We start from the raw sequence: 72,089 nt of genomic DNA on the forward strand, positions 1-72,089 counted from the left end.
GAAACCCCATCTATACTAAAGATACAAAAATTAGCTGCGTGTGTTGATGCATGCCTGTAATCGCAGCTACTTGGGAAGCTGAGGCAGGAGAATTGCTTGAACCTGGGAGGCAGAGGTTTCAGTGAGCCAAGATGGTGCACTACACTCCAGCCTGGGCAACAGAGAAGACTCTGTCTCAAAATAATAATAATAATAAATAGGTAAAAATAAAAATCTCATTGTGTTTCAAACAAAATTTCTTTTGAATATCAACTGTATCAACTTGCATATTACCTATAATCATTTTGTTTACTTTATATCCAATCTTGAGAAATCTTTGAGGACTAATTTCACTCTTCTCTGCCATTTTGGTAAACATACCAAATTCCATCAAACAAAATGCACAGAATTCCTGAGAAATACATTTTCTCCTTGAGGAGTAGACTTGTTGTGTTAGAGGAGCTCATGGTTACCAAGCTTCTAGTTTAATAAACATGACTAGAATACTCTATCTTAATATGAGTAGCTACGTACTCACAAGGCATCTAGAAGATTAATACTCATGGTCTGAAAATAGCCACATTTTTTAGCTGGCCACAAATTACAATTGCAGAATATTTGTGGTCATACAAGGCATCTTCCACTAAGCCTGAAAAATGTATAAATGTCCTAGGAGTGCAGCATTTTTTCTGTAAGGATAATATTAATGAGCTAGCTTAGGTCAACAGGTTAATGATCATTGTTAAAACCAATAGCCCCAACTTTAGTGAGTACATCTGCACCTTCCAAGTTTAATTATAACTCTTTCTCTTTATGGTTACTTATAAGTAGAGACACTAACAAAAGACAATGCATTCCTGCTCTTGTTTTCCGAGGATGTCCAACTCTAATGGAGTCATTTCTGGTAAACTTGCTTCTTTCACTGTGCTCTTTGACTCACCTGAAATTTTTTCCTGCACAAGGTCTAAGAATCCTACTTTGTGGTCTGTATCAGGACCCTCTTTTCCAGCAACATCTTTCAGCAACACCATGAAGGGACACCAAGACAAGACCCCCACTCCAAGGAAAACAATCCACACGGAATCAATCAGCTAACACCTGGCAAGTGGGCCATCTTTTAGAGTTGTGAAGCCATTCTGGTGGGCAAGAATGATTATCGACTACTACTTAAGTGAGAGGCCCTAGGGCATAATGTTAGGGTGAGAGACTCAGCCCAAAGTTAGAGGCCCGGGGGAGTCATACTCAGATTAGAGGTCAAGCCCACAGGGTTAGAGGCCCTTGGGAATATTGAGAAGAATGGATTTGGCTAAAAAAGATGTTTACCACTTTCTCTTTTTGGACTGTGCACCTTGTGCTCTCTGTCCCTCACCTGAGTGCTCTGCATCTTGTCACCGTTCTGCTCACCTCCTGTTTTGTAGTAGCCTGGAGGCTGCCCCAGGAAAGAGGCCCCAAACAGTTTAGCTTTTCCTTTCCTCAGTGATCGTCTGACTTCTAGCTGATTGCTTACTTAATTTGTCACTGGTCCAAGTGACACTGAAAAAAAGAGATATCTTGGAACCTAGTATTTTTGTACCTTAATTATCAGAAAAAATCAGCAATAACCTCTCCATCATTATGACTAGAAATTGAAATGTGGTATTTAACAGCCCTACATGATAGAATCAGATATGCCTGTTTAGTGACAGCCTCTTTTATGACAACTCTCTGCAAACAATTAGCCTCAAGATGGAGAACGTGAGACTTTTTCTTAACAGTTTTCTCTCATTTCTTAACCATAAGGTCATCTTTGATGAGCTGGTATAGGGCAGCAGGACCCTACTTTCTAAACCCAGCATGCAACTTTTTTCCTGAAAGAGTTTTGTCAGTTTTGTCATAGCAGTGTGAAAATGGACTAATACATTACAATATACAAGTTACAGCCTTCCCATTTCCCCTGTTCAGTCTAACTCCTTTTTTTGCAGCTTAATTTGTTTTATAGAAGAGAAACTAAGTGGGAGGGAATACTTTACATGTAGCTTTCTCTGATGCTTGGTCAGGATAAAAATTAAAATGGGCTTCTATATGTTTGATGGAGGAAAAGACAAAATAGGGATGGCACATAATTGATTACCCTTTTAATGCAAGTGCCTCTTAATATTAGGCTTTCCTTAGCTGGGGCTGAACTCCTCCTGCTAGTCCGACAATCCCATAAGAACACAGTCAGACTCCTTCCAGTTCTGGTGAGGTATGCAACATGTTATTAATTTCTTCTAGTTTTCCAGGGTTATCTAGTGTCCAGTTATCATCTTCTCCCTGCCCTTCGGGTCCTGTCTTACATACATACCCCACTATTTGAACACCCGAGCTTCACCAGAACAACATGCAGTGGGGCCTCTTATCAGCTGGCAAAGTTGAATGTTTGCCCTCTCTGGGAAATGATAAATGATAATAGGAACATTATATTGATATACATACCCTTTTCTATGTCTGAATTAGCCATATGCAAGGAAAAACTAAAACAGTTTTCAGAGGTGCCTGGAAAATACATACACAAATTTAAGAGGCTAATCTTGATGTGTGATCTGACCAGACAAGATTTACATATATTTATGTTTACCTGCTGCATGGTAGAAAAGCAGTGTGTTATTCTCTTTGAAGCAATTGTGAATGGGAGTTCACTCATGATTTGGTTCTCTGTCTGTTATTGGTGTATAAGAATGCTTGTGGCTGCATAGTATTCCATGGTGTATATATGCCACATTTTCTTAATCCAGTCTGTCATTGTTGGACATTTGGGTTGGTTCCAAGTCTTTGCTATTGTGAATAATGCCGCAATAAACATACGTGTGCATGTGTCTTTATAGCAGCATGATTTATAGTCCTTTGGGTATATACCCAGTAATGGGATGGTCCTTTGTAGGGACATGGATGAAATTGGAAATCATCATTCTCAGTAAACTATCGCAAGAACAAAAAACCAAACACCGCATATTCTCACTCATAGGTGGGAATTGAACAATGAGAACACATGGACACAGGAAGGGGATCATCACACTTCGGGGACTGTTGTGGGGTGGAGGAAGGGGGGAGGGATAGCATTGGGAGATATACCTAATGCTAGATGACGAGTTAGTGGGTGCAGTGCACCAGCATGGCACATGTATACATATGTAACTTACCTGCACATTGCGCACATGTACCATAAAACCTAAAGTATAATAATAATAATAATAATAATAATAAAGAATACTTGTGATATTTGCACATTGATTTTGTATCCTGAGACTTTGCTTAAGTTGCTTATCAGCTTAAGGAGATTTTGGGCTGAGAAGATGGGGTTTTCTAGATACACAATCATGTCATCTGCAAACAGGGACAATTTGACTTCCCCTTTCCCTAATTGAATACCGTTTATTTCCTTCTCCTGCATGATTGCCCTGGTCAGAACTTCCAACACTATGTTGAATAGGAGTGGTGAGAGAAGGCATCCCTGTCTTGTGCCAGTTTTCAAAGGGAATGCTTCCAGTTTTTGCCCATTCAGTGTGATATTGGCTGTGGGTTTGTCATAGACAGCTCTTATTATTTTGAGATATGTCAATACCTAATTTATTGAGAGTTTTTAGCATTAACCATTGTTGAATTTTGTCAAAGGCCTTTTCTGCATCTATTGAGATAATCATGTGGTTTTTGTCTTTGGTTCCGTTTATATGCTGGATTACATTTATTGATTTGCATATGTTGAGGCAGCCTTGCCTCCCAGGGATGAAGCCCACTAGATCATGGTGGATAAGATTTCTGATGTGCTGCTGGATTCAGTTTGCCAGTATTTTATTGAGGATTTTTGCATCGATGTTCATCAGGGATATTGGTCTAAAATTCTCATTTTTTGTTGTGTCTCTGCCAGGCTTTGGTATCAGGATGATGCTGGCCTCATAAAATGAGTTAGGGAGGATTCCCTCTTTTTCTATTGATTGGAATAGTTTCAGAAGGAATGGTACCAGCTCCTCCTTGTACCTCTGGTAGAATTAGGCTGTGAATCCATCTGGTCATGGACTTTTTTTGGTTGATAAAATACCTAGGAATCCAACTTACAAAGGATGTGAAGAATCTCTTCAAAGAGAACTACAAACAACTGCTCAATGAAATAAAAGAGGATACAAACAAATGGAAGAACATTCCATGCTCATGGGTAGGAAGAATCAATATTGTGAAAATGGCCATTCTGCCCAAGGTAATTTATAGATTCAATGCCATCTCCATCCAGCTACTGATGACTTTCTTCACAGAATTGGAAAAAACTACTTTAAAGTTCATATGGAAACAAAAAAGAGCCCACATTGCCAAGTCAATCCTAAGCCAAAAGAACAAAGCTGGAGGCATCACGCTACCTGACTTCAAACTGACAAGGCTACAGTAACCAAAACAGCATGGTACTGATACCAAAACAGAGGTATAGACCAGTGGAACAGAACAGAGCCCTCAGAAATAATGCCACATATCTACAACTATCTGATCTTTGACAAACCTGACAAAAAACAAGAAATGGGGAAAAGATTCCCTATTTAATAAATGGTGCTAGGAAAACTGGCCAGACATATGTAGAAAGCTGAAACTGGATCCCTTCCTTACACCTTATACAAAAATTAATTCAAGATGGATTAAAGACTTAAATGTTAGACCTAAAACCATAAAAACCATAGAAGAAAACCTAGGCAATACCATTCAGGACATAGGCATGGGCAAGGACTTCATGTCTAAAACACCAAAAGCAATGGCAACAAAAGCCAAAATCGACAAATGGGATCTAATTAAACTAAAGAGCTTCTGCACAGCAAAAGAAACTACCATCAGAGTGAACAGGCAACCTACAGAATGGGAGAAAATTTTTGCAATCTACTCATCTGACAAAGGGCTAATATCCAGAATCTACAATGAACTGAAACGAATTTGCCAGAAAAAAACAAACGAACCCATCAAAAAGTGGGTGAAGGATATGAACAGACACTTCTCAAAAGAAGACATTTATGCAGCCAACAGGCACATGAAAAAATGCGCATCATCACTGGCCATCAGAGAAATGCAAATCAAAACCACAGTGAGATACCATCTCACACCAGTTAGAATAGTGATCATTAAAAAGTCAGGAAACAACAAGTGCTGGAGAGGATGTGGAGAAATAGGAACACTTTTACACTGTTGGCGGGACTGTAAACTAGTTCAACCATTGTGGAAGTCAGTGTGGTGATTCTTCAGGGATCTACATCTAGAAATACCATTTGACCCAGCCATCCCATTACTGGGTATATACCCAAAGGATTATAAATCACGCTGCTATAAAGACACATCCACACGTATGTTTATTGCGGCACTATTCACAATAGCAAAGACTTCAAACCAACCCACGTGCCTATCAATGATAGACTGGATTAAGAAAATACGGCACATATACACCATGGAATACTATGCAGCCATAAAAAATGATGAGTTCATGTCATTTGTAGGGACATGGATGAAGCTGGAAAGCATCATTCTCAGCAAACTACCACAAGGACAAAAAACCAAACACAGCATGTTCTCACTCACAGGTGAGAATTGAACAATGAGAACACATGGACACAGGAAGGCGAACATCATGCACCGGGGCCTGTTGTGGAGTGGGGGGAGGGGGAAGGGATAGCATTAGGAGATATACCTAATGCTAAATGACGAGTTAATGGGTGTAGCACACCAACATGTCACATGTATACATATGTAACAAACCTGCACGTGGTGCACATATACCCTAAAACTTAAAGTATAATAAAAAAAAAAAAAGAAAAAAGAAAAGCAGTGTGTGATGGGAGTGGTAGAGCACATGCTAATAGGGTGGCAGCCTGCAACCAGGGACATGACACCTATCAAGTAGGAGGCACAGCAGTGCCTGACTAGGACCCAAAAGAGAACTAGAATCTAGAAAAGACAAATGAATTAGGAAGAAAGTGGGATATAGAGAGAAAAAATTATGATCATTTGACTCCTTGAAGGAATAAAAAAAAAGTGTGATAAAGCTTTTTAATTTTTATAAAGTCTGGAAAATTACTCGGAAAAGATGAAAACCTAGCCTTATTACAAGGGTGGATAATTTAGACCTTGAGAAAATACACTAACGCTGACCCTTACTCCAAGAAGGGACAGGCTTTGCTAGGAGTTTACTTTATAGACCAGCCTGCTTCTGATATCTGCAGGAAGCTGCCAAAAGCAGCCTTTGGCTTCCAGACTCCCATGGATCAGATTTTAGATTTGGATTTTGTAGTTTTCCATCACAGGAATGGGGCAGAGAAAACATAAAATAAACCAAATCTGCCAAGAGGCCCAGCTTCTAGCTGCAGCCTTGTGCTCTCCACCACTTCAGAGGCAGCCCCTTAACCCTGGCCCTCACAGAGGAAGTGAGAAGGTGAAAGTCCTAGTCTGTGCCTCTGGGCCACTGTGCCATGGATATAAATCAACGTGCCTTCTGTAAGAAGGTCGGCCACTGCCGAAGGAAACGCACCGTGCTTCCAAGGGAGCCATCCTCAGAGCCCAGCAGACTCGCAAGTGGGAGGGCCTGATACTTCCTGCCACTCCTATTGGACTATTAGCTATCGAGAGATGGAGGAGCCTCAGGTGACTCTTGAAGTGGCAGGTAGGAGTATTAACTTCTTATTAGGTATGGGAGCAGATGACTCTGTCCTAATTCAGTACAATGGGCTCCTGTCTTCTCATGATGGACAAGCCCAAAATAACTGCTTTTGGTATCTTCTAAGTTGTCCTCCAGGGCCTCTGGGCTTCTCACCTACCTTTTTTAGTACTGTCTGAATGCCTGACCTCTTACTAGGGAGAGGTTTATTGACTCAGGAGACCAAGTCATGGTCACCTTCACAGATCATAAAGCATAGCAAGGGTTACTTTTGTTCCTGACCCCTCGGGGAAAAAAAAGAAGCTAAGAATGAGCTGTCACATTTACCACCTGAGATAATGTCTCAAGTAAATCTTGAGGTTTGGGCCACACAGGCTCTGGGAAATGCACTAAACACCTCCCCCATTCAAATCCAACTTCAGCCTAGTTCTCCTGCCCTCAGAAGTGACAATACATTTTAAGGCAAGAAGCATGAGGGGAAATTCAACCCCTTATTGCCAAATTCTTGCCATATGAGTTATGAAGGCCATGAGAGTCTCCTTACAATACTCGCATATTACCAGATAAAAAGCCTAATGGCAAGTACAGATTTGTTAGAACCCTTAGAGCATTAAGAAATGCAGTTGTCTCCATACACCTCATTGTCCCCAAAACTTACCAAGTCACAGTGGATGCAAGCTGGTTTACATTCTTAAATCTGAAAGATGCATTTTTCTGCATCTCAATGCATCCAGATTCATAATATGTTTGCCTTTGAATAGACTGATCCAGATATGGATTCAGCCTCAAAACTAATCTGGACAGTCATCCCTGAAGGGTTCTGGGATAGCCCCCACTTATTTGAAAATGCTCTAGCTAAGGACTTAAGAAATCTACAATTGGAAAGGGACACAATTATTCAGTATGTAGGTGACTTGCTCATTGCTAGCCCAACTAAAGAAGACTCAAATAATAATACTGTTAAGTTGGTAAATTTCCTGGGAACTTGCAGATATATGGTATCACCATACAGGGCTCAGATTTTGACTCAAAGACTTAAATATTTGGAATCTATCTTAACCTCTGGAACTGATCAACATCCCTAGAAGATAAAAAAGTTATTTTATTCATCTAAGGGTCCTAGTCCGACGAATGACTGTGGGCTTTTTTAGGAGATGGCTGGGTACTGCTGCTTATGGGTGCCCAGATTTGGATATGCAGCCAAGCTGTTATATGATACACTGAAGGGAAAGATTTAGGGCTCCTAGAATGTAAGTAGAACTGCAAGCAAACCTTCAATACTCTCAAGGAGAAATTGGGCTCTGCTGCAGCCGTGGGAGTCCCCAGGTTGGATGAACCATTTTTTCTTTATCTGACCAAAAAGCAAGTCATAGGCCTTGGGTAATCTTGTCCCAACACTGGGGGACATTCCAAGGCCAGTAGCCTAATTTTCTAAGCAGATAGTCCAGGTGGCCTCAGGATGGCCTTGATGTCTTAGAGCTATTGCTGCTACCTCTTTTCTAGTAGGCAAAGCTAATAAACTAACATTAGAACAGCACCTACAGGTTTTTGACCCCACACCAAGGGAAGAAGGTCTTAGAAACTAAAGGGCACAAGTGGTTAATAGGAGAACATTTATGAAAGTGTCAGGCCTTATTGCTAGACACTCCAGACATAACCCTTAAAGCCTGCCAAACCACAAACCCAGCTACTTATCTGCCAGAGTCCGAAGGTGCTCCTAGCCTTTCTGGCATACAGATTGTATTAGTCTGTTCTCATGCTGCTAATAAAGACATATCTGAGGCTGGGTAACTTATAAAGAAAAGAGGTTTAATTGACTCACAGTTCTACATGGTCGGGGAGGCCTCACACTCTTGGCAGAAGGCAAGTGAGGAACAAAGTCACATCTCTTACATGGCAGCAGTCAAAAGAGCTTGTGTAGGGAAACTCCCCTTTATAAAACCATCAGCTGTAATCCCAGCACTTTGGGAGACCAAGGCAGTGGATGACCTGAGGTGAGGAGATGGAGGCCAGCCTGGCCAACATGGCGAAACCCCGTCTATACTAAAAGTACAAAAATTAAACAGGCATGGTAGTGGGCACCGGTAATCCCAGCTACTCAGGAAGCTGAGAAAGGAGAATCACTTGAACCCAGGAGTCAGAGGTTGCAGTGAGCCAAGATCATGACAATGGACTCCAACCTGAGCAACAGAGCAAGACTATCTCAAAAATAAATAAATAAATAAACCATCAGATCTCATGAGGCTTATTCTCTGTCACGAGAACAGCATGGGAAAGACCCATCCCCTGATTCGATTACCTCCCACTGGGTCCCTCCCATGATATATGGGAATTATGGGAGCTACAATTCAAGATAAGACTTGACTGGGGACACAGCCAAAGCATGTCACAGGTTATGAAACAAATGTATTCTAGCAGGCCAGACTTGACCATCCTAAGGAAGAGTGGTTAACAGATGCAAGTTGTTTTATGCATCAGGAAAACAGGAGGGCTAGATACGCTACTATTAGTCAGCACAAGAGAATCAAGGCACAAGCCTTGCTGGCCTCGACCTCAGCTCAAAAAGCTGAGTTAATTGAACTTACTAGGCCCCTGCAGTTGGAAAGGATTTAAAAATTAACATTTACACTGATTCCAAGTACGATTTTTTTTTTTGCTTCATGCTTATGCTGCAATTTGGAATGGGTAGGGACTCCTGACCCCCAAGGGCTTTCCCATACAACATCATTCAGATTTTGAGTTTGTTAGAATGCTGCTTTGCTGCCAGAAAGTGACTATAATTAATTGCAGTGGACTTCAAAAGAGAGACTGACCACGTAAAAGGAAATGCCCTTGTAGATGCTGCAGCCAAGGCCCCTGCACTGAAAGGGCCAGTGAAGCTTATGGGCGTGCTGGTCAGCATACATAGAACTGGGCCGGAATACCCTGAAGAAGAAGAAAAATGGGCCAGGGATTGCATTTCATTCCAGGGCCCCTCTGGCTGACTGAATGATGGTAATAAATTATTAATGTCAAGTACCAATCACAGGAACATAACTCAGCACTTTCATGATTCTTTTCACCCTAGAAGGGATTGTTTCTGTTAATGTCTCATTTGTTTATAGGGGTAAATCTTTTCAAGACACTAAAACAGGTGACTCAGCACTGTGAGCTCTTTGCCTGACATGACCCAAACGGCCAGCAATTTTCTCCTTCTCCAGTTAAACATGTCCAAAGTTGAGGAACCTATCCAGGTGAGAACTGGCAACTCTAATGTGCCCCAATGCCTTTCTGCAGGAGATTCAAATATTTGCTAATGCTTACTGATACCTTCACAGGTTAGATCGAGGCATTCCCCACCCCATCTGAAAAATGTTTACCGGAAGAAATAACTCCTCAGTTTGGGTAATCTAAAAGCCTGCAAAGTGACAATGGCCCATCTTTCACACCAGGCGTATCCCAACACCTATCCTCAGCTTTAAGAATCCAATATTACCTTCACTCTGCTGGAGACTGCAGTCCTCTGGAAAGGTGAAAGGGCTAATCCTACTCTAAAGAAGACTCTAGCTAAATCAGAGGCCTGACTATCTCTAACACCCATAGCTTACTGCGGGTTTGAACTGCTCCAAAGTAAAACGTATAATTAAGTCTGTTGAGTTAACATACGGAAGGCCTTTCCTAACCACAGATCTCCTAATAGATGAAAGGACGCATCCATTACAAAAATATGTCATCAATCTAGGACACTTGCAAAGTCACTCTGTGAATATGGAAACAAGAGTCTTCCCCTCCCACATGGGAGGAAAATTCAGTTTCAGCTCAGCTAGGGATTTAGTCTTACTAAAGAAGCGTGAGGAAGTTCTCCAGCTGAGCAGCTTTCCCCAACGTGGAAAGGACCACGCAAGGACACCTGAGCTTTCCAACAGACGTTCAACGCCAAGGGATTCACAGGTGGGCGCACCTGTGTGGAAGCAAAGCTGTTGCTTATTCTGGGAGCCCAATCCGAGGCTGGGGGAGGTGAGCGCAGGGCTATTTAAGCTTTGGCGGAGGGCAGGCTGGGTCGCTACGCGTCTGCTCCTCCTTCTCGCCTTTCTCCTACAGCCCTGATCCCGCCTTGGCCATGAGGGAAATCGTGCTCACGCAGACCGGGCAGTGCGGGAACCAGCTCGGCGCCAAGGTTGGCAGCGGGGGCTCTGAGGGCCCAGCCCGGGCCTGCCGGGGGAGCCAGGGAAGATGTTGGCAGTGGCGGGGGCGGAGTCCCTGCATTGCGGCCCTTGGGATCCCTGCCGGGGACACGGTGGAACTAGGCGCTGGCGAGATGGCCGGGGTGGACCCCAGGGACATGGCGGCCTAGGGATGGGGGTGCGGGTGGGAGAGGGGCTGGGGCGCCCTCATGACTCTGCCCTGGTCTGTCTGGCCCCTCCCGTCTCTGGCAGTTCTGGAAGGTGATCTCTGATGAACACGCCATGGACTTCGCTGGCACCTACCACGGGGACAGCCACCTGCAGCTAGAGAACATCAACGTGTACTACAACGAGGCCAGCGGTGAGATGCCCTCCTGGGAACGCGGCCCTCCCCTCCTGATGCGCTCCCGCCCCACGCAGGTGGCAGGTACGTGCCCCGCGCTGTGCTCGTGGATATGGAGCCCCGCACCATGGACTCTCTGCACTCAGGGCCCTTCGGTCAGGTCTTCAGGCCAGACAACTTCATCTTCGATGAGCTGCGGGAGAGGGCTGGGGCCAGGGCAGCTCAAAATCTAGGAGTGGCCCAAGGTCATCCTGTGGGAACTGTGGAGCCAGGGCCCCTGAACATCCTCCTGTCCTCCCAGTCGAGTCGCTCAGTCCATCTCTCCTAAACGGGCTTTGGGAGTAAGGCCCGGGTGTCTCCTCAAGGTGAGGAGCTACTGATGTAAACTCCCTGCAGGGAGCTGAGTTGGGGCCGTGGCTGCTGCCTTCCCTGAAAATGGGCAGGAGCTACCTGCAGCAAGGTCTGTTAGCCCCTCTCAGGTTTGACTCCTGACTTAATTCCTAAAGGGGAAGCTGCTGTCCTGTAACTCCGAGGGAGGGGGTTTCATTTGCTCTACCTGCAGTGAGGTCTGTTAGCACATCTCAGGTTTGACTCCTGACTTAATTCCTAACAGGGGAAGCTGCTGTCCTGTAACTCCGGGGGAAGGGGTTTCTTTTGCTCCACCTGCAGGGTGAATGGTGCTTTCACCTCACACGTGACACTTGGCCCTTTTTGCATTATGGTGGTGACCACTGATGACCGTAAACCTGGCCATCGAGTGACTGGCTGTACTGTCTTACAGGTCAGAGCGGGGCTGGATACAATTGGGCCAAGGGACACTACACAGAAGGCGCGGAGCTGATGGAGTCAGTGATGGACATCGTCAGAAAGGAGGCTGAGAGCTGTGACTGCCTGCAGGGTTTCCAGCTGACCCACTCCCTGGGTGGGGGGACTGGGTCTGGGATGGGTACCCTTCTGCTCAGTAAGATCCGGGAGGAGTACCCAGACAGGATCATAAACACATTCAGCATCCTGCCCTCGCCCAAGGTGTCAGACACCGTGGTGGAGCCCTACAACGCCACCCTCTCAGTCCACCAGCTCATAGAGAACGCGGATGAGACCTTCTGCATAGATAACGAAGCGCTGTATGTCATATGTTCCAGGACCCTAAAGCTGCCCACATGCACCTATGGTGACCTGAACCACCTGGTGTCTGCGCCCATGAGTGGGGTCACCACGTGCCTGCGCTTCCCAGGACAGCTGAATGCCGACCTGCGGAAGCTGGCCGTGAACATGGTCCCGTTTCCCCGGCTGCATTTCTTCATGCCCGGCTTCGCCCCACTGACCAGCCGGGGCAGCCAGCAGTACCGGGCCTTGACCGTGGCTGAGCTCACCCTGCAGATGTTTGATGCTAAGAACATGATGGCGGCCTGCGACCTCCGTCACGGCCGCTACCTGACGGCGGCCCCATTTTCAGGGGTCGCATGCCCATGAGGGAGGTGGATGAACAAATGTTCAACATTCAAGATAAGAACAGCAGCTACTTTGCTGACTGGCTCTCTCACAACGTAAAAACAGCCATCTGGGACATGCCACCCGGGGGGCTGAAAATGTCAGCCACCTTCATTGGGAACAACGCGGCCACCCAGGAACTCTTCAAGCGTGTCTCAGAGCAGTTTACAGCAATGCTCAGGTGCAAAGCCTTCCTCCACTGGTACACGGGCGAGGGCATGGATGAGATGGAATTCACCGAGGCCGAGAGCAACATGAATGACCTGGTGTCTGAATATCAGCAATATCAGGATGCCACTGCCGAGGAGGAGGTGGCCTAGAACTCTCCTTTTCTAGGTAAAGGGGGGAAGCAGTGTGGATTCTTTACTGTGTTCTGACAGCCATGTGTCACTACGCACTTGTTCGTTTGTGTCTTCACCTCTCCTGCTGCTGCATTTTAAAGCACTTTCGTAGTATGCAGTTTTGCCTAATGTATTTTCACAGCATCTGGCTTCACCGCCAAATTTCCATGGGCCCTCTGGCTACTGCTGCCAGATGCGCATAGTTGTCCTGCAAGGCTGAAGCTGTCTGGGCTTATCACGTGCCCAGGAACAAGCATTCCAGTGGTTCCAGGAGGGGTCGGCATGGGCTGTGGACATGGCAGCAGGCTTCACACGGACTTGGGGATGCCCTGGGCCTTGGGCAGCGATGTGGTGGAAAACCTGTTCCTGAAGGCAAACCTTGGCTTATCCCATGTGCCAAACTTCTAGGGGACCAGCGGGCCCTCTGTTTCTGGAACTTTAAAAGGGGTCAGCGACCCTTATGGACAATGTCTCCAAAGTCCCATCTCGGGATAGGAATGTGGTCACAGCTGGCTCTGAACCAGCAATGAAAGCTGGGCAAGTGGGAGCCCAGCCACTCCATCACCATGACGGCCTGGGTGTGTTTGTGTGGCCTCATGCTCTTAACGAGGTGGGCATGGGGTATCTGGCAGGGATACACTGGGCAGGAATCGAGCCCAGTGTAGACTCACATGTACTGAACCCTATGTAGAAGGGGATTAGGTCCCGGGGGCCGTAAATGTGGTTGCTGGGCCTGTGACATGCACTGAACCCCATGTAGAAGGGGATTAGGTCCCGGGGGGCGTAGACGGTGGTTGCTGGGCCTGTGTGCTCAGGGCAGTCTCTCCAAAGGTTCAGATGGGGTTTCTGAGCAGGACCTGGGGAGACAGGCAGGTAGGTACTCACAAGTGCTGCTTCCCCCAGCTGGCAACCAGTGAGAAAAACGCCCGAGTGGAGGTCTGACCTGCCCCAGTCTGGAGGGCTGATGGTCTCCGGAAAGGTGGGTGATGCGTACTGTCTGCTGTCTCCTTGTCCCCACTCCAAAACTTCAGGCAAAGATAACCCAAGATTGTCAGGATGAGCCTGGTGAGGGTGGCACCTTTGGGGACAGGCCCATCAGCCTGGCAGAGTCTCCTCCCCAGGCTTCTCAGGGAGCCTGGACTGCAAAGCCTGCTTTGGGGAAGCTGCCAAATAAGAGGTGTGTGTGTGAGCTGGGTGCTGGGCAGCCTGCGCGGACAGGGCTCTTCTCCCTGGCTCTTGTAGAACTTGTCCATTGTCTGTGATGACCCCTTGGTAACCCCCACCCCCACCCCCACCCCCACCCCCACCCCCACCTCCATCACACAGATAAGATGAAGCCAGCATAGCCTGCGGGTGAGCAGATGTACAGGTTCCACCCCAGGTCCCCTGGGCATACCCACCTGCCTTTGACGTGTCCGGGAAAACAGGTGAGGCCCCTTTTTCTCTGAATGTTGGCAATAGTCTATTGCAGCCAAATGGGGAACAGGCAGGCAGGAAGGTGCCTCATCTTGAAAGAAGTGGCTCCTGGAAGCAGCTGGGAGGTGGGAGAGGTCCCCCATGCTCCCCCAACCTGTTCTTGGAGCAGGAAAAGGGGCCTCTGTGACACTCCCCTCAGCGGCTCTCACACTCTGAGGGAGGTCCTTGCCCAACCCAGGTGCTCACCCATCTTAGATGGTCTTGCATGGACCTGGTTGGGTAGGCTCAGCTGCAGCAACCATTGGAACCTGCCCACACCTAGTGTCTCCACTCACGTGTGGGGCTAGACGTTCCTCCCTCCCATAGTGGTACAGCCAGTGGCAGAAGGGGCAAGTCACTGCTGCAGTTCCCACCTGGGTCTGAGTGGGGGGTCAGGCTTGGTGCCCATGTATTTCCCAATTACCTGGTTCCATGTGGGGGCTTCATGGACAGGAGTGGTGCTTTTCCAGGCCTCTTTTCCACATGCCAGCTACAGGCCCAGGTTTCCCAAGTTTCTGGAGTCCCTCTTCCAGCCAGGCAAGCATGGCGTGTTGTGGGGGAAGGACATCAGGCCTACAGGCAGCAGAACCTGTCTGGGTATGTTCTCTACCCCTGGAGGCCCCTGGTTGTTTACTTATTTGGGTGAGAGTCGGCTTAGAATCTCAACATTCTTGTAGGACTCCAGAACTGTACAGACAGGGGCCCAGGAGGGAGCAGGGGCTGGGACTGGCAGCTAACCAGTGGAGTGGGGGTTGTAGGGCTCAGTTTGGTCTTGCAGGGAATTCAGAGAGGCTTGGATTTGCTGAAGCTCTAGATGAGCTTGGACTGGGATATGGAAACAGCATGGAGCCGGGGCCCTTCTGCACACTGGAGTGTGAGTAGTTGCACCCTGGTGCATCCATAGGTGTTCCCCACCTGGAGCACAGCTGTGGATAGAAGCCGGGAGAGCTGTGGAGAGAAGAGGAGGAGGAGGGAGTCTCGGGGCAGTCCCATCAGCCAGGCAGGGCCTCTGCAAGTGAGATGCAGATCCAGCCTGTTGGCCACTTAGCAGCTGCTTGGCTGGCTGCAGATCTTCTGACCTCTGCTCACCAGTAAATGGGGGTTGCAGTAGCACTTACCTTCTGAGATTTCTGCAGCTTGAAGGGGCAGCAAACACCATGTGCTGAGAAAGCGCCAAACTCAAGCAAGCTTTTCCAAGAGCACCTTATCAGATTAACATCCAGCCTGTACAGGATACCATCAAATCTCCCCACCCCTCATTCCAACGGAAGAAAAGGGAGTCTCTGTCCTTGGGGAGCAAGCACAGGCCTATCTATGCAGTGGGCACATGGCCCAGGTGGGGGAAAGGCCCTTGGATACGTGCTGGTTTCACCAACCATCTGTGGGTTGGGTTTGGCCTGGACCCCTGTACCCCAGGAGGCCAGCAGTCCCCTGCATGGGAGAGGACTTGGGAAGGTGGGTGGGACGGCTGAGCTTTGAGGGAAGCCATTATTTGGCCTCATGGGAAATGGTGCAGGTGGTTGTTGGTGGCTCAGTTTTGCAGGACCTGGGTGATGACCCAAGGAGTGAAAATTGTCTTTTTATGAGAAATTGCCAAAATTGATGCAAGCTCACAGTTGAAAAGGTGCGTAATGCTGATAGTTGGCTTCATCTGCCCCTTCCCCACAAGTAACTGGTGTTCAGAGGTGGATTTGGTTCTTTCCCAGCCTTTCCCCTTTGCATGTAGCTGTGCATGTACTTTTGCATGTACACACACATGTTCTCTGGAGGGGTTTTATTTTTTTATTTGGGGGGGGTAACTAGTGAGGCAGATCTTGTCTTTTAAGTGTGGAGTCCTCTATGGAGTGGGCATCAGGTACTTCCTAGCTAGACCCTGCCAGCTGTTTGGCTGCCCCAGTTTCTGCCCTTCACAGACATGCTGGCCACCTGGTGTGACATTCAGTGACCTTGTTTGCAGCTAGTATGATACAAGTGGATCAGGTACATTATAAACTGAAAAAGTACACAACATGCAGAGGGAAAGGATAAATGACCATGTGTGTCCTGCTCTGCTGAAGTCCACATCACATGACTGAGATGACATTTTTTCATCTAACATTTGGATCCTGAGAAACGGCATCTGTTTTACTTTTTATTTATAACAGAGTTAGAAGAAATACTACCAGGCTTTCTTTTCCATTATCCCCAATTCCCGCTTTGCCCCCTCAGGTTTACCTACCTCAGAGAGAAAGAGGAGCTCACCTGGTTAATGACAGCCTGAAATTATTTGAGCCAGGTCACTGTGTAAAGGTCAGACTGCTTCTGTCTCCTTGTGCATCACTTGTGCAGATCAGATATTTCATAGCTCCCTGTATACAGGTAGATGTGTTGCCCTCCTAGCTGCTTTCTTGGTTTGATACATGCCTGAGAGCATGTGGGAGCGCTTAAGGTCTAGGCTCATGGGAGGACTGTTCTGCCGACCCCAGCTCATCTCTCCAGCTCAGCCTGCATGCATGCCTTCCTTCATCTGATTCCAGAGTAGGGATGGGAGGTCTCACATTGACCTCAAGTTTATGTGACTTTTTCCACCTCAGCTTTCCCAGACAGCCCCTGCTGTGGGACTTGTAAGGAGATTTGTGAAGTCAGTATCTACTTTTCTTGTGTGGGTGTTTATAAATTATTCCCCTGGCGGGGAATAAATGTTAGAGTTACTCCAAACCCCTAACATACAAACATGTAAGCCTGGCCCTTTTTTGGTGGTAAAATATATATAACATAAAACTTACCATTTTAACCATGTTTAAATGTACAGTTCTGTGACATCCAGTATATTCAGTGTTATCCAACCATCTAATTAATCAAATTTATCCATATCTACAACTTTATCATCCTAAAATGAAACACCATACCCATGAAGAAGTCACTGACTAGAAGACTGATGTATTTGACTCCATAAAAACTGAAACTCTGTATGAGAGAAAAATGCCTCCAAGTCAAAAGTTAACAGACTGGGGAGATCTGCAACGTACATGACAGATAAAAAGCTAATTTGGGATATATACATACATATGGATATATGTAAATATCCATTTTAAACACCATTTTAAAAATACCATCCTTTCCCCATTGAATAGTGTTGACTCCCTTGTTAAAAATCATGACCATATTTTTTGGTTCTTTATTTCTATTGCATTGGTCTTTATGTCTGCCTCTATGCTGGTACAGCATTGTTCTGGGTACTGAAGCAGTGAATAAGTTTGAAACCAGGAGGTGTTAGTCCTCTAACTTTCTTAGTTTTTAACATTGATTTGGCTACTTGGGATTTTTTGAGATTTCATTTGAATTTTAGAATAGGTTTTTCTATTTTTGCAAATATTGGAATTTTTATAGTGATTTTATTGAATCTGTAGGTGACTATAGATAACAATGGCATCTTGACAAGGTTTTGTCTTCCAGTCCATAAACACATGATGTCTTTTCATTTATTTGTGTCATCTTTAATACTTTTCTGCCATGTTTATAGTATTTGCTGTACAGGTTTTTCATTTCCTTGGTTAAGTGGGTTTCTAAGTATTTTATTCTTTTGATACTATCATACATGATACTGTTGTTTTGATTTCTTCAGATAGTTTATTGTTATCGTAGAAATACAACTGATTTTTGTGTATTGATTCTGTATCCTGCAGCTTTGCTGAATTTTATTTATTGCGTCTGACAGTTTATTTCACAGAAACTAAAAGATTTTTAATATATAAGGTTATGTCATCTGCAAACAGATAATTTTACTTTTTAAAAAACTGGAATATCTTTTATTCTTTTACTCATGTTTTAACTAACTAGAACCCTCAGTACTATATTAAATAGAAGTAGTAAAAGCAGGCATCCTTGTTTTTGCTCTTACGGTAAAAGTTTTCAGTCTTTCACCATGTTAGCTGTGTTTTGTTTTTGTTTTTGTTTTTTTTATATGACATTATGTTAAGATGTTTTCTTTTTATAGTTTATTAAGTACATCTTATCATGAATGTGGGTTAAATTTTGACAAATGCTTTTTCTTTGATTAAAATGTGATCACATGAGGGTTTTTTCCTTTATGTTAATGTGATATTGTGCGGATTTTCATGTGTTGGAACATAATTTTATTTCAGGAGTCAATAATACTCATTCATAGTGTATAATCCTTTTAGTGTACTGCTAAGTTTGAGTCGCTGGTATTTTAGGATTTTTGCATCAGCATTTGTAAGGGATGTTTGTTTGTAGTTTTCTTATGGTGCCTTTGTCTGGCTTGGTGTCGGGGTAATACTGTCCTCGTAGAATAAGTTAGAAAACATTACATCCTCTTCAACGTTTTGAAAAAGTTTGAGAAAAACTGGTGTTAATTCTGCTTTAAACGTTGGGTAGAATTCAACAGTGAAGCCATCTGGTCCAGGCTTTTCTTTGTTGCTGGGTTTCTGATTACTGATGCAATCTTCCTGCTGAATCTCCTTGTTGAATAGGTTTATTCAACTTTTCTGATTCAGTCTTAGGTTTTTTATTTCTAGGAATTTGTTCATTTTATTTAGGTTATTCAAGTTTTTAGTGTATAATTCCTTATGGTACTCTCCTACATCCCCTTTTTACTCCAAAAATTTGTTAGTAATGTACCCATTTTATGTTTGAGTTTAGTAATTTGAGTATTCCCTTTTTTTAAGTCAATCTAGTTAAAATTTTGTCAGTTTTGATCTTTTTCAGAGAACAAACTTGGTTTTGTTGATTTTTGATATTTTTCTGTTCTCTATTTCACTTATTTCCACTGCTATCTTTATCATTTTTTAAATTTTGCTAGCTTTTAGTTGTCCCTCTTTTAGTAGTCCCTCTTTTTCCCTCTGTTTTTAGTTCCTTAGGAGTAAAGTTGTTTCAGTATCTTATGTTTTATAATTTATAGCTATAAATTTTCCCCTTATGGTACTGTTTTTGATGTATCTCTTAACTTCTGGTATTTCATCCAGTTTTCTCTCCATCCTTTATTTGATACATGAACAAATTACACGAGTGAAGAATACCACTGTGTTTTCTTAAATACTTTTCAACTTCAGTAACTCATGCAAGGATCAAATGTGAGAGAAATAGAGAACCTCAGGATCAACTCAAGTATTTGGAAAAAGGTACTGAAAAATGAGGTGGGGTAGTTTCCAAACTGACCTGCTCAGCATCGAAAGGATTCTTGTTGCTTAAGGAAGCCATGGAGTTTTATCAGCTTAAAAGTGAGTGGTTGCTAAAATGAATTTCTTTTTCTTTTAAACTTATTTTTGAAACTTCTATTCTTGTTTGTGGATTGTGGTTTGTTAGAATAGTGATTATTTTGTTTTTGAGATGTTTCTTGTATTTTTGTTTTTATTTTTTTAAGGCAGAGTCTTGCTCTGCACCCAGGCTGGAGTACAGTTGCTCAATCTCAGTTCACTGCAACCTCCACCTCCCAGGTTCACGTGATTCTCCTGCCTCAGCCTCCCGAGTAGATGGGATCACAGGCGCCCGCCACCACACCCAGCTAATTTTTGTATTTTTAGTAGAGATGAGGTTTCACCATGTTGGCCAGGCTTGTCTCGAACTCCTGACCTCAAGTGATCCACCCACCTCAGCCTCCCAAAGTTCTGGGATTACAGGTGTGAGCCACTGTGTCCAGCCTGTTTCTTGTATTTGATGATGAAAATCTGTTATTGACAGGCACCCAGCCTGTTTCTTGTATTTGATGATGAAAATCTGTTATTGACAGTAAGAGGATGGGGGCTTAGGTTAGCAACAGGGTGTTAGAAAAGCAGCAGTAAAATTTTGGTTCTCAAAACAGTTGATGTCTTATTCCTTTTTTTGAACATGGGTTTTACTTAAAAAGGCCAGCCATTTTGAAACTTGATTTTATTGTCATGTTCTCATTTTAAAATTCATCTTGGGGTTTGTATGAATTGGCAGCCCTATGTGGGAAATTTCAGTTTTGCATATTTTCAGATTATTTTCATTTTTACATCAGAGATTTTGAACAGATGATATACAAAAATATTCATGTATTTATTCAACAAAATTTAGTGCTGGTCATGTTGCAAGCACTTAGTGAACTTCATGCTGTACGTGCCTCAGATACTTTTGTGAATGTAATGGCAACATCAAAAACTGCCCTTATACACCTTATAAACCTTTAATTTCAAGGCATGTTGATGAGCGGGCATCTGCTATAACGTGCTTTCACGGTCATTTAATTCACCATTATTTGGGTATACCTTATATTAAAGCTGATTACTATAAATTGGAAACTATTTAAACATATCTTTGTCTTGCCTTTTTCCTTAACATATGTAGATCAATGGAGTAACTGAGAATCAATTTTAGGGATAGTTATAAAAATCTTAACTTTGCAACTATTACTTTGTCCTCAATGTAATAACTGCAAAAAATAATTTACGTTTCAAAGGCTTTAATCTTTGTATTTTTTTTTTGAAAAGGAGCCTTCACCGAGATTCCTTAAAAATTCTTGCTCTTACAGTAGAGGCTTATAGGCTCACGGATATGGTCCTCTAATGGATCTGTACCACTCAGTTCTTTAATTGTCGCCCTCCTGTTGTGAAAATTAAAGCTTATTTTCATTTCATGTCTAGGATGTAGTATGTTCTTGTTGGGAAAAGATGATGTTGCTGAGAAATAAGTGCCTTCAGTATCACTGTGTGTCACTTAATAAATATGACTAATATGTACTTTTACCAATTGCTACAATTTGATGCTTAAACAGCTATCTTTAAATTATACTTTTTCTTTGGTCAAAGTAATTATAATACGCATTAATTATTTTTACCTAATTTTCTTATGTAGACTGCCATTCTTAGAACTAAAACTTTCAGATGTTTATATTACAAGTACAATTATTATTTATTTTTATTATTAATGTCATCTTTTTTTCTGTAGCCAAATGTAATCAACTCCCTTCCTTTTACTTCCTTTTTTGAATCAGAATATTAAACTTATACAAGCAAGAGCAACAGCTCTATATCCAGATCACTGCAGTGCTTAGAAGATACAACAGAAGATACAACTGCAGTGCTTAGAAGATACAACAAATTAGGAAATCCAAATTTCCAGGAAGTCTCTGCACACACCTCTAGTACAAAAGATGCTTCAGAGACTAGAGGGTCAGAGGGCAAAGAGAGGAAATATTCAACTCCCAGCTCAGGTCAAAAGGGAAGAAAGCCTGGTGTTGAAAGAAATCCAAGAATGACTGTGTCTGCAACTCACCCCTTTCTGTAAAGTATTCATGGTGTTTTAGTTAAAATGTTTGTTCTTATGATGGTCAATAATATTAATAGTTATGCTTTGTAATATAATTTATTCTTATAATTAATGGATCATTCTAAATTATTATATATTTAGTTGCTCTAGTAAGATGACATCAAAGATTTGCTGCCTGTTAAATGTTTCTTGGATCTTTGCTTTATTTTTATATTATGATCTGTGCTTCCAAAGTTGAGGGGTAATTTTATTGTTTATACAAATGTAGAATAAAGCTTAAGTTTGGGGAGAAAAATAAAAGCTAGAGTTTTCCTTTCAGCTTTATAGAACAGTCATTTCTATAAATGTTTTTTATGTAGCTTTCCTAGTTCCACATTTAAAAAGATAAATATGGGGATCTACACAGGTCTCAGTAAATAATAGTTGTTGATTAATAATGCATTTATTATAAAGCTTGAAGCAGAATTTTGCTCAGCCTACATATCTTTTATGGTCAGGCTACTATAATTATGTAATACCCAGTTAAATTTCAATTTCAGATAAACAAGGAATAATGTTTTAGTATAAGTATATCCCAAATATTGCATGGGATATATTTACACTGAAAAAAGTATTTGTTTATCTGAAATTCAAAATTAACTGGGCACGCTATATTTTCTGTGGCAACCCTGTTTTATGGAGAACAGAGTAAGTCAGCTAAATTTTAGAATACTTAACCTGGTGTTCTAGGTCTTTCCTTTTTGTAATTATTATTATTTGGAGTCAGGGTTGTGTTCCATCACCCAGGCTGGAGTGCAGTGGCACAATCAGTGCCCTGCAGCCTTGAGCTTCTGGGCTCAAGTGATTCTGGCACCTCTGCCTTTGCCTCCCAAGTAGCTAGTACCACAGGTATATGGGCCTGGCTAATGTTTTTTTTTTTTTTTTTTTTTTTTCCTCCTCAAAGAGACAGGGTCTCAGGGTGGTCTGGAACTCCTGGGCTCAAGCAATCCTCCCACCTCTGCCTTCGCCTCCCAAATAGCTGAGACCACAGGCACACACCACCACCATAACCAGCTTATTTTTTATCAGGTTGGTGCAAGAGTAATTGTGGGTTTTGCCATTGAAAGTAATGGCAAAACCCGCAATTACTTTTTGCACCACCCTAATTTTTTGTGGAGACAGGGTCTTGCCCTGTTGTCTAGGCTGGTTTCCAACTCCTGGGCTTGAGTGACCCTCCTGCCTTGGCCTCTAAAAGTGCTGGGATTACAGATAGGAGCCACTGTACCAAGCTACTTTGTATAATTTTTAACATAAACATAAATGTTTTGAGAAATAGAAATGTTAAAACCCTTGGAGGAAAATGTAAAGTATACAATAGAAAAAAAAATTTTAAAAATTATCAAAATTTTCAGAGGAACAAAAAATATCCACTTTTTACAATCTTCAGGATTCAATCCCGTTATATCAAACATAAAAAGAAACATATTCAAGGAAAAAGGCAATCAATCGAGACTGACCTCGAGATGACCCAGATGTTGGAATTAGTGTGGATTTTTAAAGTAGTTATTATAATTCTTACTAAAATCAAAACCCCAAAAACTCTTATAATAAATGGATAGGAAATCACAACAGAGAAGAAGAAACTACAGTAATAACAAAGGCTCAAGTGGAAATTCTAGAATTGAAAAAGTTTTCAAAATTAATAATCAGTCGTGTTCAGGAGCAGCTTGGAGGTGGTAAAGAGTCAATGAACCTTAAAATACAATTGAAATGATTCAATCTGAAAAATGTGAGCAGTCATAGGTTGGGGTGAGGGAGCTTTTCCTTTGGTTAGTGCTTTTAGGTAATCTTGGTTTTGATAAGATTACTAGACTGATCTGTCAGGGGCTTGCTAAGCCAGAGTTTATCTTGGTTTCAGTAGTGCTTTAAACAAAACTCATGATAACCTTGTGTTCAAGATAGAAGAAGAATGGACCAGATGACAATATTTAGATGCAGTCATTCTTAATCTCCGTTGCTCTCCCAGTGGTCTAGCTGGGGTTTGTATAAAGTGGAATGGGAGGAACAGGGAAGGAGCCCCCACCTACCCTCTCCCCTTGTCCACTTGTCCTCCTTCACTAGTGGATAAAGTCCACGGGAACAGGCAAGTTATTTTAAATCTGTATCTTCTGTTGTCAAGATCTGTAATCAGTTCTGCTCGCTGGACTGGGGACAGGAACCGAGGGAACATGAGGGTGAACGAGGTGACATGGAGTCCAGGAACACACTGTGCCTACATGAAGAATGTTTGTGCCAGGAAAGCCAGTCAGCAGGCAGATGGTCTCAGATACCAAGCTAGTGTTGGGAAGCAAGATTCAGTCTCTTGAAGGTGGTGTTCCTCAATGTGTGGTTTGTACCACTTGCTTCAGAATGACCTGGAGTACTTGTTAAAATGCAAATTTTCAGCCCAATGCTAGACCTCCTAAGCCTGCATCTCTACGGATGGGTCTCAGTAGTTGATATTGGAAACATGCAGGTCCCTAGGAGATGCTTATGCATATAAATTTGAACTGTTGTGTTTAAGGGTTAGGGAGCTGGCAAAAGCAAGGAATAGACTAAGCCCTTGGGTGGGAAGGCTCCACAACCTTGGCACTGTTAGCATTCTGGGCAGAAGAGGATTCTGCCACACGCTTCACACCATCCCTAGCCTCTACCCTCTAATACCGTATCCCAGTTGTGAAAACCAAAAATGTCCCCTGGGAGGCAAAATAGTCACCAGTTGGGAACCAAAACCACTGCTTTGTATCAGAGTAGTTAACTTTGTTCCTAATCCAAGGATCAGAACACACGATGAGAGAAAGTCTAGCTATTGGAACTGGAGTGCCAAGTTGGAGCTAGACCTACAACAAAAGCACCAAAAGCTCCTTTATAGGGCTGATACTGTGCCTCAGCTACCTAGCTTGTACAGATGCCATGTAACTCTAGATTTGGTGACAGAAGGAATTTAAAGGCTAGAACAAGTTAGAGTCTCTCAGGTTAGGCCAGCACACAACGTGGACTTTTGACAACATCCAGATGCTTGAACCAACCTCAGTCCTGAGGCAGAATTTCCCATGGCATCTGATACACAGGCTGGATTTGAAACACTCACTGGGATTAGATGCCATGGGAATATTGTGTTTAGGAAGTCTGAAAGAGACAGGCTTCAACAAAGCAGACGTATGCAAAACGTAGCATCTTAACTTTTTTTTTTAACAGAAATGTTCATAGCACCTTTATTTGTAATAGCCTAGAACTAGAAACAACCCAGATATCCTTCAACGACTGAATGGTTAAACAAACTGTTCTATATCACCACTACGGAATATATTTTTTTTTAATTGTACTTTAAGTTTTAGGGTACATGGGAACAACGTGCAGGTTTGTTACTTATGTATACCTATGCCATGTTGGTGTGCTGCACTCATTAACTCTTCATTTAACATTAGGTATATCTCCTAACACTATCCCTCCCCACTCCCCTGACCCCAAAACAGGCCCTGGTATGTGATGTTCCCCTTCCTGTGTCCATGTGTTCTCATTGTTCAATTCCCACCTATGAGTGGGAACATGCTGTGTTTGGTTTTTTGTCCTTGTGATAGTTGGCTGAGAATGATGGTTTCCAGCTTCATCCATGTCCCTACAAAAGACATGAACTCATCATTTTTCATGGCTGCATAGTATTCCATGGTGTATATGTGCCACATTTTCTTAATCCAGTCAGTCATTTTTGGACATTTGGGTTGGTTCCAAGTCTTTGCTATTGTGAATAGTGCCACAATAAACATACGTGTGCATGTGTCTTTATAGCAGCATGTTTTATAATCCTTTGGGTATATACCCAGTAATGGGATGGCTGGGTCAAATGCTATTTCTAGTTCTAGATCCCTGAGGAACTGCCACACAGACTTCCACAATGATTGAAGTAGTTTACAGTCCCACCAACAGTGTAAAAGTGTTCCTCTTTCTCCACATCCTCTCCAGCACCTGTTGTTTCCTGACTTTTTAATGACTGCCATTCTAACTGGTGTGAGATGGTATCTAACTGTGGTTTTGATTTGCATTTCTCTGATGGCCAGTGATGATGAGCATTTTTTCATGTGTCTGTTGGCTGCATAAATGCCTGCTTTTGAGAAGTGTCTGTTCATATCCTTTGCCCACTTGTTGATGGGGTGGTTTTTTTTTCTTGTAAATTTGTTTGATTTCATTGTAGATTCTGGATATTAGCCCTTTGCCAGATGAGTAGATTGCAAAAATTTTCTCCCATTTTTAGGTTGCCTGTTCACTCTGATGGTAGTTTCTTTTGCTTTGCAGAAGCTCTTTAGTTTAATTAGATCCCATTTGTCAATTTTGGTTTTTGTTGCCATTGCTTTTGGTGTTTTAGACATGAAGTCCTTTCCTATGCCTATGTCCTGAATGGTAATGCCTATTTTTTCTTCTAGGGTTTTTATGGCTTTAGGTCTAACATTTAAGTCTTTAATCCATCTTGAATTAATTTTTGTATAAAGTGTAAGGAAGGGACCCAGTTTCAGCTTTCTATGTATGGCTAGCCAGTTTTCCCAACACCATTTGTTAAGTAAGGAATCCTTTCTCCATTGCTTGTTTTTGTCAGGTTTGTCAAAGATCAGATGGTTGTAGACATGTGGCATTATTTCCGAGGGTTCTGTTCTGTTCCATTGGTCTATATCTCTGTTTTGGTACCAATACCATGCTGTTTTGGTTACTGTAGCCTTGCAGTATAGTTCGAAGTCAGGTAGCATGATGCCTCCAGCTTTGTTCTTTTGGCTTAGGGTTGACTTGGCGATGCGGGCTCTTTTTTGGTTCCATATGAACTTTAAAGTAGTTTTTTCCAATTCTGTGAAGAAAGTCATTGGTAGCTTGATGGGGATGGCATTGAATCTATGTTACCTTGGGCAGTATGACCATTTTCACAATATTGATTCTTCCTACCCATGAGCATGGAATGTTCTTCCATTCGTTTGTATCCTCTTTTATTTCATTGAGCAGTGGTTTGTAGTTCTACTTGAAGAGGTCCTTCATGTCCCTTGTAAATTGGAGTCCTAGGTATTTTATTCTCTTTGAAGCAATTGTGAATGGGAGTTCACTCATCATTTGGCTCTCTGTTGGTCTGTTATTGGTGTATAAGAACGCTTGTGAGTTTTGCACATTGATTTTGTATCTTGAGACTTTGCTGAAGTTGCTTATCAGCTTAAGGAGATTTTGGGCTGAGACAATGGGGTTTTCTAGATATACAATCATGTCATCTGCAAACAGGGACAATTTGACTTCCTCTTTTCCTAATTGAATACCCTTTATTTCCTTCTCCTGCCTGATTGCCCTGGCCAGAACTTCCAACACTATGTGGAATAGGAGTGGTGAGAGAGGGCATGTCTGTCTTGTGCCAGTTTTCAAAGGGAATGCTTCCAGTTATTGCCCATTCAGTATGATATTGGCTGTGGGTTTGTCATAGATAGCTCTTACTATTTAGAGATATATCCCATCAATACCGAATTTATTGAGAGTTTTTAGCATGAAGGCTTGTTGAATTTTGTCAAAGGCCTTTTCTGCATCTATTGAGATAATCATGTGGTTTTTGTCTTTGGTTCTGTTTATATGCTGGATTATGTTTTTTGATTTGCATATGTTGAGCCAGTCTTGCATCCCAGAGATGAAGCCCACTTGATCATGCTGGATAAGCTTTTTGATGTGCTGCTGGATTTGGTTTGCCAGTATTTTATTGAGGATTTTTGCATCGATGTTTATCAGGGATATTGGTCTAAAATTCTCTTTTTTTGTTGTGTCTCTGCCAGGCTTTGGTGTCAGGATAATGCTGGCCTCATAAAATGAGTTAGGGAGGATTCCCTCTTTTTCTATTGATTGGAATAGTTTCAGAAGGAATAGTACCAGCTCCTCCTTGTACCTCTGGTAGAATTAGGCTGTGAATCCATCTGGTCCTGGACTTTTTTTGGTTGTTAAGCTATTAACTATTACCTCAATTTCAGAGCCTGTTATTGGTCTATTCAGAGAGTCAACTTCTTGGTGGTTTAGTCTTGGGAGGGTGTATGTGTCGAATAATTTATCCATTTCTTCTAGATTTTCTAGTTTATTTGCGCAGAGGTGTTTATAGTATTCTCTGATGGTAGTTTGTATTTCTGTGGGATCAGGGGTGATATCCCCTTTATCATTTTTTATTGTGTCTATTTGATTCTTCTCTCTTTTCTTCATTAGACTTGGTAGCGGTCTATCAATTTTGTTGATCTTTCAAAATACCAGCTCCTGGATTCATTGATTTTTTTGAAGGGTTTTTTGTGTCTATTTCCTTCAGTTCTGCTCTGATCTGAGTTATTTCTTCCTTCTGCTATCTTTTGTATCTGTTTGCTCTTGCTTTTCTAGTTCTTTTAATTGTGATGTTAGGGTGTCAATTTTAGATCTTTCCTGCTTTCTCTTGTGGGCATTTAGTGCTATAAATTTCCCTCTACACACTGCTTTGAATGTGTTCCAGAGATTCTGGTATGTTGTGTCTTTGTTCTCATTGGTTTCAAAGAACATCTTTATGTCTGTCTTCATTTCGTTATGTACCCAGTAGTCATTCAGGAGCAGGTTGTTCAGTTTCCATGTAGTGGAGCAGTTTTGAGTGAGTTTCTTAATCTTGAGTTCTAGTTTGATTGCACTGTGGTCTGAGAGACAGTTTGTTATAACTTCTGTTCTTTTCCATTTGCTGAGGAGTGCTTTACTTCCAACTATGTGATCAATTTTGGAATAGGTGTGGTGTGGTGCTGAAAAGAATGTATATTCTGTTGATTTGGGGTGGAGAGTTCTGTAGATGTCTACTACGTCTGCTTGGTGCAGAGCTGAGTTAAATTCCTGGATATCCTTGTGAAATTTCTGTCATGTTGAGTTGATCTAATGTTGACAGTGGGGTGTTAAAGTCTCCCATTATTATTGTGTGGGAGTCTAAGTCTCTTTGTAGGTCTCTAAGAACTTGCTTTATGAATCTGGGTGCTCCTGTATTGGGTGCATATATATTTAGGATAGTTAGTTCTTGTTGAATTGATCCCTTTACCATTATGTAATGGCCTTCTTTGTCTCTTTTGATCTTTATTGGTTTAAAGTCTGTTTTATCAGAGACTAGGATTGCAACCCCTGCCTTTTTTTTTCCATTTGCTTGGTAGATCTTCCTTCATCCCTTTATTTTGAGCCTATGTGTGTCTCTGCATGTGAGATGGGTTTCCTGAGTACAGCACACTGATGGGTCTTGACTCTTTATCCAATTTGCCAGTCTCTGTCTTTTAATTGGAGCATTTAGCCCATTTACATTTAAGGTTAATATTGTTATGTGTGAATTTGATCCTGTCATTATGATGTTAGCTGGTTATTTTGCTCATTAGTTGATGCAGTTTCTTTCTAGCCTTGATGGTCTTTACAATTTGGCATGTTTTTGCATTGGCTTGTACCCGTTGTTCCTTTCCATATTTAGTGCTTCCTTCAGGAGCCTCTGTTAGGGCAGGCCTGTTGGTGACAAAATCTCTCAGCATTTGCTTGTCTGTAGATTTTATTTCTCCTTCACTGATGAAGCTTAGTTTGACTGGATATGAAATTCTGGGTTGAAAATTCTTTTCTTTAAGAATGTTAAATATTGGCCCCCACTCTCTTCTGGCTTGTAGAGTTTCTGCCGAGAGATCCTCTGTTAGTCTGATGGGCTTCCCTTTGTGGGTAACCCAACCTTTTTCTCTGGCTTCCCTTAACATTTTTTCCTTCATTTCAACTTTGGTGAATCTGACAATTATGTGTCTTGGAGTTGCTCTTTTCAAGTACTATCTTTGTGGCGTTCTCTGTATTTCCTGAATTTAAATATTGGCCTGCCTTGCTAGATTGGGGAAGTTCTCCTGGATAATATCCTGCACAGTGTTTTCCAACTTGGTTCCATTCTCCGTCACTTTCAGGTACACCAATCAGACGTAGATTTGGTCTTTTCGCATAGTCCCATATTTCTTGGAGGCTTTGTTCATTTCTTTTTATTCTTTTTTCTCTAAACTTCTCACTTCATTTCATTCATTTCATCTTCCATGACTGATACCCTTTCTTCCAGTTTTTCTTCCAGTTGATCAAATCGGCTACTAAGGCTTGTGCATTCATCACGTATTTCTCATGCCGTGGTTTTCAGCTCCATCAGGTCCTTTAAGGACTTCTCTGCATTGGTTATTCTAGTTATCCATTCATCTAATTTTTTTTCAAAGCTTTTAACTTCTTTGACATTGGTTTGAATTTCCTCCTGTAGCTCAGTAGCTTGATCGTCTGAAGCCGCTTTCTCTCGTCAGTCATTCTGCGTCCAGCTTTTTTCCATTGCTGGTGAGGAGCTGTGTTCCTTTGGAGGAGGAGAGGTGCTCTGATTTTTAGAGTTTCCAGTTTTTCCGCTCTGTTTTTTCCCCATCTTTGTGGTTTTATTTACCTTTGGTCTTTGATGATGGTGATGTAGAGATGGAGTTTTGGTGTGAATGTCCTGTTTGTTTTCCTTCTAACAGTCAGGACTCTCAGCTGCAGGTCTGTTGGAGTTTACTGGAGGTCCACTCCAGACTGTTTGCCCAGGTATCAGCAGTGGAGGCTGCAGAACAACAGATATTGGTGAACAGCAAATGCTGCTGCTTGATCATTCCTCTGGAAGTTTTGTCTCAGAGGAGTACCAGGCCATGTGTGGTGTCAGTCTTCCCCTACTGGGGGGTGCCTCCCAGTTAGGCTACTCAGGGGTCAGGGACCCACTTGAGGAGGCAGTCTGTCCATTCTTACATCTCCAGCTCCGTGCTGGGAGAACCACTACTCTCTTCAAAGCTGTCAGACAGGGACATTTAAGTCTGTAGAGTTTTCTGCTGCCTGTTGTTTGGCTATGCCCTGCCCCCAGAGGTGGAGTCTACAGAGGCAGGCAAGCCTCCTTGAGCTGCGGTGGGCTCCACCCAGTTCGAGCTTCCTGGTCACTTTGTTTACCTACTCAAGCCTCGGCAATGACGGGCGCCCCTCTCTCAGCCTCGCTGCCACCTTGCAGTTTGATCTCAGACTGCTGTGCTAGCAATGAGTGAGGCTCCTTGGGTGTAGGACCCTCCTAGCCAGGCGCAGGATGTAATCTCCTGTTTTGGGGTCAGGGGAGTGGGGAGGGATAGTGTTAGGAGATATACCTTAGCCGTTTGCTAAGACTGTTGGAAAAGTGCAGTATTAGGGTGGGAGTGACCCAATTTTCCAGGTGCCATCCATCACCCCTTTGACTAGGAAAGGGAATTCCCTGACCCCTTGTTCTTCCCGGGTGAGGCGATGCCTCGCCCTGCTTCGGCTTATGCTCGGTGCGCTGTACCCACTGTCCTGCACCCACTGTCTGACACTCCCCAGTGAGATGAACCTGGTACCTCAGTTGGAAATGCAGAAATCACCCATCTTCTGCGTCGCTCACGCTGGGAGCTGTAGACTGGAGCTGTTCCTATTCCCTTATCAGCTTCCATTCCAGCCCACAAGGACAAAGGTGTCACATACATATCCACTGTGGCTAACCTGTCCTCAGCAGGGAGATTCCCCAGTACTACTCTCCCCTCTGTTCTGAGCCTACTTGCTTCTTTGTAATGTTTCCACTTTCTGTCCCACTCCCTAGTAGATGATTTGTCCTCTCTGCCCAGCCCCCTAGTTCTGATATTTGGATTGTCTGTGATCTGGGTAGTACTTTGGAGGTAGAACCAAAGCCTTGTTGATTGATTGGATTGGGAGTTTCTAACTAAAACTTTTATTAAAGGCACTGATTAAGCATCTATTATATAAAGTAAAGTAAGATTATGATCCAATAAGGCAGATTCCACAAGTAGCACAGGAAGAATTGGTTTCTAGTACACTTCATGCTTCAGGACAGGAAATCCAGAAAAAATTCTGTGGTACGTTAAATGTGTACTGTAAGTTTCATTTCCATGTGAAAACTGTAGTTAGCTAAAAAGTACATCCATGAAGAATCCTGATTAAACTTGTTTAATCCTGGTTAAACTAGCTACTAGGTAAACAATAATTTCACAACAAATCAAGAACTCTGAAAAGCATTTCTTCTGAATATTTTATTCAGAAAAAAACACAAAAAGATGAGGCAGAAACAAAAATCCCAGTCACTTGCAGTATCTGTCGGCTTTCAATTTGGCTCTCCTGTTTAAACAAAGAAAAATAATAAAATTAATCTATGTAAAACATGCCATATATATTCAGCTGCTACTAAATATAAAAAGCTTTAAAACTGTGTGTTCAATTTTGGTTATTACCACAACACATATTAAAATATGTATACTTTTAAATTTGGTTTCTATAAAAAATGGATTCTAATCTTATAAAAGTTATTTCCTAATATTCAATAAATGTTGCCTAAGGGCTTTTTCAATCCAAATAGCAATTTTAATTATTCCGGAATTTAAGGGTGCTCTGAATTTCCATTTAACAGGGTGAGAATGCTGTATTATTACAAGTGATAAAACTTACAGGACATACAGCTTATTCTGTTTTAGAGTCCACATCCTGATTATATTTTATATCCTCTTCTTGATTTCTTACAACTAGATACATATTCATTTGCTCAGCTGGAAAAAATTCTTAACATTATTTACTGACTTTAGGTATGAACTCTACCAGCTAGTTAACAGGAAATATGTAATTAAACATTGCCTTTATCAAGTAATGTACAAAAAGGGTAAGAGTAACTTTGGAACATACGACTTGAATGAGCGGCTGGTGATTATCAAAATCTGGCACTTAATTGATTTATGCTTGTACACTCACAGCTAAACATCTCTGTTTTTCTGTGTTGTAGCTCTAGGAAATTACTTATCTACATAGGAAGAGTAATAAATATTAATAATGTGCTAGGATGATTAGGAAAACTGAACCCTCAAGAAAAAAAAGCATTTAGCTCAGTGCTGTGTCCTACAGGCTACATGGTGTTGCCTCTTCTTGTCCATCAGTTTTCATTTTTTCAGACAGGGTCTTGCTCTGTCACCCAGGCTGGAATGCAGTGGTGATCAGAGCTTACTGCAGCCTTGAACTCCTGGGCTCAAACAATCCTCCTGTCTCAGCCTCCCAAGTAGCTGGGCCTACAGGCATGCACCACCATCCCCAGCTAATTAGGTAATTTATTTTGAAAGCACTTTGAGAAGCACTTCACTGTCAAATCTGTAGGTCTAAAAGGAAAAGCATACATACACATAATTGATTTCATATTGTTTTACATTTCCTTTGTCTTCTTCTGGAATGTCATCTTTTTTCTTGGTTTCTCTTTCAGCGCAGGATCTAATCTAGATATTGGAAAAGAGAATCCAACGGGTTATATGTTTATCTTCCACCTTCCCCACTTTACATATCACATAAGAACATTCGAGATGATTTCTTATGCAGAAGAAAAAATTAACTGAGCAACAATATTCAGAAAAAGACCGGTTCTGGCTATGTGTTTTTACTTCATATATATAATCTATATGAGTAAGTGCTATCACATGCTTCCTCCTCAGCCCTTCTGTCAGAAACACTACAGACAAAATTATTTCAGAAACATTTTATACATCAGATCCTGCTAGGCAATAAAGCAATCATTAATTTAATTTTGTCCTCCAAGTGAATACACTAGGATCAAATTATCCCTAGTAGACAAGTGTCATTTGATCAGATTGAAAGCTCAATAGCTATTTTACATTGCACAGGCTATTACCAAACTATTAAAACTTTTAACATTACACAACTTGCTTTTAATTAATTGGAACCCACCTCTTTTAGTAGCTTCTTATGTCCTCCTAAGTTGGATAGATGTTTACTATCACATGTCATAAGTTAATTAATCTGCATTCAACAATTAGGATCACCCACAGAACAGGCAATGGGCAATGGTAAGGATTCATGTCTCCTAAGGGATCTCTGTGGCCAGAGTCCAGTTTCAGAGCTGCTTAGAAAGTGATGACAAATAACATGTTTGTGCCAATGACATCTTTGTGACAGTTTTGATTTGAGGGGTCCCAGACCTCAAAACATTCCCTGCTAGGGCCTGTAACACAATGCTACCTTTAGTAAGAGGGATCTGTGTTCTGGTAGATAAGGCAAGGTCCTAAAGGTGAAGGGCTGACAGAGATTAATTAGGACAGCCTGCAATTAAATGGTACGAAAAGTGTCCTAAATAATCACTGTTCAGATATTCCAAGTAACTGACCAACCAAAGAGACCCAGAAAACTTTGTATTTCATCTGAAAATTGCTTTAAATAGTGAAAAATGCAATCTTTGTGTATCTTTGTGTCTTTGTATAAGTGAACAGCACAGCATATGTTTGCAACTGTTGCCTTCAATAACACTTTTGTGATGATATCCAGATGAAAAAAATTTAAACATGATACAATAAAATATAAATAAATTAAATTAAATGCAAGTCACAAACCCATCTGCATTTCCTCAATGACCTGTTTCCTGAGAAGCAATGTGCTGTGAAATACTGAGAGTGGCCTCTGGAGACAGCTGAGCCTGGGTACCCATCCTGTCTTAGCACACCTTGAAATCACTGTGATTTCCATGAACTGACTGACAAAAACCACGAGGATGTAAGGAGGGTCAGAGGCTGTCTTCCTGTCTGTAAGGCTGAGCTCACATCCACCTCACAGGAGCATTATGGAAATTCAAGACTACAACGCATGTGCCGGATGCATGCAGTGAAAAAATATAGCATTTCACTTCTCTAACTGTAAGAAAATATCTACATTTTAGATTGAAATTGTTTGAGCTTTAGATTTGAAATTATCTGAAATCAAGACTATTCTAAAAAGAAGATCAAACATATGACCGGAAATCTAACATGAAGCACGTACAGAGAATTGAGAGATGCTTTTAAATTACACTGACAGTAGAGAAAAATGTAACATAAATTTTTATGCTCTAATTATAAGAATGAAGGGCATTTTAGAAAAGGCATTTGCCCCCTCTCTTAGAGCCTTCCACTCTGGCCCCCACAATGTCAGCAAATCTGGGTCAGACTGGATGCAACTTGTGATTCCCAACAGAGACAAACAAATCAAGGTTCACGATGCTCAGTACTGCGTTGGAATGCCAAGACACAGAAAAACCATGTGTCAAGAAGGGGGGAGTTATTCTTTAGACACATCCTGGTATATGTTTATCATTAAAGATCAGTCGCTTTTGTGAGTCTAAGAAATTAAGCCTTAAATGTTTTCATCAAATTCCAGTTAACTACCTGATTTACCTAGGTTATATTAACAGTATTATTTAGAATTTCACCTTGATATGAAGATGTCTGTTTAACTTTTACAATGATGTAAAACAAACAGTAGGATTAGGGAGGGCACAGGCCACTGGTGAAATGGATAACGCGTCTGACTACGGATGAGGGAATTCAGCCTGGAATAAGGAACTTTTATTTCCAGCTTAGTGAGGCACACACATTTTAAAAATAAAATAAAAATCATGTTTTATGTGATTCATGTTTCTCCTAATGCAAAGAAGACAGGTACTATTAATAAAAATATTTTTAAAATGTAAGGGCTAAGGCCCCAGAAGTTCTGTTATGATTTTTTGTTTCATAGAGTGATTATCATCACAGAAGCTCAAGCATTACATAAATACAAACGCATATACCCCGACCTGGTAATTCTGCTTCTGGAAATTTATCTTCAGGTCCACCCGCACATCTACAAATTGATGCATATTCAATGTTACGTACTGCAGCACTGTTTATAAGAGCAAAAGACTGGAAACAGCCTAAATTTCCATCTATAAAAGACTACATAAATTAAGGTACATCCCTAAAATGGAATATTATGTGGCTATTAAAAAAGAGAGAGAGAGAAAGAGAAGAAAAGCAAGAAAAAGAGAAAATTTTGTACATTCAAACTAATAGTAGAAAACTCTCCAAGATACCATTTTAAGGAAAAAAAAATCAAAAGCTGAGAAGACTATAGAGGAGGCTGCCTTTAGTGTAAAAAAGTTGAAAATTATAAATGTATTCATATGTTTATAAAGAAATTTTAGGAGGCTATAAAAAAAACAAAGGGAAAGAGGAACAGGAGCTGGGACACAGGTGAGTAAGATGCATGGCAGGCATATGTCTTCATCTTCATATGCTTTTATTTAAAAATGTTGGATCACGTGTACATGTTATCTATTTTAAAAATTAGATTTTAAAATACAAGCAAGAAAACAAGAAAATGAAAGCTTAAAAAGAGCATGTGGAACTACCAGAAAAAGATACTAATCCATGGAGATAATGGCAAGGTAGCTCCTAGATGCACTGATTTCTCTACCACATTGTATAAACAAGCCATCCACTATGGCATTTATAATTAAAAATGAGTCTATTTGAAACAGCACATTATAAAAAGCTATTAACTAAATCTTTAATGTGACAGTAAAGGATGATTTAACATTTTAAAGAGATACAGTCACATCGCATGTGTGAATGCAGTCATCCGTATAAAATGTCATCATTACCTTGATCATTTCTTCTTCTCCTGCTGTTTTACTTTTTGCTTCTATGTCTCCTGCTTCATTGCATCTAATAAAGCAGCTATTTGAGGCCAATAAAGCCATTTTCCCCTAAGTGAAACAAAATAACAAAATAGCCATGAGGATACTTCTTCTAGAAGAAACATTAAGTGTTTAGACTGAATTAATTTTTCCCCCCTGATTTAAAAATCACAGAAAAGAACTTAAGAGAGGAACGTGGAAAATATAATACAAGAACATATAGAAAAGGAAACCAAAATCACCTTTCATTTTACTATTCAAAGATTACCACAATAAACATTTGTAGTGTATCTTCCTAGTAGGACTAAATTCTAATTAGATGAGGTAGGATTGCTTCCTTTCTAAAAGATCTACGGAAGATAAAACTGTTTAGTTCTGTTTGAAAAATTAACTTTAAAGACAGGAACATAATTATGAATGCATACTTTATTCAAATATTAGCATTTTAAGTAACATTTATTTTCTTCAGAATTAGAAAACATGAAAAGGTATATACAATGCCTTTGGTGTTTTGACTTTAAGAATCAATGTCTGAGGGACTTTTGTATGTGAAAATAAATATTCATATACTTTTTTAGTTGTTTAATGTTTGATGTATTACACTGCTATTAAACAAAACTTTGAAAACTGATTTTCTTGTGTATCTAAATCTGGGTTATAAATTTGGTTAGCTTAACTCCCGTAACAAATAAAATGTTTATTTATATCTTGTATTTCGTTGATTCTTTTGGAAAACTTGGAATACCATAACATTTAGATAAAATATTTATAAATACAATGATTACAAAATATGTTAACCTTATATCACATCCAGTTAAAAACGTGCTGATAACATGGATTTAATATCTTAGTCAAGTCACAAGGGCTGGGTGGTCTCTCATCTGGATGGCTCCTGGTGAGCCCTGGAACATGGCGGTTCACATCGCATGGTGTGGTCCAGGTGATTCAAACCTCTGCCACAGATTATTCAGCTGAGTCCTTTTTGCAATAGAGTTTTAAGACCCTCTTTCATTTTAATTTAAATTTTTGAAACTTAGTGTCCTTCCTAAAATAAAATGAAATGAACTTTCCTAAAGTGTTGTATTATTAGTACTGTCTAAGTCATCACCCTGGCCTTATGAAATATTGGCATTTTCTACTGGTGTAACTTTTATTAGAAGTATCTCATCATAACTAGTAGGATCATCTCAAAGCGGTTGCAACACATTACAGGTAATGAAATCAATGTAGTGTTTCCTGAATTGTATTGGGTGGGTGGGGGGGGAAAAGGAATACACACAGACACACAGAGGAAGGGGTAAAAGAGAATAAGAAATATCAAGGTGCATAACACATGGATAAGTAAGTATTGTTAAGTACAACTCTTGCTTCAGTTATACATATGTGTGTGCTGGGCTGCAATGTAAAAATGCATTTCTCAATGGATTAGGTCAAAATAGTTTTCAAGTCACTGACAAGATTTTATCCTAGGGGATGAGGAACTTAGTCTAAGTGATTACCTCTTTCTGGTAGGATGTTTGTTTAATCTGTCATCTTAGAAAACACTGCTGACTTCCTATTTTCAGTTCATTATTGTATACTACCAAAGCTGCTACTCAAAGGCTGAGCTTATCTTCTATTTGCTTGTTCTGCGTGGTGCCCACTGGTCCTTACTGTTTCTGATATAGTTATCTACTTTTTAAAGACAGTTTAGCATTCACATATTTTTGTTCAATCTTTACTTCTCACACAAACAGAAAAGGGAAATTATGTATTCTGTATCAACAAAGATTTAACAAAACATCCATATACTACAACTGTCTACTTACTAAAATTAAGAATTAGTATATTATCTTTTTTCTTCTTATATTAAAACTATCTTTTCATAAACTATTAGCTTATGAACTGAAAGTCTTTTAGAGATAATTTACTTCAATGAACTATAATTATTTATATTTTATACGCAAATTGTCACAACTTGGTCTTAGCTGGCTCCACAGTTCGCTTACAGTCTGTAATGTTTCTGAAAGAATCCATGATTTCTGCTACAAAGAAGATACTTAGGAACTATTCTGTTTTCCTACTCTGAGACCTAAAATTGACTGGTTCTTCAATGGTAATGAGATCAATATCTAGGCACTAAGGTATACAGAAATAATTGTGGGCAAAAGTACTAATGCTATTTTTGTTGCGCTATATTTTGAGATCACTTTAAGGCTCTATGTTCTTACTGATTTATTCCAGTTTAATATATTATACTATTGCATCCTACTGTTTCTTTTTAAATATATTATGATTGACTGTTACAGACTTTCTGTTAAACTGACAGGAAGATTTTATAAACAATAACAGCACTTACATTTTGAAAGACTGGTTCCCCCTGTTCTCTTGGTCCAATTGCATCTGAACGCTCAACAACAAGTTCATCTGAATTTATACCAAGATATTTTCCATAGGCAGATTTCAGGGCAATTCTATACATTAATAAGATAGATAAAAGTTAAAAACTGAGAGAAAATTAATTATAGAACATCAAAACAGGACATGTGTATGTGTGTGGGTGTGTACATATCTAAAATTTCAGACTGGACATATTCCAAGTGTTCAAAAGATGCATGTGGCTGAGTGGTGACTCACTCCTGTAATCTCTGTGCTTTGGGAAGCCAATGGGAGAACTGCTTGAGGCAAGAAGTTCAAGATCAGCCTGGACAACAGAGTGAGACTCCATCTCTACAAAAAATTTAAAAAGTTAGCTGGGCATGGTGGTGTGCGCAGTTTTAAATTTAGTTTTATATTTTGCTTTTTTAATATAAACATTGTACCTTATATATTATGTAACAAATATTTTCAAAATTCATCATTCTTCAATTATACCTCTTTAGTTATAAAGTTCAATAATACATTACTAAAACTTACTTGTTCGCTTATCATAAATAGTTCTATTTACATCTATTCTGTATATAAAACTGATTTATCCTTAGAAAAAATTCCCAGAAATAATTGGATCGAAGGGTATAAACTATAAAGTTCTTATGTCATCAAACTGTTTTCCAGAAAATGCTGCTTCCATTTACATTCTTACCTCAAATTAACAGAGTATGTTTTGTCTCATGGATTTTTTTTTAAACATTATGACTCTAAAAAAATACTTGAAAACCTGATATGGAGAAAAAACAGTATCCTATTAATTTGCATTTTAGTAGTTAACTAGAATAACAATTGTTTTTCTTTTCCTTTCCTTTTTAGTTTTTAGATTATCTGGTAATGTCCCTTGTCCATTTTTCTATTCAGATCTGATTGTTCGCAATTTTTCTACTGGGGTCTTCAGTGCTATGAATTCTATACAAGATACATATGAAGAGTAAAAACTCACTGCCTATTAAGGTTGTTGCAAATATTTTCCTCATTTGTCAGTTAATTTTCTTTATAATCCTTTTTTGTTTATAATTGTAAAGCAGTTGAAAACTATTGAATTTTTTCTTCCTCTGCTTTTATTCTTTGCCTTTCACCCTACTTATCAGACTTTCAAAGAAACTCTAGAAATAATCATCTTAATGTGATTTTTTAAAATTATGATTTCTTTCACCTTACCAAGAATCTCCTCGGATGCCAGAATTGACTTTTACTCCTTCATACGTTAATGATTACATAACGGAAATCATTATCGTGTTGATATAGCCAATTACTAAAATATGTAAATTCACTTTCAGTATCTTTTACCCAAAGAATCATTCTATACTTCTGCACAAAGTGAGAATTAAAAAGGTTATTTTATAAAATGACTGTAAAAATAGTGAGTAAAAATATTCTTTTGGTCGTTACGATGCTGTAACATTCTCTGCTGGTTTCAACAATATTCCTTTTTTTAGTCTTCCTGTTTGTCTTTAGACTTCCAAACAGGGAGTTTAAATATCATAGCAACAATGAACCAGGTTTTGTACTATTTGATTTATTTTTTAATCTATCTTATTTGCTGTGTGAAATTATTAATCTTCATTTTTTAACTTACACATCTTTTTTCCAGCCTAGCATTATATATTGATAGGAAATCCACTAAAAGTAGATCACAAAATCTACTTTTCAAAAAAGCTATTTTGTTTTTTATATCAAAATTACCATGGCCTTAAGACAGATACTACAATTAAATTTTTAAAATAACTGGTTACTAATTATATTACAACATAAGCTCACCTGGGAATAGGTAATTTGACAGCCATAAACTGCTCTGGAAGACTAAGGCCCTCATCAGTTATTGGAGAAAAAAAATTTGAAAATAAATTTGACATTTGCTGTAAATATAAAGACATTATTTTGCTTTAAAAAATGTGGTTATTTTCTTCTGCAATTAAAGGTAAGAATATTCAGATATACTGATGTCACTGTAATACTATATCTTTGGAATGAAGATCTATTTTACCTTCTTTTAACTACAGTGTTAATTTTATACACTGAGTAAGACAGGGTGATTAATGCTTATTTAATAACTTTCGAGATAGCTTCTCTTTATGTTTTAAAATACAGTCATAAATAAGCACTTATTTAAAAAGCTAAATGCTTTCATTTATTCAATGGATGGCCTTGCTGACCAAATGATACTGCTTTTTATCTTCTAATTACTTTGTATCTCATTAGTGCTTCCTCTAATGGACTAAAGAAAATGAGGAAACTTCAAATTGTTAAATGCACCCAGGTTAGTTTTGGTAACAGGTCTGAATAAAAAAGAAATTCAAACATGTTTGACTCAAATAGGTTTTCTTTTTTCTTTCCACTTACTATTTTAATTATTCATGTTGTTTTGATTTCCAAAGATACTCTTCTGGAACTACACGGAATGTTTTCCAATGCTTATATTAGAAAGAGGGACTTGCCAATGGCTGGTAAATATTAAGGAATTAAAAAAAAAATGGAAGAGTCAAATGCAATGGTTCCATTCTTTTGGAAAATGTTTGAGACTAGTTAGAGTTTGGCCTAAGTGAATGAATGTCCTAAAATCTACACTTGTGGCAGGATCTTCCCTTCCAGACACAAAGCTTCTTTGCGTGGAGCTCCCAGGGTAAAAAGACCATTGTCGAGTGCATGTATATAGGTTCACTCATCCATTTCAATGGCTATGGTTCCTGAAATTTTGCCAAAGTTTTTTACTCTCCACCAGATTCCTAAAAAATAAAATTGACATTTCAACTTTATATTTTAGTTTTGACACAGAGTTCTTTGTTATTATAACTTAGTTTTAAAAACTTTTTATTTTCAGTCGTAAGAAATCATACAAAGATCTCACATATCCTTTACTCGCTTTGTCTCAATGATGACATCTTGCATAAGTATCATACACTGTTAGAATCAGGAAACTGACATTGATATAATCCATGAAGCTTATTCAGATTTCACCAGTTTTACATGTGTATGTTTGCATGTATCTGCACAGATTCATGCAACTACCAGCACAGTCAGAATTAGGTTTTTAAAATACAAAATAGCAACATACAGCCAACCATGGGGGTGCATGCCTGTAATCCCAGCTACTCGGGGAGCTGGGAAAGAGAATCACTTGACCTCAGGAGTTCAAGGTTAGAGTGAGCTATGATCACTCCACTGCACTCTAGCCTGAGTGACAGAGCAAGGTCCTGTCTGAAAAAAAGACCAAAACAAAAGACAACATGTAAAACATACAAATTGATATATGGAGAACGGTCTCTCTCATGATAGACCCCAGCCATCTATTCATGCCTGCTTTCCAGAGGCAATGCCTATCATAATGTTTCTTAAAAATGCCTCTACAGGAAGACTTTCTAGCATAGTAATCTTTTTTTTTTTTTTTTTTTTTGAGACGGAGTCTCACTCTTTCACCGAGGCTGGAGTGCAGTGACATGATCTTGGCTTATTGCTACCTCTGCCTCCCGGGTTCAAACAATTCTCTGCCTCAGCTTCCCGAGTAGCTGGGGTTACAAGAGCCTGCCACAATGCCCGAATAATTTTTTTTTATTTTCAGTAGAGATGGGGTTTCCCCACATTGGCCAGGATGGTCTTGAACTCCTGACCTCGTGATCCACCCACCTCTGCCTCCCAAAGTGCTGGGATTACAGGTGTGAGCCACGTCGCCCGGCCAGTAATCTTCACTATGAGTTTAGATTGAAAGCAAAACGAGCAGAATCTGTGTCTACGTATACTAATTTCCAATTTGCCAATAGAAATGTTAGACTCTAGCAAAAATTATTTTAACGGTTGTTATAAAAGTTTATATCTTAATGATAAAAATTATACTCAAACCTCCTCCTAAATTGCACTTTAACTAGAGTAGAAATGAGCCAATCATCAACTGGATATGACATATTAAGGAATTCTTGTTAATTTTACAAGGTCTGATAATGATATAGTATAATGTATAAAAATAAAGAACAAAACAGGTGATGAGAGAAATACATATCACGTTAAGAAATGTACATTTATGTACTTATGGGTAAAATGACATAATATCTGTGATTTTACTTAAAATTTTCCAGGAAAAAAATGTGTGTGTGGGTGATTAAGTAAATGAAACGAGATTGGCAAAATATTGATAATTAATGCTGGGGCCTGGGCACATGGGGACTCATTATATTATTCTATGTATGGGTTAGTTTGGATATTTCCATAATAAAAAGGTTTTAAAGATTCAGTTAATTCCACTGCACAAAATTCTCTATTCAACTAAACATTTCATGCTTTTCATAATCAATTTTAAAATACATAAAATTTTAGCTAAAGTGAAGTTGGACCCTTATCTAACACCAAATACAAAAGGTAACTTAAAATAGACCAAAGACCTAAATGTAAGAGCTAAAGTTAGAAAACTTTTAGAAGAAAATGGGAAAAGCTTCACGACAATGAATTTGGCAATGATTTCTTATATAGAGCATCAAAGGCACAGGCAACAAAAGAAAACATAGACAAACTGGACTTCATCAGAATTAAAAACTTTTGTGCATCAAGAACCACTGTCAACAGAGTAAAAGGCAACCCAGAGAATGAAGAAAATATTTGTAAACTACATACATTATAATGAATTAATGTCCAGACTATATAGAGAACTCCAAAAAGACAAACACCACAATTCAAAACTGGGCAAAGGATATACACGGACATTGCTGCAAAGATGATATACAAATGGCCAATAAGCACTTGAAAAGATTCTCAACATCACTAGTCACTAGGGAAATATAAATCAAAACCATAATGCAATACCACTTCACACCCATTAGAATGCTGTTATCAAAGCAAACAAAAAACAAAAAACAGAAAACAAGAAAACCAGAAAAACAAATGTTTGGCAGGATGTGGAGAAACTGAAACCCTCTGCAATGCTGGTGGGAAGGTAAAAGGGTGCATGCATGTAAATGCCACTGAAGTGTATACGTAAAAATAGAAAAACTGGCAAATTCTATATTCTGTGTATTTTACTTCCACACACACACAAAACCAATGGAGAAAAAGAACATTAATCAAAATTAAAATTTCAGCTAAAGACGATTAGAAAGCAATAAAACTAATGACAATTTAGATGATTGAGTTATAGCTGCAATTGTTTTCAGTAAAAGAAATAATGCTTTACTCAGAATCATTGTGAACAGTGTTATGATTAGCAATTCTTATAAACGTAATAGTTAATAATTTTAAAATAGTTTATTTTGTATGTTCTATGACACATTCACCAAGTACACTTAATATTAAATAAAATCATTTAAATATAACATCTCATTAATGTTTTGCAAATGAAGAAGAAATTTCTGGCAGACAAGCCCCTCAAAATTTTCACACTCTGTCCAAGTAGGGAAATGATACAATAACATTACTTATAATATTGTCAACTGAAAAAGAAATTACTTTGAGCAGATGCCAGCATTTTTTCTCAATGAGATTTCAAAGAATAAGAAAGCTAAACACACTATCATCAAGAATTAAATGTGAGCATTCTGCCTACTTTCTGCAAGTGGCCTACATTCAACCTTTGGAGGTATGCTTATATGTTTAACGACTAAAGTAACATAACATAATACCTAACAGTGTCACTCGGGGGTTTTAGGTGTGAAAAAGCAGTGGATCCTAAGAACAGTGGGCACTGAAGTTGCCTGTCTCTATGTCAGGTTACAGCTCAAGCTGTGTATATGCTGCAGACGCCCAAGCTGAATTTAAGAGAATCCGCTCTAAAACATTACCTGCTATTTAGACACATGCTTAAAGTTATTTCCTTTTAAACCTTAGGCAGATGGTGAAATAATCCCGCTGTGTTGTCTCACCACGCATAATAAAACTTTACACATATTTTCACATAGTTTAGAATGTTTACATATGTCTGCCATGCCTGTAATCTAGCACTTTGAGAGGTGGAAGCAGGAGAATCACTTAAGCCCAGGAGTTCAAAATCAGCCTAGGTAACAAAAGGAGACCCCCACCTTTACAAAAAAAATTAAGAAATTAGCTGGGTATGGTGGTACAAGACTGTGGTCCCAGCTACTCGGGAGTCCGAGGTGAGAGGATTGCTTGAGCCTATGAGGTTGAGCGTGCACTGAGTCATGATCATGTCACTGCACTCCAGCCTGAGCAACAAAGCAAGAGCCTGTCTCAAAAAAAAAAAAAAAAAAAAAAAAAAAGGCCTGATGCACCAGTGTCATGGCTGATAAGATACTACCAGGGCACCCTCATTCTAGCATCAATGCTGTGTGACAGCTCACCTCGCCTTCTGACTAACCCAGTGCTTCTGTGCTAAGGGCCCCTTTAAATCTCTGCCTTCATTATTTGCTTGGCACAAAGGAAAGATATATCTTAGATTTGGAAATGGAATTTTCTTCCCCAATCTTACTGTAGTCTAAGTACCCTTCACAGACCTTCTATTAACCCATAGCTTACTTAGCTTTAGTTCCTGGGTAAATCAAATCTGTGTTTTGCAAACTACAATGTTGTAAGTTCAATTGCTTCTGAATCTAGCAGAGCTCAGTGAAACTCCTTGCTTACAGACATGCTCATTTTTATTAATGTCACACATGGTATTCTCCATGTGAAAGACAGAATTTCTTTCATCCTATTTACCAATCCCTTCAGATCCTTGTGAGCAACCAACAGAACAGCCTTAAAAAATTAAAAGGTTTTTTTCTTTCCCTTCACAAATAGACACATGCTTACTTATACGGCAAGTTTAGAAAATCCACAATGCAAAAGAAGGTGGAAGGACAAAGAGAAAAAGTCACAGAAGGACTTCCTCTTCGAGCCAAGATGGACTTGCCCTCCCACGATGACCAATGAGAAAACTGAAACTGGATAGAATATTTGAGAAAACTGTTTTCGGGGATTGGAACACAGGCAGAACGGGACTGTGATATTTGAGAACAGGAAAACACAGGAAGCAAATCTCACACACACTTCTGTTTTCTGTCGAATGGCAGTTTCTTGACCACACAGAGAGAGGTAGAGACCTCCAAAAATGAGGCAATGTCATTGTCACTAAGCTGAGGGTTTTGCAGTGCTAACATGTTTGGAGTTTATAGAATAAGGTACAGGAGAAGAGGGAACTACATACAGGTGAGGCCTCAAAAGTGTATGCGAAAGTTCTCTGCAGGTCTGGGGCCAAGGGCTGGGGGGAGTGCATACAGCAAACCGGCTCCACAAGGCCTATGCAGAGTGGCTGGCACTTCTGAGGGCTGACTGGAGATGCCAGAGATCACACAAATTTGGGACATAGCAGAGTGGTGAGAACTCACCAAGTATACCTAGAACATGTGACAGAGGTCCATGAGGATGAGCCTTTCCTAGAGTAAGAGTCACTGTCTAAGTCTACAGGCAAAAACCTAATAAATAAGCACAAACTAACAAAGGCCCAGGCTTGACAGGAGGAAAAGGGTGGTCAAATAACTTAACTAGGCATCAAGACATTTAACAGAAATAAAGGTTAAAATGTTATGAAAATGAAAGACTGAATTTATAAGGAAGACTTAACAATCCTAAATGTGTACACATGACAGCTTCAAAATACTTTAAGCAAAAACTGCTCAAGTAGACAGATCTAGAATTACAGCTTGAGATTTTAACATCACTCTCACTACATTGTAGGATGAGTAAAAAATCAGTAAGGACACAGAAGATGTGCATAGTCACAAGCTCCACCAGTTGATCTAACTGACATCTAAAGAACACTGAACCGCCGGGCGCCACGGTTCACATCCATAATCCCAGCACTTTGGGAGGCCGAGGCAGGCGGATCGCCTGAGGTCAGGAGTTTGAGAACAGCTTGGCCAACGTGGTGAAACCCCGCCTCTATTAAAAATATTTAAAAAATTAGCCAGGCGTGGTGGTAGGTGCCTGTAATTCCAGCTCCTCCGGAGGCTGAGGCAGGAGAATCACTTGAACCTGGGCGGCGGAGGCTGCACTGAGCCGAGATAGTGCCACTGCACTCCAGCCTGCTGGGCAACAGAGCACGACTTCATCTCCAAAAAACAAAAACAAAAAAAACCCTGAACCAACATCTGCGGAATACACATTCTTTTCAAGTGTACATGGAAATTCACTAAGAAAGTATGTTCTCCAACTATACTATGAATGAATTAGAAATCAGCAACAATAACATACCTACAATATCTGTATGTAGTAGAAATTAAAATCAATACACTTTGAAATAACTCAAGTGTCCACGAAAAGAAAAATCACAAGGAAAACTAGATGATATTTTGAATGGAATGAAAATGAAAGCAAAATGTGTTGACTATAACTAAAACTAAAGTGGAATGAAGAGATCTAACTTCCTTCTTAAGAAGCAATAAAACAAGAGCAAAGAAAACTGAAAATAAGTTAAAGGGAGGAAAAAAAAAGACTGAAAATAAATGAAATAGAAAATGAAAAAAGGAGAAAATAAGTAATACTGAAACAGGCTTGTCCAACCTGAGGGTTGCATGTGGCCCAGGCCAGATTTGAATGCAGCCCAACATAAATTCATAAACTTTCTTGAAACATTATGAGATTTTTTTTGCTTTTTCTTTTTTTTTGGCTTATCAGCTTATCGTTAGTGTATTTTATGTGTGGCCTAAGACAGCTCTTCTTCCATTGTGGTCCAGGGAAGCTAAAAGATTGAATACCCCTGTACTAAAAGATCATTAATGATCTAAAATAAGTGATCTTATAAAGAATTGATAAACCTCCAGCTAGACTGACTGATCCAGGAAAAAACAGAAAAAACACAAATTACCAATATGAAGAGACTGCAATACAGATTAGATTCTACAGGCATTAAAAGGATATTAAAGGAATATTCTGAACAATTTTATCCCAATAAATCCAACAACTTGGATGAAAGGAAATTTTCCTAAAAGACACAAATTACCAAAACTGACAACAGAAAAATCTGAAAATATCTCTTAAAAAATCTTAATTCTCCCACAAAAAACTAAAACCAAACCAAACAAAACCCTCTAGGTTCAGATGACTTCACTGGTATATCCTATCAAACATGTAAAGAAGAAATCATACCCATCTTATACAGCTATTTCCAAAAACAGGGAAGGACAGCACTTTCCATCTAATTTTATGACACCCAATATCACCTTGACACCAAAATCAAATAAAGACATTACAAGAAAAGGATACAAAAGTCCAATATCTCCCATCAACGCCAATATAGAAATGTTAAAAAACAAAAAACAAAAAACAAAACCTAGAAATCAAATCTAGCAATATCCCAAAGGACAATGCACCACAATCAAGTGTGGTTTATCTCAGGGATGTAAAGTTAGTTTAAAAGTTGAAAATGAAACCAATGTAATTCATAGGCAGAATGAAGAAAATTGTATAATCGTCTCAACAGATACAGAAAGAGGCATTTGACAGCATTAAACATCGTTATGATAAAAACTCCCAAGAAACAAAGTTTAAAAGGAATGTCCTCATCTTGATAAAGGTTTTCTCTGCAGACCCTACAGACATCATACCATATGGTGGACTACTGAAAGCTTTCTGCCTAAGCTTGGAAACAATGCAATTATGCCCATTCTCGCGACTTCTGTTCAACACTATGGAAGTCCTGAACAGTATAATAAACCAATAAAAAGCAAGACAAGACATAAGGATTAGAAAGAAAGAAGTAAAACGATAGTCACAGGAAACATAATTGCAAATTTCTTAGTTTTCTATATAAACAAACCACTAGAAGTAATAAGTGAAACAGAATTATCAGACTACAAAGTCACTATACAAAAATCAATTGTAGATCTACGTACTAACAGCAAAAAACTGGAAAATCAAATTCAAAAGTTCTATTGACAGTAGTGTAAAATTATAAAATACTTAAGAATAAATTTTTAAACAGGCATGCAAGACTGCTACGTTGAAAATTATGAAATATTGAGGCCCAGTATTAAGATGTTGATTCTCCCCCAAATGATCTGGACTCAATACAATTCTCTGAGAAAATCCAACAGACTTCCCTGTAGAAATTAATAAACTAATAGTTAGTAAGTACAAAGTTGGAGGTCTCACACTACCTGATCTCAAGACTTCATGAAATTATAGCAATCAAGAGTAACATACCAACAGAAAAACAGACAATCGATAGAACAGAGTCCAGAAATAGACCAATACATAGAAAGTTAATTGATTTTTTATGAAGATACGAAACTGGATTAATGGAAAAAGGAAACACCAGTGGTGCTGGCATAAATTGTTATCAAGATGTTAAAAAGAAAAAAAGTAAATCTTGAAACCAGACTCACATCATGCCAAAAATTAATTTGAGATTAATGACAGATTTAATGTAAAAACTAAAACGATGATGCCTCTAAAAGACAATGTGCAATATTTTCCTGACTTTGGGGTAAGCAAAGATCTCTTAGATCAAAGAGATAAGGCAGTAACCATAAAAGAAAAAAAAATAAACTAAGCTTTATAAAAATTAAAAGCTTCTGACCATCCTGGCTAACATGGTGAAACCCCGTCGCTACTAAAAACACAAAAAATTAGCTGGGCGTGGTGGCAGGTGCCTGTAGTCCCAGCTACTTGGGAGGTTGAGGCAGGAGAATGGCATGAACCTGGGAGGTGGGGCTTGCAGTGAACCGAGATCACGCCACTGGCCTCCAGCCTGGGCGACAGAGGGAGACTCCATCTCAAAAAAAAAAAAAAAAAGCTGTTCATCTGAAAACCACCATTAAGAAACTGAAAATGTAAAACTCAGACTGAGAGAAAAGACTGATACCACCATCAACTCTTGGCAAGGATGTAACTGGAGCACTAATTCATTCTTGGTGGGAGGGTAAAATGGCACAACCACTTTAGAAAAATTTTGGCAGTTTCTTACATAGTTAAACATTCACCTAACCTTTGACACAGCAATTCCACATCTACATATCCACCCTAGATATTTACGCTATTTTTAGAATTGGTGATTTGCCATTTCAAAAGCAATGATTCTTCCAGAACATTAGCTTTATACCATTCCATATTTTATATATTTTTTAAGCTACCATAATTTATGAAGATTCAAAATGCAACTTGCCAAGTTTTAAAAGAGAAAAAAAAGGTATGGAAACAACTAAATGGAAAATAGGCTGGTTAAGTGTGTTTGGGTCAGTTTATTTCTAGTATCATTTACAGGCTACCCTGATATTTTATTTAAATTTTTCATTCATTTTAGAGTTGACAAAATAATGATTTTTCCTGTGAAGATACTTCGTTTAAGAGACAACTGACTTCTATAACTAAAATGTATACATGTTCAAAGAAAATAACTTGTAAAATATATTTGGTTGAATAACATTTACATTAAGCCTTTAAAATTATGTATCACAATCTCCGGCTATTAAGCAGTCTAATGCTGCCTACTAAGTCAGAGAGTTGTACTTCCTCTCTCCTGTGCTCTGTTCTGACAATGAAGTAAAGGCATCAGTAGCATCTACTGTGCTAAAGAATAAATGGAATTCACATCTGTAGGTAATATTTAAGCACTTTAAGACAAATATGAATACATCATAAATTTCTAACTAGGAAAATATTTTCAATGAGATCTCAAGAAATGTTAACTTTTTTCAGAATACAGCGCTGAAAACTGACTCACCAACCATATCAAGCTGGGTTTCTTCATCTTCTCTTTTTCTCTTCTTACCTTTGCTCTTTTTCTTCTTACTACAGGACATAATTTATATAGATGAGTTTAGGTATATTGATTTTTGTGATAAATAAATATCGTAAGATTGAAACTTGGAAGTCTTTTAAGCTGTTTCGTTTATAAATTATTGATTTAGGAAGACTTACATTGCTATGCCCTCTTAAATACAGTACTGAGAATTTGCTTCAGGCTTTGTACATATTATGTTAAAGTTCAAAGCAGATTGTAGAGCCACACTGCCAGATTTTAAATCCTGATTCTGTCACTTCTTAGCTCTACGATTTTTGGAAAAGGTACTGAATCTCTCTGGGAGTCAGTTTCCCCACTTAAAAAATTAGGATAATAACTTAACTCTCAAGGCTATTGTGAGAATTAAGAGGTAATATGCATCTTCACACATTGCTGGTGGAAATGTAAAATGGTGCAGCATCTACAGGAAACAGTTTGTGGTTCCTCTAAAAGTTAAAGAGTTACCATATGACCCAGCAATTTTACTCTTAAGTATGTATACCCAAGGGAAATGAAAACATACGCCCACAAAAATATTACGTAAGAATATTCACACTAGCATTAGTCACAATAGTCAAAAAGGGGAAACAACCTAAATGTTCATCAACTGATGAATGGATGAACAAAATGTTACATCCATACAATGGACTACTACGCAGCCATAAAAAGGAACAAGTGCTACAACAATGATGGACCTCAAAAATGTTATAAGTGAAAGAAGCCATATACAAAAGGCCACACGTTGCATGATTTCTTAGGAAATATTCAGAATAGGCAATTTCACATAGATAGCAGACTAGTGGTTGCCAAGGACTAGGAGAGGGAGAGGATGGGGTGTGACTGCTTTAATGGGTAGGAAGAGATTTCCTTCTGAGATGATGAAAATGCTGAGAACTAGACAGTGGTGAACCTCTTGAATATATACTAAAAACCACTGACTGTACAAAAGGGTGAATTTTATAATTATGAATTACATTGCAATAAAAAAATAAAAAACCAAGAGCGATTTGAAAAAAGTTAACGTGCAAAGTGCCTACAACTATTTCTTGGCACATTGAAAGTGCTATATAAGCATTAATTATGATCATTACCATAATCTTAAGACACTCTTGTCTGCATTTTCATCATAAAGTTTTCAGAAGATAACTCACCACTCCTCACAGGAAATTCACACATTAAAAATCTCACATTCATTCAGGATATACCTGTCTCTTATTCTGGCATCTTCATGAGCCCAGACTCCTCGAGAGGCTTCCCAAGGGCAGTGGCTTCAGCTCACTCCTTGATACTTTCTTTCCATCTCGCCTAAAAATATCAAAACCTCTGTTTATCACGGAGACCAGGAGGAATGCTCAATATTTGTATGCACAGTCAACCTCGGGCAAATCTGCCAGTTAAAAAAGAAGCAGGGATATGAGTGCACAGGTATTTTTCTCCTAAAGAGCTAATAAATTACCACTACGACCTCCTCCTTACATTTGGCTCAATTTATTTACTGCGTATATGTTCTCTCATTTAATCCTCACCGTCTTCTAAAGGTATAAAAAATGGTCTGAAAGTATAAATGTGTAAACGGAGGTTCAAAGATATTTGATCTGTTAATGAGTAAATGAAAGTTCAGACACATTAAGCAATTTGCCACAAATTACAAAATTAGTAAATGACAGAGTGCAGGTTCCAGCCCACATCCCAATCAAAGCCCATATACACCTCAAAAATTCATCCTGTGTAATTCATCCTGGTTTCACTCTACATATTAGCTTAGAAAAAGTTAATCAATAATTTTTCCAGGAAGAGACAATGGAGAAAATAATCATCCCTAACAAAGGAAGTTATTATCATGAACTACGAGATCAGACTAACGCAGATCCACCAGTCAGAGGCCTGGAGAGATGCCTCAGGGGACCCAAACTCGTGGGTACGGGGCCACGGGTCACCCGCCCGTCTATCCTGTTTCCAGGGTCGTCCGCGCGGGAGGCTGCTCCTCTCTGCACAGGCGCCAGGAACTGCGGTCCTGCCTCTGTCCAGCCTGGAGAGGGGCCAGGGCGAAGCCTGGGAGGCCACAAAGCCGGCTCTCCGGGCCACGACTTCTACCGGATTCGCGGGGGTGGAGTGCGTCCGAAAAGAACTGAGGAGGCTCCCGCCGGAGCTGCAGGACCCACCTCTTCGCCTTGGTTCCCTTGAGCACAAGCTTGGTCGACTTCACATAAGAGTTCTCGGCCATGGCTCCGGGAGACTCCTGCACGGAGAGGCTGAAGCCGACTCAGGACGAGTATGTGACCCGCAGCAGCACCAGGGCGGGGAGGAACAGAAGTGGAGGCGAAGTAAACACTCCTTGACAGCGTATGTCTGTCCAGAACCCGCCTTCGTCTTGACCCAAACGCTGAATGGCTGAGATTTCCACTTCCGCGTTTCTGCCGGAGAGCTACAGCGGCCGCAGAGGGCCGAAAGGTGTCCGCACCCAGCTGCTCCCTGGCTCCCTCTCGAGGAGCCCCTGAGGATTCGCGCCTCCCCAGGGGAGGAAAGCCCGCCAGAGGCGCCGGTGCTGGCTGTGGTGGGGCTGCCGGGCGCGCTGTGGAACCGCCTCCCGCTAGAGCTATGGGCTGGCGACGGTCCCCGCGGGGGCGGGAAGCGGCTCAGGCTGCCCTCGCCGGCCTGTGGCGGCGCGTCTGGAAGCGTGGGCCACTGGTGCGCGGGTCACTCGGGGCTGTGCCTCGCGCGACTGTGTGTGCAGGCAACAAGCAGGAAATACCCTAAAATAGAATGAAACGCCATGTTGAGGGCGGCGGACGTCACGAGTGCTGTGGGAATGTGGGCTGAGGTGGAGAGTTATGGTGGCGCGTGTTACAGGCTCAGGGGTCAGGAAGAAGCCTAATGGTGGAGGCGGCATCTGAGGAGGGTCTTGAACGCTGGGCAGGCTTTTGCCTGATAGAGATGGAGGAAGATAGTTCTGTCTGATGGAGGAAACAGGGCGTAGGCATGGAGAGAGCCATGCAGCGCTGGTGTGAGGAGCCACGAGCAGGCCAGGCCTGTAAAGCAGAGTGATGGGAATCAGGATAGAGAAGGCAAGTCGGGGTCCTGTGGTCGCTGAAGAATTTGAATGAAATCAGTAAACAGGTGAGAGGGATCCATCGCAAGAGCATGGGATGAAACGAGGAGTAGTCCACAGTGATTCCTCTGCAGAGGTGGGTATTATTCATCGCGTATGTGACACCAAAATGGTGGGTATTATTGACCGCGTATGTGACACCAAAACCACCCCACTCAAGCTGTGGCTCTTTCCCTAAAGTAGAAAACAGAGACCAGTTGGGTTCCAAGCATCCACGAAGATCTTATTAAATTCGTGATCCCTGGTGGCACCTTGGAGTCAGGATTGGCTCATCTCAAACCTGATTCAGAAACAAAACCATCTCAATGTGCAGAGATGAGCGGCCTTACCACTATCATAACGTATTTTCTGGTGTTTTCACAGTGCTGCACTTCCTAATCCCCATTCCACCGCAATCCACATGCCGTGATGCCCAGAGGCATTAACAAAGGAGACACACAGGGGCTCCTCACGTTTGCTTTCCATGGTTTTGATGAAAATCTGTTTCCTCATCTCATACAATGTGGTTAGCAATAGTATCATTTAGGGTTGAAGAATTAAATGGTACAAATTATATAGGGTGCTTATTATAACCTACATGGAAAATGACTAGGATATGTTAGCTATGCTCATCACCAACATCGTTATATGATGGTAATAATCAGATAGTCAAGAAGGCTGACACCAAGAAAATGGATACATGCTCTGAGGGAATGAATGTGGAGAGATCAGAAGGTCAAGAACAAAGCCGTACAACATGTCTGCAGTAAAGGGATAGAGAAAAGAAAGGCTATAAAAGAAATAATGAAACAGAGTTAGATTAAAATTATAAAATCAAAGCTAAGGAGAATTTCCAGAAAGAGTAATATCATTTAATATCATAGAAGTTTAGGAGCACAAGATGGAAAAAAGGCCTCTGGGTAACTGACATTGAGGCAGTCTTTAGGGAAGCACCATTTCCAATAGAGAAGTAGACAGAAAGTCAGCTTGAAGCAGGGACTAGGTGAAGAAGCTGTTGGCTGGTCGCATGGGGAAATAAATAAGGGATGGCATATGCCATATTTCTGGATTTCATTCTTTCTTGCCCAGCCTGTATATATGCATAGAATTTGGCGAAAACTTACAAAAAATAAAAATGAAACCAATTTCATTTGTAGACTCAAATACAATGCTTTGTGTTAGAATCAAGATAAATTAATGTCTCTCCCTTCTATTGTCACCGTGAGTTTTGAAATTAAACATCAGCTTTTCTTCTTCATTAAAGTCATTTTCAACTCCTCCCAGGTGTTGGTGGTTTGAGGGAGTTACATAAGCAGTCAGGTCTTGATGAGTAGAGGAGGAGGGAACAAACACTTTCAGCAAAGGCAGAATTCTGAAATTCTGCTCATATTTTTCTCCAGTAACTTTCCTGTTTGTGAGGTTATTCAGTCATAAAGATCCTAGTGAAATTTTTTTCAAGCTTGACTAATCATAATCACTGTGGACGTTTGTTTAAAATGTGTATTCCCAGGCCTCTCACCTGCTGATTCTAATTCAGGAGATCACGGATGGGACTCAGAACACATGTGTTTGACAAGTATCACAAGTGGTTCTTATGGTCAGGCAAATTTGGGAATCTAACCAGGAATTTATGTTTTTATGACTGGCAGCTAGAAAAGATTCCTAGAGTCTTTGCTTTTTGAAAATAAAATATTTCTTTTTTAAAAGGAAAATTGTATGACTAGATACAGCATTTATACACGTGGCACATGTACTATACTGTATACTTTTGTCATATTTACAGTTAAAGATGTGTAAGAACACTCTGAGAAAAATTATATATTAAATGCAAAGAGGGGTGAGTCAGGGTTGGGGAGAAATGGGAAGGGTGTGCTTATTGTTGCTAAAAGGTAGAAAAGCCAGGATGATAGCAATCTAAGGTTGCAAATAGCACATTCTAAGTTGAGGGAGCTTCATAATCATGTCTGAACGATTCTTTGATATACTGAGTTGAAAACAGTGGCTTTGGACAAGATTTGAGGGAGAAACAAACTATGCTTTAAAGTGTTGATTTAAAAGACTTTAATTAAAGGAAACTCTTTGCATTTACTTAAGCTAATTTAACTTCAGGACTTTAACAAATTACTATCCCTTAACCTCTTAAAAATTGTCTTTCATTTCAAATGAAAATTTAAGGTGGCTTTTATGTTCGATTGGTATACTTGTGTGAAGACTTAACAGCAAGGCACTGTACATTTCTAAATGTTTACTTCTTAATTTTGCTGGAAGAAATATACTACTCAATTGATTATTTTTAAAGCAAAATAAAACAATTTGTTTTGACAAGCAACACTGTATTTTCCCAGTTTTCTGGTGGCAAAGATTAGGCTTAGCATCACTAATCATCAGAGAAATGCAAATCAAAACCAAAACGAGATACCATCCTACACCAGTCAGAATAGCTACTATTAAAAAATTGAAAAACAACAGATCTTGGGAGGCTGTGGAGAAAAGGGAACATTTACACATAATTGGTGTGAATGTAAATTAGTTCAGCCACTGTTGAAAGCAGTTTGGAAATTTTTCAAAGAATTTAAAACAGAATTACCATTCAAGCCAACAATTGCATGACTGGTATATGACCCAAAGAAAATCAGTTATTCTACCAAAAAGACATATGCACTTGCATGTTCATCGCAGCACTATTCACAATAGCAAAGACATGGAGTCAGCCTAGGTGCCCATCAACAGTGGATTGCATCAATAAATTGTGGTACATCTACACTGTATTATTAGGCCGTTCTTGCATTGCTATGAAGAAATACCTGAGGCTGGTAATTTATAAGGAAAAGAAATTTAATTGGCTCATTGCTCTGCAGGCTGTACAGGAAGCGTGGTGACGGCATCTGCATGGTGCCTGTGGAGTCTCCAGGGAGTTTTTACTCATTATGGAAGGCAAAGAGGGAGTAGGCACATCACATGGCCAGAGCAGGAGCAAGAGAGAATGGGATTGTGGGTAAGTACCACACACCCTTACAAAACTAGATCTTGAAAGAATTCACTATCACAACGATGGCATCAGGCCATGAGAGGTCCACCCCCATGACCCAACCACCTCCTTCCAGGCCCCACCTCCAACACTGAGGATCACATTTCACCATGAGATTTATAGGGGCCACTTTCTAAACCATTTCACACACCATGGAATACTATGCGACCTTAAAAATAATAAAATCATGTCCTTTGAAGCAACATGGATGTAGCTGAAGGCCATTATCCTAAATGAATTAATGCAGGAATACAAAATGAAATGCCACATGATCTCACTTATAAGTGGGAGCTAAACACTGGGTACTCATAGACGTAAAGATGGAAAGAATAAAAACCGGGACTAATAGAGGGGAGAAGGAGGAAGGCAAGTTTTGACAAACTAACTATTGGGTACTATGATCATATATTAATCTGTTCTCACACTGCTGTATAGAACTACGCGAGACTGGGTAATTTATAAAGGAAAGAGGTTTAACTGACTCACAGTTCCACAGGCTGTACAGGAAGCATGGCTGGGAGGCTTCAGGAAACTTATAATCATGACAGAAGGTGAAGGGGGAAGCAAGGCACGTTCTACCATGGCGGCAGGAGAGCAAGTGAGCCAGGGTGGATGTGCCATATGTTTAAACCATTAGATCTCATGAGAACTCACTTACCATCTAAGATCAGCAAAGGGGAAATCTGCCCTCATGAGCTAATCACCTCCCACCAAGTCATTCCCCCTACATTGGGAATTATAATTCAACATGAGATTTGGGTGGGAACACAGAGTCAAACCATACCAAATCAGCATCTGGATGATGGGATCATTCATACCCCAAAACTCAGCATTATGATATATACCCATGTAGCAAACTGGCACATGTACCCCTGAATGTAAAATACAAGTTAAAATTATTTTCAAAATAAATTAATTAATGAATAAATAAATATAATTAAATGAAATTAAAATTTTGAATTAAAAAAATTTGAGAGTGATTTCAGCTTGACAGTTATGTAAGTTATGTAAATGGAAACAGTGAGTTCTGTAGGGTTTGGATCAATTACACTATCTGTACTAAGTTGATGTCCAGTTGTTTGGATGAAAAGAAAAGAGGAGAAACATATTGATCTAACAGGAAAAAAATGGACAAGTTTTTATGATAGCAAGAAGAAGAATGGAGGAAATAGGACTGAGGTTATAGTGATTGATAGATATTAATAGACGACTAAATCAAAAGCCACTTGTTGCAGAAAATATTGATTAATTTTGTTTTATTACAGTCAGACAAAAAAATCCTATAACCTGCCTCTAGAAAAAACCCTTTTAGCCCTGTAATTATCTATATTCCAAGCACCATTCCATTCATTAAGTAGTGTATAGGGTGATTAATAAGTGAATTATTCACAGAATTAAGATAGAAGTTTTGAGTATTTCAGGATATTAATAGTATACTCAATGAACTAAAATAAAATTTGAGTAGAGGTGTGATCACCATGAATGCCATGTTGGTATCTTGTTAGATTTGGCAACTTAGAGTTGAAAAATTTATTAATAAAATAAACGTTCCTTGATGATTAATTTACATTTAGTAGACATGCTCTTTCTTCTTCCTTCCCTTTCTTATTCATTCATTCGTTCATTCCTACAGAGCAGTAACTTTCATTCAAAGATTCCCAGAATCCTAAGGAATTCTTGAATGTCATCATAGGGAGCCAGGTGTGAGGATTCCCAAAAGTTGTGTTTAATACTTGAAAAATCTCAAAAAGTTTTATATTTACACCAGAAAAAGCTATACGGATTTTAAGTTATATATATATGGTTGAATACTTTTTATTTCTCCCCAGAACTGAGTCATTAGGGTTAATAATGTTGATTATTTCATACTGACCTAATGGGCAGCCTTTACATATCATTGATTACTTATTAGTAAAATAAGAACCCCGCCAAAAATTACAAAATAAACATATTTTGTGGGTTTTTCTTAAGGCTTTTCAAACATAAAATCAGAGGAGAGGATTAAAAGTAATCCTTGATTGTTAAAAAGGAAGGGAACTACCAACTTAGAAAATTGTATGAAAACAGCAAGATATATACATGGCCCTCAGACCAGCTGCCTGTTTTAATAAAGTTTTATTGGAGCACATCCATGGATCTATGGTGCTTTCCTGCTACAATGGTAGAGTTGAATGGTTGCTATAGACACCGCATGGTTTGCAAAGCCTAAAATATTTATCATCTGGTCCTTTATAGCAAAAGTGAACCCAGTTTTAGAACATTCACTTTACAAATTGAGATACAGTGGATACTGCCTTAACTGACCTCCACTTAACTGATTTGTAATCAGCACTTTCTGGCACCCCTGTACAACTTATTGACTGATGTCCACTGCAAACTGAAAGTCTTTGAGCTACTTTTAATGCCTGTACATTTCTCCTTCCATCACAGAAATTGTATGGTTTCTAAGAGGAAGCTGTATTCATTCCTAAATATGTTTATGCCATTTGTTCTTGTTCTTGTTGTTATGCAGTTTAATTAAATATTATGTTGAGAGGCTGAGACGGGCGGATCACTAGGTCAGGAGATCGAGACCATCCTGGCTAACACGGTGAAACCCCATCTCTACTGAAAATACAAAAAAATTAGCTGTGCGTGGTGGCGGGCGCCTGTACTCCCAGCTACTGGGGAGGCTGAGGCGGGAGAATGGCATGAACCCGGGAGGCGGAGCTTGCAGTGAGCAGAGATCGCACCACTGAACTCCAGCCTGGGTGACAGAGCGAGACTCCATCTCAAAATAAATGAATAAATAGATAAATAAATAAATATTATGTAAACTGAGAAAATCAGTATAACAAGAGTAGTATTGTTGTTTCTCTGAGAAATAAACTAAATGTGTTGGAAAAATGAGAAAAACAGTTTCTGTCAGCTTAAGAGTTGGCAAGACAACTGGAAACAAATGGGAAAAATTGTGTAATCTAGGATTTCAAATTGCTTTACCCCAGTTATCTTCACAGAAAGTGAACAAGAAATCAATGACAACATATCATTGGCATAGGGTCCACAAGAAACTCCACTCTGAATTCGTACAAGGCTTTGACCTTGTCATCAAAATTCTGGCAAATTTATTTACACATGTCTTTTAAATTAAAGTTAGGTTTTAAGGACTTACATCTAATACTTCTTATGATTCCTCCATCTAACTTAAATTTGTGATTAATCTGTTTATTACTGGTCCCAATCTGATTGAATAAGGGGGTTTCTACCGTTTTTGCTAACCAAAAGTTTACTTTGATGAAGATGGAATTGTAAATACAATAATTCAAGTTTAAAGAATTAGAATGGTAAAGGTTAATACAATTTAGTATGCCTAAAAATCACTTGAAAAGCTTACTAACAGTGTAAATTCTTGTGACTTAGTCCTGAGATTTTCATTCAATAGGTCTAGCGTGGGGCATAGGAATCTGTATTTTTAGGAATGATAAAGGAAAATTGCTTAAAATAGGGTAAATTATGACTTACAAATATAAAATGAACACTGGTCTAAGATTTCAGTTTAACTCATTTATTTAATGAGGGAGCCAGTAAGATGTTATACTGAGTTTTATGGAAAATTAAAAGAGCCACACATATCTAGGAACTAAGGAACACTGAAAAAATCTGCTTGATAGGTTCAAAACTGACTTCTTGATGGGAGGTGGAAAAAGGAAAATTAATTATACTTCAACCAAAATCAATCATTTGCCTGTCTATAGACAACAATATTTGCATTACTATCAGTAATCTACAACTAACAGAATTGCAAATAACAAGGAAAACAAAAGGCACAGAGACCCCATAGAAACAGATAACCCAGTTATTCTAGACAAGGCTGAGATTTCCATTAAAGACACTCAGTGGTAATTTTGTTGGTCCATCTTAAAATCTTTCCATGTTCTCCTGAAACAAATTGCTTAAGCAATTCAAATACAATGAATGTGGTCAGTGGTTCACACCTGGAGAAATCATTTTCTAACCTATAATAAAGACTGTTGAATTACTCCCTTTACTGGAAAGACTAAAATATTACCACATAAATTCGTATTATGATAATGGCCCACTATGAATGCTTTGGTGTTCTTGATTTTCTTAAGATTTATTAATATTTCTGAAGTAACTACTAAATGCCAAGCAATATATTTTCTAATTTAATCTTTCATTGACTTTTACTTTCACTTTAATTGAGCTACTCACTTTCATGGCTATAAACTTAACTTTTCAATAACTTAAAAATTGATCTCTAATGTTATAAACTTTAATGTTCCACTCTGTGACCTGCTCTTTCAGACTCTCTCTTCCTTACTGCCAACTCACCTTCTTTTCTGTCTCTTCCAGTGCCCCAGTATTTTGACTCTTCAATTTCCTTTTTTCTTTTTTTTTATTAAGAGGATACATGATAATTTCACATGTTGATGGGGTACAGTGTGGTATTTTGATACATGACACACCGTTAAAAACCTCTCCTCCCTATCTTTCCCAGTCTGGTAATCACTCTTCTACTCTCTGTTAGATCAGTGTTTTTAGATTTCACATATGAATGAGATCATGTGATATTTGTCTTTCCGTGGTTAGCTTATTTCACTTACCACAATGTCCTCTATGCTCATTCATGTTGTCACAAGTGACACAATTTTACCGTTTTTTTATAGCCAAATGTGCATATGATATAGTTTAGATATTTGTCCTGACCCATATCTCATGTTATATTGTAATCCCCACTGTTAGAGATGGGGCCTGGTAGGGGGTGTTTGGGTCATGGAGGTGGATCCCTCATGGCTTGGTGCTATCTTCATGATAGTCAATGAGTTCTCAAGCTTCCTGACTAGTCAAGCAGATGTTGGCACTATGCTCCCTGTACAGCCCATGGAGCCAATTAAGTCTCTTTTCTTATAATTTATCCAATCTCAGGCATTTCTTTATAGCAATGCAAGAATGGCCAAATAAAGCATATATGCCTCATTTTCTTCATTCATTCTTTGATGGACACTTAGGTTGATTCTAGGCTATTGTTAATAGTGCTGTAATAAACATGAGTCCAGCAATGTCTTTGACAAACTGATTTAATATTCTTTGAATATATACCCAGTAGTGGGATTGCTGGATTATGTGGTAAGTCTATTTTTAATGTTTTTGGAAGTTATATTGTTTTCCATAACAATTGCTCCAATTTACATTTCCATCAACAGTGTTTGAACATTCCTCTTTCTTCACATCCTTGCCAGCATTTGTTATTTTTTGACTTTTTCATAAAAAGCATTCTAAACAGGGTGAGATGATATCTCACTGTGGGTTTGACTTGCATTTCTCTGATTATTAGTGATGGTGAACATTTTTTCATATAACCTTTGTGATTTTTTTGTCTTATTTAGAGAAATGTCTATTCAGCTCTCTTGACTATTTTCTAATCCAATTATTTATATTTTTGCAATTGAGTTGCTTGGGTTTTCTGTAAATTTGGGATATTTACCCATTATCAAGTGAATAGTTTGCAGATATTTTCCTCCATTTTGTAGGTTGTCTCTTCACTCTTGTGATTGTTTCCTATGCAGTGCAGAAGCTTCTATTTGGTGTAATCCCATTTGTTTATTTTTGCTTTTGTTGTGCATGTCTTTTGATGTGTTTTCCAAAAAGTCCTTGCCCAGACCAAAGACATATAACATTTCACCTATGTTTTCTTCTACTAGTTTCATAGTTTGGGATCTTACATTTAAATATTTAATTTATTTTGAGTTCACTTTTGTATATGATGAGAGATAAGGGTCTACTTTCATTCTTTTGTATGTGGATATGCACTTTTCCCAGCAGCATTTGTTGAAAAGATTGTCTTTTCCCCATTGAATGTTTGCATCTTTGTCAAAAATAGGTTGCATGTAAATGTGGGGATTTATGCCTGGGTTCTCTATTTTTGTTCCACTGGTCTACATGCCTGTTTTTATGCCAATATCATGCTGTTTTAGTTAGGATAGCTTTGTAATATATTTTGAAATTAGATAGTGTAATACCTCTAGCATTGCTCTTTTTGCTTAAGAATTATTTGGCTATTTGGGGTGTTTTACAGTTTCACATGGATTTTAAAATCTTTTTTAATATCTGTGAAGAATGAAATTGGAAATTTGATAGAGATTATATTGGATTTATAGATTGATTTTGGTAGTATGGTCATTTCAGCAATATTAATTCTTCTAGTCCATGAACAAGGGATATCTTTCTATTTATTTTAATTTTTAATTGCTTTTATCAATATTTAATAATTTTCATCTTTCCATGGCTTAATTTACTTGTAGTTATTTTGTTTTTTTAATTGCTATTTTAAATGGGATTACTTTCTTGATTCCTTTTTCAGATACTCTGCTATTGATGTAGAGAGATGTTACTGACTTTTATGTTGCTTTTGTATCCTGAAACCTTATTGTACTAATTTACCATTTCTGATTCTCAGTGGCGTATTTAGGGTTTTTTATATATATGATCATGTCATCTGCAAAGAGGATTAATTTGACTTTTTTTTTTTGCAATTTGTATGCCTTTTATTTCTTTCTCTTACCTAATTTTTCTGACTATGACTTCCAGTACTATGTTGAAAAAAGTGATTAAAGTGAACATCCTTGTCTTATTCCAGATCCTAGAGGCAAAGTTTTCAAGTTTTCACCATTCAGCATAATGTTGCCTGTGGGTTATCACATATGGTCTTTATTTTATTAGGTTCTTTTATAACTAATTTGTTAAAAGGTTTGATCGTAAAAGGATGTCTAATTTTGTCAAATGCTTTTTCTGCATCTATTGAAATGAGTATATGTTTTTTATCCTTCATTGTTTAATGTGATGTATCACATTTTATTGATTTACATGTATTAGACTATCCTTACCTCCCCGGGTAAATACCACTTCATTATGGTGAAGAATATTTTTAATGTGTTTTGAATTATCATTGCTAGAACTGCTGGTTTTGAATGTTTGCATCTACGTTTATCAATGATATTGGCCTGGAGTTTTCTTTTATTTGCTGTTCTTGTCTCATTTTGGAATCAGGAAATGCTGTCTTCATAGAATGAGTTTGGAAGAGTTCCCTCCTTTTCATTTTTTTGAAACAGATTGTAAATAATTTGTATACGTTTTTTAAATGTTTTGTAGAATTTGTCAGCGAAAACCACCAAGTCGTGAACTTTTCTTTCTTCCTCTATTATTTTAGAGACAGGGTCTCAGTCTATCACTGAGGCTGGCATACAGTGGTGCAGTCATAGGTGACTGCAGCCTCAAACTCCTGGTCTTAAGTGATCCTCCTGCCTCAGCCTCCTGAGTACAAGTACACACCACTATGCCTGGGGAATTTTTATTTTTATTTTTAGAGATGGAGTCTCGTTGTGTTGCCCAGGCTAATCTTGAACTCCTGGCCTCTAGTGATTCTCCTGCCTTGGGCTCCTAAACTGTGAGATTACAGGTGTGAGCTACCGTGTGAAGTCTTTTGGATTTTCCTTGACTGAGAGCCTAAATCATTCCTTCAATCTCATTATTTGTCATTGGTGTGTTCACATTTTCTATTTCTTCTTTCTTCAATTTTGATGGGTTATATGTGTCCAGAGCATACGTGTTTCTTCTAAGTTTTTCAATTTACTGGCGTATAATTGTTTGTAGTACTTACTCATGATTCCTTATATTTCTCTAGAGTCTATCATAGTATATCCTTTTTCATCTCTGATTTTATGTGAATTTTCTCTTTTTTTCTTAGTCTGACAAAACGTTTGTCAATTTTACCTTTTCAAAAAAGATTTCTTCATTTAATTAGTCGTTGGTATTTTTTGTCTTCATTTTGTATATTTGTGCTCTGATCTTTATATTCTTTTACTAATTAGGGTCTTAGTTTGTTCTTGATTTTATAGTTCCTTGAAATACATTGCTAGATGGTTTATTCATTATCTTTCTTCTTTATTGATGTAGAAATGTATTGCTATAAGCTTCCTTCTAAGATCTGTTTTGCTGTATTTCATAAGTTTTCATATGTTCTGATTTCGTTTATGTCTTGACTTTTTTAAAATTAAATTTTTTTTCATTGACCCATTGGTTGTTTATGGATATGTTATTTAATTTGTATGTATTTGCACAATTTCTGAAGTTCCTCCAGTTGTTTATTTCTAGCTTTATTCCATATGGTCAAAAAAACACGTGATATGATTTGATTTTTTGATTAGCTAAGACTTGTTTTGTGGTCTAACATATCTATCATGGACAATATTCCATATGCAGGTGAAAACACAGTGAATAATGCAATTGTTGGATGAAATGTTATGTAAATAACCGTTAAATTCTTCTGATCTAGAGTGCAGTTTAAATGTTTCTTTGTTGAGATTCTCTCGCAATCATCTGTTCATTGCTGAAAATGGGATGTCGAGGTTTCTTACTATTATTGTACAGTTTTTTGTCTCTCCTTTTAGATCTATTAATGTTTGCTTTATATATTTAGGTTCTCCAATGTTGAATGTATTATATATTTACAATTATTATATTCTCTTCTTGTACTGACCCTTTTATTATTACATAATGGTCTTGTTTGTCTGTGTTTACAGTTTTTTTACTTGAAGTCTATTTTATTTGATATAAATATACCTACTTCTGCATTCTTTTGATTTCCATTGTCATAAAATACATTTTCCATTTGATCACTTTCAATTTATGTGTGCATTTACAGGTGATGGGAGTCTCTTGTAGAAAGAATACAGTTAGGCCTTGTTTTTAATCCACAATCCACTTACCCATTCTCTGTGTTCTTACTGGATAATTTAATCTATTTTCATTCAAGGTAATTATTGATAGATAAGGACTTGTACTGCCATATACTGTTTTCTTGTTGTCTTTTATAATTTTTGTACCTTTTTGTCCTTTTATTGTCTTCTTTTGTAGTTAAGTGATTTTCTCTGAGTGTTTTTGTTTCTTTTTCTTTTATTTTTAGTGTATCTAATAAAAATGTTTGCCTTTTGGTTATTATGAGGCATGCGAAGAATATTTTATAGTATCAATAGGTAATTTGGAATGGATAACAACTTAATTTTGATAATAAGAAATGGGGAAAAGCAATCACTCTGCTCTTTAACTCAATCACTCCCCCATATTTTGCATTTTTGATGTCTTAATTTACATCTTTTATATCACTTATCCCTTAACAAATTATTGTAGTTGTTATTATTTTTGTTTTGTATTTTAACCTTCTTACTAAAAACATGTAAGTGGTTTACTTTTGATTATTACTATATTAGAGCATCCTGAATTTGTCTGAATATTCATTTTTACCTGCGGATTTATACCTTTCAATTTTTTGAATTACATATTAGTGCCCTTTTCTTTCAGTTTGAAGACTGTTCTTTAACATTTCTTTTAAGGCAGGTATGGTTACAATGAATTCGTTCATCTTTTGTTTGTCTTAGAATGTTTTAACCTCTCCTTCATTTCTAAATGAAATCTGTGCAGGATACTGTATTCATGGTTGACAGTTTTGTTCAGCACTTGATTCTATTATCCTACTCTCTCCTGGCCCATATTGTTTCTGCTGAGAAGTCTGCTACCAGGCACATTAGAATTCTCTTATATGTTATATGCTTCCCTTTTCTTAGTGCTTTCAGGACGTACTCTTTATTTTTGACGTTTGAAAGTTTAATTATAATATGTCTTGTGGTTGTCTTATTCACATTAAATCAGACTAGTGAGCTTTGGCCATCCTAAACATCTTAATCCTTCTCCAAGTTTAAAAAGTTGTCTGTTATTTCTCTGAATAAACTTCTAACTCTTTTTCATTCTTAGTTCTACTTTAACACTGTAGACTTGTTTTTTTTTGATGGTGTCCCAAGGATCTCATAAGTTTTCTTTGTTTCTTCTCATTTGTTTCTCTTTTCTACTCTGATAGTGTAATTTCAAAGAGCCTGTCTTTGAGCTCACTGTTTTTTTTTTTCTCCTACTTGATCAGTTATGCTCTTGATACCCTCTAGTGCATTTTTCTGTGTGTTTACTGAACTTTCCACCTCCAGGATTTCCATTTGATTTTTTCCCATTATTTTAAATTCTTTGTTGAATTTCTCATAAATTTACATATTGTTTTTCTGTACTTTGTTGAAGTTCACAGATTTTTTTTAAAAAAGCAGCTATTTGAATTTTTTTGTCTGCCACATCATTCATTTGCATGTCTTTACGTTCAGTTGCTGACACCTTGTTTTCTCCATTTGGGGAGGCAGTTTTTCCTAGGCTATTCTTATTTTTTGTGGATGTACATCTCTGTGTACACATTGATGCATTAAATATTTATTTCAGTCTTCTCAGTCTGGGTATGTTTTTGACTGTTTCTCAGTGGGCTTGTTTAGAAATTCCGTGTGGATTTCCATTATATTCCATTTTAGCATTAGGAGGTGCCCAAAGCAAAGTTTAGACATAAGTCTTGCAATGGGGCTTCACAACTGATGCAATGTAACTAGATGGGCCCATGGGTGATCCACAGAAAGGCTGATGTGTGTTGGGGGAGAACAAGTCAGTCCATCAAATATGGACCGTCTGTGTATCATGTTTCCACAGCGTGGTGCCCATAAACAACCTGTCTGGTATAATGTTTCCTCTGGTAGGAACGGCTAGCCACTGCTAAGTTTCATATAGTAAGTATTGCTAACCCAATCCCTTCTCTATGTCCCTAGCATGCCTCTGGTAGTTCAGCTCTGTTGACACTCATGGTGCTGCTTGTGAGCTGATACAGGAGTAAGTCTACCATGAAGGCAGTCAGGATGGAGGAAAAAAATATTCAACTTCTGCTCACTTTATTCAGTGTAAGAACTGTGAGTTCAGGAGTACTTTCTGCATATGATACCATAATGGCCTGTGGGAGGAGTATCACAGTCACAGAGTACTGGTTCCCCTACTGTCCAAGCATGGTTTTACTCCTCTTTGCAGTCCAAAGGGGCTTCATAGACTCACTCATGTATTCAGGGTTCATCAGCTCTTGTAAAGTTAATTTCATATGTGGGTAGTTGTTCATATAGATGTGTCCGTAGGGGTATGATTACTGAAGAGATCTACTCCACTACCTTGCTCTGCCCAAATCCTTCCCCTTTCCAACAAGAGTTTTCCACCTCCTAGTTTTCTTTTTTCTTAACCAAACTAAGTTTAGCCTTTTAATCCTTCGCCCTCCTCCACTTCAAATGCCATTGCTTCTTTGTATGCTTATTGTATTTTCCATGCTATATGACTTTCAGCTGGTTATTTACAGTTTGTAAGTTTTAATATTCTGTAAAAGGGGGATAATAATAACATCCATTTGGTAGGGATGTTAAAGATATTAAATGACAGTGTCCATGTTAAATAACTTTTTGAGATATATTGAGATGTTTCTGTACTTCCTTGTTCTGGCCTTTTTGTTGAACGAGAAGAATCTATTGCCATGAAAAGCAATAAAACTGTGGTAGTAGAAATTAAAAGTGAGTAGGAACTTATTTAAAAATCATCATTCTCCCTTTCAATGCAAAAATAAGAACTAGAAACTTTTAATAAGGCAATAGTCCAAAGAAATAACTTTTGGAAGAGAACATGGGTTTTTTAATCCTAAAGGATTCTTTTTTATATACAAGGGTCGAGATTGGCTGCCTTGAATCCTACTAAAATTTCAATGTAAGTTTTAGAGAGGGAGGAAAGAATCAAAGAAAATATTGCACTGGAAAAAGTTAAATAAGTAAGGAAGATATTATTCAAGCTATTGCAATAGGGGAGAGTGGTCCGACCTAGTCTGAACTCAGCTCCCCTGATACAAAGGGCAGTGGAGTTTTTGAAAGTGAGGGTAAGGGGGTGATCATAGGCCACCTGTCTTTGCTAACTGTCTTTTCTCAAAGGAAAAATAAACTTCCTTTTATCTTTATGATATAAGGTAATTTTTAAAACTTGGAGCAAGATTAGGGTCTTACTCTCTCATGGGGACTGGGAAATAAGGTATTATCTTTCTGAAGGATTACATTTGAAAGGATGGCTCCCAGATCCTTGAAAAAGGAAATTTTCTGCTTACAAGTTACACATGTCACTTCTACCTGCATTTCACTGGCCAAGCAGGTCACATGTCTAAATCTGACCCTTCCTTCAATAGAACAGAAGTGTATAATCTTCTAGGATATAGGGCCACTGTCGTAGGAAGACCAGATAATGGGAGAATGGTAATATAATCTACCACAATGACCACAGTGAAAACGTCAGTAATCCTCAGGGTTAAACCAAGTCTTCTTGGACACTTAGGTTGATTCTAGGCTATTGTGAATAGTGGAATAATAAAAAATAAAGAGAATAGCCCATTAATTTTTTGCAGAGAAGCTAGACAATTCACAGTAACTTATGGCGTAGACAATTTTATTTCTTGATCAACACATCTCTTCATAGATGCCTGTGGTCCAAAACTGCATATTCCTAATCATCCCCCAAAAGAAGGGAACCTCTGCAAGGCAACCTGGGAGGGAGTTTAGGATTGTTCTGAGGCAGTGAGAGCCATTGAGATTCACATGTGAGAGGGTAGAGAAAGGGAATCCACATGTTTTGATCCCTCCATGCGCTGGATATAGCTTGGTCTTCATTACATTGCACCACCTTTGGTGTCAGAGAGAACTGGATTTGGATCTCAGTTCCATCAATCATTATGATTTGATGGTGAATGTGTTTTTAATTTGTCTGAGCCTCAGTTTGCTCATCTATAAAAGGTGGAATTGTTATGAGACTTGCATAAATTAAGTGTGTAAAAATCTGGGAATAATCCCTGTAATTTGAAAGACGGGGTTGTGATGAGGCTTCAATAAGGTAAGTGTGTAAAAATCTGGACACAATGTTACTAATTTTGTAGGTTTTCAATATATAGAGAAGGAGGATTATTTTTCTCTCATTTAATTTTTAGAACAAGTTTATAAATTTGGTATTATTCATATTTTTGAGATAATCAAAGGATCAGTAAGTTTAAGTAAATCACTATAGTCACAAAGCAGTTCACAATCTATTGACTGGATAATTGCTAGTGAAAAGTAGCAATGATGATCACATTGAAAATCTTGTGTCAGGTGGTGGTTTTCTCTTGCATAAGCCTTTTCATTTTTTGAAACCATAGATTCTAAGTTTGCTCTATCAAAGTGATCATTAGAAAAATATAATGTACTTAGTGTATAAATTTTAGGCTTTTTAGTCCTGTTAATTGGATTGAATATGTGCATTTTGAATTATGAATATACATATGAATATGTATGACATATGAAATATGCCTTGACATCACAGAGTAACCTTACATCGTGGCAATGTTTTCTTCTGAAAGCACCTGCAGAAATGTATCTTCTTTCTAGTTTCCAAAAAACTCAGAGGCCATGGGGGAAGAGGGAACTTTGGCTGTCAGATAGTGCATGAGGTACATTAGGATACAGTAATTTCATCATAGTTCATATTCATAGCTCACAGTGAGGAAGCCTAAAAGTTGCTACTAGCTACCAATAAATGAAAGGTGGGGCGGGGTCGCTGGGGGCGCGGCTTTGTGAGCCAGTGCCTGGACTCCCACGTCACAAATGGAAGGCCAGCGCGTGGAGAGAACTCAAGGCCTGATTGGTTCTTTCTAAGCAGGACACGATCTGGTTGGCAGGGCAACCGGCCTTCAGTTGGTAGCCTTCATGGGGTGCCTTAAGTTGGTGGCATTTGGTTGCCTTTCCTGGGGAGAGGCGGCAGGTGCTCAGCTCTGCAGATGTGGGGGCAAGCGAAGGCCCAGGCTGCCTCGAGAAGAGGAGAGGTGCCCAATGGAGACCACTATGACCGGTTGCATGTGCACCACAGCCAGCCCCCGGAAGGGCCAGCGCAGGGGTTCTGCGGGGCCGTCCTTTGGCTCTGACATCTATGAGTGGGTGGCCAGCAAAGACACAGGCACCAGCAGAGAGGAGCAGAGACGACCAGAACATGCTGTCCTCCAATGCCAGCCCCAAGCAGGGCCAGCTTAGGGTGCGGTGGGCAGAGCCATCCTGCAGCTCTGAGATGCACGAGGTGGAGGTGGGAGTAGCGCCAGGCTCCACTGCGTTGGATTTCGCACAATTTGAGCCCAATTTGATTCTGGAGCCAGGACCTGCAGCACATTGGCAACCAGAAGACGCCCAAAGGTAGGGAGGCGACAGATACCGCTTGGCCTCAGGAGCTCCTCTGGCCGTTGCTGAACCAAGGTTCCCCCAGGGACATCCACAGCCTGGGCCTCCTTTCTTCACCTAGTTCCTTCCCAGGCCCAGGCCCCAGTCATGAGGACTGGCTCTGCCTGGCTTCTCCATCCCTTCGTCTTTCCCTGTTGCATCCAGCCGGTTTCTTTTCCCCTCCCTACCCATATGCCCAGTTCTGGACCCTCTTCTTCCTAGAGGCTGGCCAAAAACTAAGTTTTCAAAGTACAAAATGGATGCTACAGATTTCGTTGCTGTAGAGGAAATGTCCGACAGATCTTGTATTTAAACTTAAGTGGCTACACTGGGACTCACAATTTCATATCTTGAGTTCTAGACCAGAGCTGTCTACCCTAATGCAACAGCAAGGGGTTAGAGGTACTTTTCTTGATTCTAACAATAAAAAATGATTTTTTTGTAGGGACAAGGTCTCACTGTGTTGCCCAAGCTGGTCTCAAACCCCTGGCCTCAAGTGATTCACCTACCTTGGCCTCCCACACTGCTGGGATGACAGGCAAGAGCCACCATACCTTGTCATTGGAGGTGCTCTTGCTTTGTGTGTTTTGGCTGGTCTTCAGGCGCAGCTGTCAGTAAGATGCTCCTGAAGTATAGTTCTAAGTCTTTCTGCACGGATTCAGTGGATCCTGTGATTTTTTTTACATGGAATAGCCCCTGTATTTTTTTCAGAGAAGCTAGACAATTCATAGTAACCTATGGCCTAGAAAATTTTATTTCTTGATCAACACAACTCTTTATAGATGCTTGTGGTCCAAAAATGCAGATTCCTAATCATCCCCAAGAATAAGGGGGCCATTGCAAGGCAATCTGGGGGGGAGCTTAGGATTGCTCTGAGGCAGTGAAAGCTATTGAAATTCCCACATGAGGGGGCAGAAAAGGGAATGCACATGTTTTGATCCCTCCATGTTCTGGGTGTAACTTGGTCCTCTTTAAATTGCACCATTTTTGGCATAAGAGAGAACCAGATTTGAATCCCAGTTCCATCCCTCATTATGATTTGATGGTGAATGTGTTTTTAACTCGTCTGAGCCTAAGTTTGCTGATCTACAAAATATGTGATTGTTACGGGGCTTCCATAACGTACATGTGCAAAAATCATGGCAAAGTGCTTGTAATTCAAAAGAAAGGGTTTTTAGGAGACTTCTATCAGGTAAGTACATAAAAACATGGACACAATGTCTATAATTTTGTAAGTGTTCAATATATGGAGAAGGAGGATTATTTTTCTTTCATTTAATTTTCAGAGCAACTTTATAAAATTGGTGATACTCATATATTTGTGATAATCAAACCAAGGATCAGAAAGACTAAATAAATCACCATAGTCACAAAGCAGTTCACAATACATTTACTGGATAATTTCTAGTTAAATGTAGCTATGATGATCACATTGAAAATCTTGTATTATATGGTGGTTTTCTCTTACATAAGTTTCTTGGAATTTAGTAAGATAAGTTGCAGCTCAAAAAGCAGATCCGTAGAATATTTTATTCCAGAGATTGTAGTGGAGG

At 39.2% G+C, this 72,089-nt stretch overlaps 2 protein-coding genes across 4 annotated transcripts; one reads left to right on the plus strand and one right to left on the minus strand.

Moving 5' to 3' along the window:
• Nucleotides 1–10,712: 10,712 nt before the first annotated feature.
• LOC134759675 (tubulin beta-8 chain-like) lies at nt 10,713–12,592 on the plus strand. Its single transcript, XM_063713501.1, has 4 exons — nt 10,713–10,769; nt 11,029–11,137; nt 11,197–11,306; nt 11,900–12,592. Exons 1-4 carry the CDS (start codon nt 10,713–10,715, stop codon nt 12,590–12,592), a joined length of 969 nt encoding a protein of 322 aa, XP_063569571.1.
• A 19,097-nt stretch (nt 12,593–31,689) lies between these two features.
• On the minus strand, nt 31,690–52,556 carry LOC134759348 (protein FRG1-like). Of its 3 annotated transcripts, none has more exons than XM_063713503.1 (8): nt 52,418–52,556; nt 51,461–51,642; nt 50,196–50,263; nt 40,322–41,286; nt 38,490–38,860; nt 36,116–36,220; nt 32,839–32,930; nt 31,690–31,794 (listed from the first exon to the last, which is right to left on the minus strand). In XM_063713503.1, the coding sequence occupies exons 5-8, from the start codon at nt 38,610–38,612 to the stop codon at nt 31,758–31,760; spliced, it is 357 nt and encodes a 118-aa protein (XP_063569573.1). In that variant the 5' UTR covers nt 38,613–38,860; nt 40,322–41,286; nt 50,196–50,263; nt 51,461–51,642; nt 52,418–52,556; the 3' UTR covers nt 31,690–31,757. The 3 variants fall into 3 exon arrangements, with proteins under 3 accessions (XP_063569573.1, XP_063569572.1, XP_063569574.1); XM_063713502.1 differs by having other exon boundaries at nt 51,461–51,560; nt 52,418–52,547; XM_063713504.1 differs by lacking the exon at nt 40,322–41,286.
• Nucleotides 52,557–72,089: the final 19,533 nt, after the last annotated feature.

Source organism: Pongo abelii, chromosome 12 (assembly GCF_028885655.2).
Source record: "Pongo abelii isolate AG06213 chromosome 12, NHGRI_mPonAbe1-v2.0_pri, whole genome shotgun sequence".
Lineage (NCBI taxonomy): Eukaryota > Metazoa > Chordata > Mammalia > Primates > Hominidae > Pongo > Pongo abelii.

Bases quoted from the DNA above. Each gene is read 5' to 3' on its own strand.
- LOC134759675 (XM_063713501.1), top strand. From the start codon at position 10,713: ATGAGGGAAATCGTGCTCACGCAGACCGGGCAGTGCGGGAACCAGCTC. The intron at 10,770-11,028 runs GTTGGCAGCGGG...CGTCTCTGGCAG, and splicing joins GGAACCAGCTCGGCGCCAAG to TTCTGGAAGGTGATCTCTGA. The intron at 11,138-11,196 runs GTGAGATGCCCT...CGCCCCACGCAG, and splicing joins GTACTACAACGAGGCCAGCG to GTGGCAGGTACGTGCCCCGC.
- LOC134759348 (XM_063713504.1), bottom strand. From the start codon at position 38,612: ATGTATAGAATTGCCCTGAAATCTGCCTATGGAAAATATCTTGGTATA. The intron at 36,221-38,489 runs GTAAGTGCTGTT...TGTTTCACTTAG, and splicing joins GGGAACCAGTCTTTCAAAAT to GGGAAAATGGCTTTATTGGC. The intron at 32,931-36,115 runs GTAATGATGACA...TCCAATATCTAG, and splicing joins GAGAAGAAGAAATGATCAAG to ATTAGATCCTGCGCTGAAAG.